This window comes from Cervus elaphus, chromosome 32 (genome assembly GCF_910594005.1).
Source record: "Cervus elaphus chromosome 32, mCerEla1.1, whole genome shotgun sequence".
NCBI lineage: Eukaryota > Metazoa > Chordata > Mammalia > Artiodactyla > Cervidae > Cervus > Cervus elaphus.
Window position 1 is genome coordinate 33,587,340 of NC_057846.1, and position 71,643 is coordinate 33,658,982.

Consider the following 71,643-nt stretch of genomic DNA (forward strand, 5'->3'; position numbering starts at 1 on the left):
TTAACTTTTCTCTGAGTTTATGAGACCACCAGCACCACCATCCCACTTGCTTCTCTGGACTGATCCTTAAGATTGCCATTTCAGTGCTAGTGATGGTCTTAGATTTGTTATACCACTTTGAATAATTTTTATTGTGTATTATCAGTGGCAGTTCTGTATATTATTACTGTGTGGTTTGATAAATGCAACATGTATGAGAATCAAAAATTTAAATGATGTTAAAAAGTTGTAATAGACTATCAAATTTATACAGCAGTATTGTTTTTATTTTCCTTTTAAAAATCATTTTATTTATTTATTTTTGGCTATGCTAAGTCCTCGTTGCTACACCGGCTTTTGCAGTGAGCAGGGGCTACTCTCTAGTTGTGTTCGGTGCCCAGGCTTCTCGTTGTGGTGGCTTTTCTTGTTGCGGAGCACAGGCTCTAGGCCTCTCAGGCTTCCATGGGTGCAGACCATGGGCTCACTAGTCGAAGCTCCCAGGCTTAGTTGTTCCACAGCATGTGGGATCTTCCCACATCAGGGATCAAATCTGTGTCTCTTGCATTGGCCGGTGGATTCTTTACCGCTAAGCCACTAGGGAAGTCCCTATTTTCCTTCTTAGTAACACCCCCTAGGCTGTCTACTGTATCCTCCTTGACTGTGCCCCATGCTGGAAACCCCATTTGTCCATGTTGCCTCGTCTGGGCTATTGAGTGTAGTGAGAGAAAGTATAGAACTGCGCTGGCCAAGGCCACAGCACATCATCCCATCTGTTTAAGGCACTAACGCTTGTTGCACTAAGTCCTGTGTGCTGAGGTCAGGAGCTGTTCGTTTGCCTTAATGACGGCAAGTGATACTGACATAACTTTCTAAGTGATCTATGTGTCTATATATATTGTAACTTCTTAGCATTACCTTTGTTAAATTGTAGACATTAAAAGCTTTTTGCAATTTTATATTTTGAGGATGAAAATGTTCTGTTTTGGAAGCTTAGATACCTGTAACAATTCTTTCTTTGGTGCGACAAACGTCATCCCAGGGTAAGCAGATGATTTTAAGCAGTACACAAACATTTCTCACTCAAGCAAGGATGTGATTCTTTTAGTGAGCTCGAGAGGAGAATAAAATTAGTACACCAAAGCCAATTTTTGCCAATGCCACCACTCGGAAACAAAGTTTTTAAAAGTAAGGTAAGTTAAAGTTGATTTGAAGAACAAAATAAATTAGATAATAATCCAGGTGGCCCACAGATGTGGTAGTGCCAGGAAAATGCTAGTTAAAATGACATTGCTTCACTGGAACTTGGAGGTCCTGACCTCTTTCTCTCAGTATATTTTAAATCCTAACAGAGGAAGAAACAGAGGAAGTTATACGCCAAGAAAAAGGAACAGACCCTCAAAGTTGTACTAAAACAGTGTTTACTTCTTGTTATAGGTCTCTTCATGGGATATATTTCATGAATCAGTTTTGTATTTAAGTAATTTAAATAATTTAAAGTATTTAATTATGTAAGTGATTATCTAGTCTGCTGGATTTTCAGTTTATTAACATATCTCTCTGAGATAATATCAGCCTTGTCATTTTTAGACCAAATTTTTCAAGTTCTTGGTGGTTTTGGTTTTTGTGGCTGTGCCACACGGCACGAGTGATCTTAGTTCCCTGATCAAGGATCAGACCCATGCCCCTGCATTAGAAGTTCAGAGTCTTAACCACTGGACCACCAGGGAAGTTTCAAGTTACTTGTGATCCTGTGACTGACTGGGAGCTGTGGCTGCCCTGCCCAGCACCCCAAGAGAGCCTTGTACCATAAATCACTAGCCAGGAAAAGATAAAAATTCCAAGGATGATTTCCACTGAATATGTATTGCTTTTGCACTATTATAAAGTTGAAAAGTCATAAGCTGAACCATCGTAAGTTCGAGACCATCTGTAGATGCCATTTTCCATTTTGTTCACAGTACCTTATATTTTTTAAAATTTAGGTTTAATTGGAAAATAATCACTTTACAATGTTGTGTTAGTTTCTGCTGTACAACGAAGTGAATCAGCTATATGTATACATATAGTGGTATAACCTCAGATATGCGGATGACTCCACTCTTATGGCAGAAAGTGAAGAAGAACTAAACAGCCTCCTGATGAAAGTGAAAGACATGGGACAATAGACTGGTTCCAAATTAAGAAAAGAGTATGTGAAGGCTGTATGTTGTCACCCTGCTTATTTAACTTATATGCAGAGTACATCATGCAAACTGCTGGACTTGATAAAGCACAAGCTGAAATCAAGATTGTAGGGAGAAATATAAATAACCTCAGATATGCAGATGACACCACCCTTATGGCAGAAAGCATAGAGAAACTAAAGAGCCTCTTGATGAAAGTGAAAGAGGAGAGTGAAAAAGCTGGCTTAAAATTCAACATTCAAAAAATGAAGATCAGGCATCCGGTCCCATCACTTCATGGCAAATAGACAGGGAAACAATGGAAACAGTGAGAAACTTTATTTTCTTGGGCTCCAAAATCACTGCAGATGGTGACTGCAGCCATGAAATTAAAAGACACTTGCTAAAAGCTATGACCAACCTAGACAGCATATTTAAAAGCAGAGACATTACTTTGCCGACAAAGGTCCATCTAATCAAACTATGGTTTTTTCCAGTAATCATGTATGGATGTGAGAGTTGGGCTATAAAGAAAGCTGAGTGCCAAAGAATTGATGCCTTTTAATTGTGTTGCTGGAGAAGACTCTTGAGAGTCCTTTGGACGGCAAGGAGATCAAACCAGTCCATCCTAAAGGAAATCAATCCGGTATGTTCATTGGAAGGACTGATGCTGAAGCTGAAACTCCAATACTTTGGCTACCTGATGCAAAGAACTGACTCATTGGAAAAGACGGAATGCTGGGAAAGATAGAAGGCAGGAGAAGAAGGTGACAACAGAAGATGAGATGGTTGGATGGCATCACTGACTCAATGGACATGAGTTTGAGCAAGCTCTGGGAGTTTGTGATGGACAGGGAAGTCTGGAGTGCTGCAGTCCATGCGGTGGCAAAGTCGGACACGACTGAGCGACTGAACTGAACTGAACTGAACTGCTTCCTCTTGAGCCTCCCTTCCACCCCACCCCCACCCCTCAGGTTGTTACCGAACACTGGATTGAGCTCCCTGTGTTATACAACAACTTCCCACACTGTCTAGTTTACATATGGTGATGTATATGTTTCAATGCTACTCTCTTGATCCATCCCACCCATTCCTTCCCTCTCTGTGCCCAAAAGTTCATTCTCTATGTCTGTGTCCCTATTGCTGCCCCGCAGTAGGTTCATCAGTACCATTTTTCTAGATTCCATATATAAACATTAAAGTACCTTATGTTTTTATGTATCATATTAAACCGAAACTTTGTTTCCGCACATAAACTGTAACCCCTAAGAGAAGAAATCATGTCTTTTTCCTTTCTGGATCCTCAGTATCAGCATCAATAATAGATCATTAAAGTAGATACACAGACAGCCATGTCAAGACATCAAGTATATACATCCATTACTTTAAAAAAAAAAAAAAAGACAACTTTTATCATGGAAAAGTGCAAATAGATGCACCATCAAAGTGCCATCTGGTACTTTCTAACGTCTGTTTCATGGGCGTATGAGAGGAAGGATGGGAAAGATGTCAGTTACATTTATGCCTTCTCTTTGCTAACAGGAGAAGCAAAATACAGTACACGGTGGGAAAGACACTGCTGTAAGAATTCCACAGCAGCCAGAGAGAGGAGAGGCTCCGGGCCTCCACCGCCAGCATTATATAGGCGATGATGAGCTGGGTGTGGGCCCAGGCCAGGGCCCTGTAGAGCAGCCGCATGGGCCAGGAGCTGATGAACACGCTGGCGAAGGCGTGAATCAGGTAGTCGGCTTCCACCATGACAGCCCAGCAGAGGAAACCGAACACCTGTCCGGGATGGAGACCGTGCCACCAGGCCGAGAAGACGAACGTCTGCAACAAGGGCCAGGTCCTGCGCTGCTGGAAAACCAGGCGTCGGAGCCACCGAGCCGTGCTCTGGTTCCACTTCCTGGCGAACAGGGCTATCCTGTGGGTCGTTTCCAGCGTCCAGATGTCCGCATCGGGGAGGAGTCCCTCCTCACCCGGGCTGCGACCTAACTCAGATCCAAAGCCGGCCGCGCGGAGGAGGCAGTCATCCAGGAGCCAGTGGGAGTAGTAGGTGAGTTTGAAGAGGCCGGCCGTGGACCACAGCACGAAGACGCACTGCAGCTGCCCGCAGCCGCCGACTCCAGCCCCCGCGCCCACCACCCGCGTGACGACCACCTTCAGACTCTCCAGTCCCAGGATCTGCAGCGCCCGCCAGGTCAGAGCCCAGAAAGAGTGCCTGGACCACGAACTGCTGGGCCCTTCAACTCGAGCCTGAAACCTCTGGAAGGAACACAGCGGGCCTCCTAGGAGGGCAGGGAAGAAGAGCAAGTAGCTGAGATAGGGAAGAGCCGCCCGCAGACGCTCAGACAAAGAATTCTTGTTACCGGCGCGTCCTGATGGTGCTACCACCTTCCCCTCACGAATGTCCAGAGACAGGGATGTGACCCTCTGGGTCAAGAGCATGAGGGAAGAGAGAGTGATGCAGAACCTGAAAGAGATAATTTTTTATTTTTTTTAAGTAAAACATTCCATAGTTTATTTTAGCCTCTTCCCCCCGGGGAAATGGGTGGCTCTAGACAATTGAGACCAATCTGAGACTCTCCTGGATATCCAGAGGTTAAGACTCCACCTTCCAATGCAGGGGGCATGGGTTCAATCCCTCTTCAGGAAACTAAGATCCCACATGCCATGGGGGGAGGGGTGACCAAACTTTTTTTTTTTTTAATTTTTAAAAAGCACGTAAGACCAATCTAATAGTCTGCAGTGCTGCCCTCAAAGACTCTTGGCTTAATTCAGAGCCACAGGATCCTCTGAGCAGGATGGAAAGGTAAATGGAGAGATGAATCCTTAGAGAGGCAAATAAAAGAAAAACAAGGAATATTATGGGGGAAATATTGAATATATTATCTCTAAGAGTGGCTTATGAAGATCAGGATCAGGGAGAAATTTGCCGCAGAAGAAACAGAACCTTAGAAATGAAGAGACTCTCGGAAGCTGAAGATCTGGACTGTAAGATTCTGCAGGCTTTGTTATGCAGAGTGAAGTGAGTCAGAAAGAGAAAAATAAATGTGATATATTGATGCATGTATATGAAATATAGAAAAATGGTACCGATGAACCTATTTGCAGGGCAGGAACAGAGACACAGATGTAGAGGATGGTCTGTGGACGCAGTGGGGGAAGGAGAAGGTGGGATCAATTGAGAGAATAGCATTGACATATATACACTACCACGTGTGAAAAGAATCGCTAGTGGGAAGCTCTGTGTAACACAGGGAGCTCAGCCTGGTGCTCTGTGACGACCTAGAGGAGTAGGTTAGGGGGGTGTGGGTGGGAGGGAGTCTCAAGAGGTAGGATGTATATGGAGAATCCCATGGACAGAGGAGCCTCATGGGCTGCAGTCCATGGGGTTGCAAACAGTCAGACACGGCTGAACAACTAATACTTTCACTTTTCATATATAGAGTTTTGACTGGTTTGAGTTGTTGTATGGCAGAAATCAACACAACATTGTAAAGCAGTTATCCTCCAATTAAAAAAATTTTTTAAACGAAAGATTCTGCAGGCTTTGGGATCTGAGCTGAGGAAGAGTGAGTCATGCTAGAGGTTCAGGGTGTGTGCTAAGTCATTAGCAATTCGAGGCGTGTTCCTAACCAGCCACCTGAGCTCTTGCTGCTTCACCCTCACAGTAGAGAAGATCCTGCTGGCAAGATTATCGTGGAGAAAATTAATGACAATTACAGTGTCACACTCGACAATCAGGATTGCTGTCCTGTAGGGGAGAAAATGGTTCTGTTTCCCAACCAATGCTGTTTCTGTGTCTGAGAACTGAAGGACAGCTGACCTCCTTACTTGACTTATCAAACAGTAAGCAAACCAGCCACTGAATGTCACTAACCCCTGTTCAGTCACCTTCTGTTAAGAGCTGAATGTGTCCCCCCCACCCTCAATTTGTACGTTGAAGTCTTAACCTCCAGCACCTCAGAATGTGGGTTTTTTTTTTCAATTTGTTTATTCGTTTTGGTTTTGGTATGGTTTTGGCTGCACCGCGTGGCACGTGGGATATTAGTTCCCCAACCAGGCGTGGAACCCGCGTCCCCTGCATTGGGAGCACAGAGTCTTAACCACTGGACCACCAGGGAAGTCCCTAGGATGTGTGTATTCGGAGCTAGGGTCTTCAAGGAGGTAATTAAGGTCAGATGAGGTCGTGAGGGTGGGCCCAAGTCCAAGGTGACTGGTCTCCTTAGAAAAAGAGATCAGGACACAGACACGCTGAGAGGGAAGACCATGGGAAAGCCCAGGGAGAAGCCTCTACCAGCCAAGGAGAGAGGCCTCAGGAGAAGCCGAACCTGCCAACACCTTGACCTTGGACTTCAGCCTCCAGAGGAAATAAACGTCTGTTGTTGAAGCCACCTGTCCGCAGCCCTCTGTGTGAGGCCCAGAGCATACGAACGCATCTTCCCACTTCAGCTCTGGCCCGGCCTCCTTCCCATCCAGCCAGATCCTGCTCCACTTGCTCCTCCAGCCCCCCAGGTCCTGGCTTCCTCCTGAAGCCCTAAGTCACCACATCCCAGTCAGGACTCCCCACTCCCTACCCGCCTGCCATCCGGCCTTCTCCTCAGAGAAGCAAGCTCTGGAGCCTTTGGTGAAAATAGAATAAAGAAAAGGATCCTGGGTGTAGAGGGATGGCAGAGTACAGGAACCAACGGCAGCTAGAATCAGAGACGTGACCCTCCCCTCAATAGGTCACCACTCCAGTTCACCCCGAGACCATGGAGCCAGGAGCAACAGCCCTCAGGATGGCAGAGGCGCCTGCTTCCCTCTAATCCTGCTGACCTCATTGGATCAGGAAAACATGCCCCTAGACCTCACTTGGCACCTGATTTTCTTTCCTGGATTGGGTGACTTCTCTTCTTCTAGGGGATGGAAGAGTCGTGTCTCAGTGAAAGTAAAACTCTTGCGGAGCAGGTGTGTGAAAATGCAGCAGAGGCTGACAGTCAGTTTGGACCGTCCCTGTCTTACCGAAAAACAGCAGGGAGGCTGCCAGCCGTGTGTCTAAACCACCTACGCTGAGGTGTGTGTCCTCTGCTTAGTCACCTGCAGGCCGGGGGACTGGGACTCCTGATTCACCCTCTTTCTCGGGCACAATGACATTTACAGCTGGTGCCAGGCACTGTGCTACGTGGGAAGCACGTGGTAGTGACTAGGATGTTAGTCATACATTTACACTTACAGTAAGTCAGCTACATACGAACAAGTTCTGTTCAGAGAGAGCATTTGTGAGTCCAATTTGTTCGATAAGTCCAACAGAGTTAGCCTAGGTACTCAACTAACAGAATCAGCTATATAGTTCTGTACTAGAATGGTGGTGGTTTAGTCGCTAAGCCGTGTCTGGCTCTTTTCACCCCAGGCTACAGTCCATGGGATTCTCTAGGCAAGAATACTGGAGTGGGTTGCCATTTCCTTCCCCAGGGGATCTTCCTGACCCAGGAATCAAACCCGGGTCTCCTGCATTGCAGGCATGTTCTTTTACCAACTGAGCTATGAGGGATACCTCATACTAGAATAAGTTTATACAGTAAATCCCCTGCCTATGAACCTTTAAGTTGCGAACTTTCAAAGATGCGGACACACATGCCATTAACATCAGGTGTGAGTGAAATTGCGGCTTGCCCTCCATCTCCTGTTGCCGACGATCCTTCAGCTCTATCATCTCCCACCTCCTCTCCCTCCTCCTGGCAGTAACTCCACTTGCCTGTTTGCTCAGGGTCAGGCCCTGTGTGCTGGCTGTCAGACTGTACTTTTCAAGGGACTGTACCGTAATATTAAAAATGTTTGCTTTATTTTTTTGTATATTTTGGTTTTTATGTATTGTTTGCGTGACAATAAACCTATTACAGTATATATAGCTGATTGTATTAGTTGGGTACCTAACTTGGTTGGACTTATGAACAAATTGGACTTACAAACACGCTCTTGGAGTAGAACTCGTTCATGGGTAGCGGACTTACTGTATATTCATTACCTCTAACCTAAGAAGCTTGCAAGATAGGTGTTGTTATCTCCCAACACACACACACACACACACACACACACACATCCTTTATTTCAGAAAAAGACATGAAGGCTGAGAGAGGTTGACTGATTCACTCGAGATCACACTGCTGAGATGTGGAAGAATTCGGATTCAAACTCAACGCCCAGGTCCTCTCCACCATCTGGGTGGAAGCAAACCCTGGCGGGCTCGGTACCAGTGCAGGAACGGGCTGCTTTACCTTGTAGAAGGAGCTTCTTGCAGATAATACTCCGTATAGTGCAGACCCAGGTGGCACAGCGTCTGCCAGGTCATCTGAAAGAGGAAAGTCGGCCTGTGGACGTCCCGGGGGCCAAGCGAGTGGATGAGGACCACCGTGCCCAGGGCGGGGATGAAGACCAGTGCAGCAAAGGCACCCATAGCAGCCACGGCCAGGGCGCCGCCTCCCACCAGGAGGAACAGGTACCTGGAACACAGAGGACAGCCTGGCTTTGAGACCGCCTTCAAGCAGTGCGCAGAGGAGTCAGTCCCCATGGCAACCACCTGGGAAGCCCTATGGAGGTGGACCCCACTTCCCCCTAAAGAAGTCACAGTGGTGTAGGAGAGAAACACGGGAGACAGAGGCAGAGTGGATTTGTGAATTACTTCCTCGGGAGGCAAATCATGATTCCTGCCTGGGCACCCCTCTTTGATGTCCACCATAGCAGTGAGGACACTTGTCCCCAGCAGTCCTGTGGGGACAGGTCTGCAGTGCTTCCCGGTAGGGCCACACGCAGCCCTGTGCTTGCTGCCTGACCATAAAGCTCTGGGAATCCAGGCTTGAGGAGCTAGGAGGGCTCCAGATGTCATCTCAGCCAGATGGGTCTCTTCCCTTTGACATAGTCACACCGCCCTGGCCTTCAGAGGGAAGGTTGAGGGGAGGGGTAGGCTCAATGTCTCCTTTTTAAAATTTATTATTATTATTTGCCACATGACATGTGGGATCTTAGTTCTCCAACCAGGGATTGAACCCATTCACCCTGTATTGGGAGCATTAATCACTGGACTGCCAGGGAAGTCCAATGCCTCTCTCTAATAAATGTTTGAAAATTCAATGACAAAGTCTTTGTGTATCATTTAGGAATTTTTGTCATCTGTGTACACAGTTTAGCCTACTCTCCAAATTCACACGAATAAAATCACACAGTATATCCTTATTCGAGTAAAGCTGCCACCATCCGTACAATATTTTGTTAAGTTTTGTTTTTTAATTTCTTGAAGTAGAGTTGACTTTCAATGTTTCAGGTGTATAGCAAAGTGATTCAGTTTGCACACACATATATCCTTTTTCAGATTTTTTCCATTATAGGTTGTTACAAGATACTGAATACAGTTCCCTGTGGTATAGAGTAGGTCCTTGTTGCGTATCTGTTTTGTATATAGTAGTGTGTATATGTCACTTCTAAACTTCTAATTCATCTCTCCTCCCCCGCCCCCAGCTATCCCCTTCAGTAATCGCAAGTTTATTTTCTGTGACTGTGAGTTTTTCTGTTGTGTAAATAACTTCCTTTGTATCATTCTTTTAGATTCCACGGGTAGGTGATATCATGTGATTCTTGTCATTATGTCTACCCTTAATCCACCCTGCTGTACTTCAAGGTCTCATGACTTAGCACTTTTTATAATGTTGTAAATACCCACATCAACATCGATGGTTTGGGAGCTTGCCTCCCTCGGAAGCCAGTGGATGACTCAAGGACCGGCAGAGGCCCTGGAGATTCCACATTAATGAAAACTCAGCTCTTCTTTCCACAGTATATGGAGGTTTGTTTGGTTTTTCCTTTTCATTGGTGCCAAGTTAATAAATCTGAACAAAAAGTTCAGAAGAAACCATCTGAAACAGGGACCGAGTAGTCAGGGACAGGAAAAATGAATGAACATGCCCCAGGGTGTGGATCGAGGCTCCTCGGCTCATGTGCTTGTGACAGACATGCCTTTGCAAAGACGTCTTCCTTTCTTGAGGGAGATGTAGGCTCCTCAGTGTGAGAGGCTCCATTCCACAGGCCCTGGCCCTTCCTGAACCTATGTGAGTCTATATGTGGGGTGCCTCCTCCCCCAGCCTGACCCTTTGAACACTGTGGCTCAAGCCTTTGCCATCTGGCCATCAAAAAATAAGGGAAAACACTTATTCACAAGTGAAACCTGAAGCAATTGCCCTGGGGATGTGAAAGCACTGTTAAGTCAGAAAAAGAAAAACAGATATTGTTTATTAACACGTGCACACGGAGTCTAGAAAAATGGTACTGATGAACTCATTTGCAGGGTAGGACTAGAGACTCAGGCATAGCGAACAGACTTGCAGACACAGAGCCGGGTGGGGAGGGTGGGGTGAACTGAGAGTAACCCTGACATGTTTACACCACCACGTGGAAAATGGGCAGCTAGTGGGAATCTGCTGAATAGCACAGGGAGTTCACCTCAATGCTCTGTGATGACCTGGAGGGGATGGGACGGTGGGGCTTGGGGAAGGGAGGGAGGTCCAAAAGGAAGGGGATATGTGTATACTTACAGTTGATTCATGAAGAAATAAAGACAGCACGGTAAAGCAGTTACACTCCAATTAAAAAATAATTTAAAGAAAGAAAACAATTTTCTACACGTGTACAATGCAAGATGCAGGATTTTTTGAGTGCTTATTTTATTCTGGGCATTGGGCCAATAATCCATTTATAAGAAATATCTTTATTTAATCCTTAAAATAATCCCATGAGGATTATTATTATTATTGTTGTTATTTCCATTTTACAGATAAAGGCCAAGTCTATTCACATATACAAGGACACTCAGGAAGAGAGGGCCCATGACTCATCAGGCTGACTCCAAAGCCAGAAATCTTAACCTGTGGGAATTAACTCTTATTCTTGCATTCATGTTGCTTTATTGTTTGTGTTTCTTCCTCAATAGGAAACTTTTTTTTTTTTACAACTGCTTCCTTCATCTCTGAAATAAAGGTAAAGAGTCACCAACTAGCTGTGTACATGTAATAGTCTACCATAGTTTAATCAAACTCAGCCATCCTGATCATTAGATATAGCCAGATTTTACATAAGAACTCCCAATATGTAAAGATCCAAATTTCAGAAATAAGTGAATTATTAGGAGGTAGAAATTTGGCAATGGACTTTAACTTTGCAAAAGGATATACCATAAAACTTTTTTATAAAATAGGGACTTAATGTATCGAGTTGATTGGTTATAAAACATCATTTTAATCATTATCAAATCTCTGATGTGAAAGTGACTCAGTCATGTCTGACTCTTTTCGACCCCATGAACTATACAGTCCATGGAATTCTCCAGGCCAGAATACTGGAGTCGGTAGCCTTTCCCTTCTCCAGGGGATCTTCCCAACCCAGGGATCGAACACAGGTCTCCCTTGTTGCAGTCGGATTCTTAACCAGCTGAGCCATGAGGGAAGCTGAAGAACAGTGGAGTGGGTAGCCTATCCCTTTTCCAGTGGATCTTCCCGACCCGTGAATTGAACTAGGGTCTGCTGCTTTGCAAGCAGATTGTTTACCAACTGAGCTATCAGAGAAGACCAACAAATCTCTAGTGACAATAATCACTAGATCCCAGGTTGAGAGAAAACTAATCTAAGAAAATTGGTTTTGACTTAACTTCATTTCTCTGGGAAATCATACAAAGGCACTTAAAAAATCATATTTAATAAAATTTAATTTTATTGAAAATGAGAGAATTCCATGAAACTAAGACTGTTCAAGAACATCTGCAGTGCATGGTTGATTTATGCTGCTGCTGCTGCTAAGTCAATTCAGTCGTGTCGACTCTGTGCGACCCCATGGACTGCAGTCTACTAAGCTCCTCCATCCATGGGATTTTCCAGGCAAGAGTACTGGAGTGGGTTGCCATTGCCTTCTCCGATGGTTGATTTATAGATGCATCCATTTGGGGAAGTCTATATCACCCCAACATTCATCTCTCCCTGGTTTATTTTCACCCTTTTCCCTTTTAATGTGAATTTATCAAACTTAGCTGAGTCAGTGCAGACATGATGTCAATTTCCAATTCTGATTCACTCTATTAGACATATGCATAATTAAGCAATCAATAATCAGTGGCAGTGATGATAACTTAAAAACAACCAGTATTTAATATTTAATATTCACATGTGTACTCCAACCTAGACATAAGAGCAAAATTAGCCATCAAACCTACCTGGCCTGAGTGGAAAATGAATCCATAATGCAGAGATAATTAAACAGAAGTGCAAAAGGAAAAGCAGCTCCTTGATAAAGTGACACAGGATCACGGAAGAACAGCTGGAGCCAATCCATCATAAACTGGAACAAAAGATGCTGTCCTTCCTAGAGGCCTTAACTGATGCTTTCCTGAAAGAGAAGTCTCAACCAGGTTCTCTTTGATCTTTTTATATGGTTTAGGAACGGTGAGCAAAAGGCAAACAAAAGCACTGGAGATAAGCGGTATAAAAAGGTGGCTTTCTGATAAAGGGGACTCACTATAGAAACCAAAACGCATTTGGTGTTATATTACTTAACAAGGACATGTACAAAAGCATTGCTTTCAGAAGTTCTGGTTTTGTTTATATACTGCAGTATTTGCCTTTCCAGTCATCTGACTGTCATATTCTTTTCACTAAGTAAATGAAAAATCTCATTTTCCCATTGAGGACAGTTAACTCACTGGATTAGGAAGGGAGAGCAAGAACATGCGCTGTGAGAAAGGGAGGCAGTTTCTCAAAGACTAGGAAGGCTCTCCCAACCATTTCCTCCCTGGGCTCCTTATACTATTTCCTTATGCTCTATTCTTTTTTATAGTACTGGTCACCACCCCTTGTATATCTATTTCTGGATTAGTTTATTGCCCGTCTCCCTGCGAGCTCTACAGGGGAGGAAATCTGTTTTGTTTATTGCTGTATTCCCTGCACATAGAACAGTATGATGTGCTCAATAAGTGCTTGTTAAAATTCCAAAGGTTTTAAGGAAGAAAAAATGTGGAAAGGAATATTTAAAGAGAAGCTTTTCTTTAGGGTGTGGACAAGCAATCCAAGAGACACTGCCTAGAAGCAAGACAAGAACAAGAAGCCTTGTGGCGAATTGAGGTCCATCTCCTGAGCCCAGAGCATTACCACTACGTCCCTGACCAGCCATTTTTCATCTCCGAAGGTACATGCAGGAGGAAGCAGCCTTAGATAAGAGACAGAGAAGTATAACCTGATATAACATCATCTTAAGGAGAAAAAAAATCTTAAAGGCAAGGACCACCTGTTAGTGAGCTACAGCTCTTCACAGAAGAGAAAGCATGAAAGGAAGCCTCCTGTTAGCTGGGGAACTCCGAGCAAATCACTTTATCTCTCTGAAACTGAAAGCTTTCATCTTAAAATTAGATACAATAATGCCAGTTATTCAGCAAAATTGTTCTGTTGTCTTCAAGAGAATTGTTATGAAGATTAGATATCGTATAGAAAAGCATGGAGGATAAACTGGTTGGTTGGATATAGTTGAAGGTAAACCAACTGATTAATAAAAATGAGCCCCATTAGGCTGCCAATTTATGACAGACCTGTGCCAAGTGCTGGGGGTAGAACGATGAATACGATATGGCTCCTGCCCTCCAGTAGCTCTGAATTGACTAGGAAGAAGGAAAGGGCAACAAATACTTTCATTAAAGAACTGGCATACTGCAGTGAATAAATAAAGAAGCAATCATCTACAGAGATAAGGAATTTTTCAAATGCAAGGGAAGTAGAGAAGGGGGAATGCTTAAATTGGCTCGGGAAGGATGTTCCCAAACAGTTTTTTCCAGGCCACAGATGGCACAAGACCCTAGACAAACACTAGAGCAATTAATGGGAGAAAAGGGCTCCCTAAGCAATGAATAAGCTCACATCATATTAAACATATTAAAATGCAACCACAACCCCCATTGAATATAGTTGCTAGGTTCAGAAGAATTGAGCTGCACTTATTTGGATAGGGAAAAGTTATGCTTTTTGTCATTGAATTAAGTATTTATGAATACCTACTTGTACTTTTCTTCTTGAATTTTGGAATCAGCACATTTTTACTTTCAGGTCTCAACAATTTGTAGATTTCTCAAAAAGCTTATAGGCCCTAGACACTGTACCTAATGTTGATAAAACGGTCCTTCTTATAAGCATGCTCTTGCAATTAATTTTGCATCAGCTCAGGCTTTGCTGCCCAGCTCTTTGGTCAAACCAGTTTAAATATTGCAGCGAAGGTATTTTTAAGGTGCTATTAACATTTAAATCAATAGACTTTGAGTAAAACAAATCACCATCCAAAATGTGGGTGGGCCTCATCCAATCAGTTGAAGGTCTGAAGAGCAGAGACTGAGGCTCTCCCCCCAGAAAGAAATCCTGCCTCAAAGAAACCCTGCTTGAATTTCCCACATTTAGGTTTTGGGTATGAGATTGCAATATCAACTTTTCCCTGAGTTTCCAGCCTGGGGGTCTACTTCTACATGATCAAGTAAGTCAATACCTTAAAATTAATGTGTGTGTGTATGTATATTATTGTCCACCGCTTCTGTTTCTCTGGAGAACCCTGGCTGTTACTCTTGCCATGGAAGTCTTTTAAATTAATTTAGACATTGCTTAAAAGTGAATCGGTGTTTACCTGCTTGGAGACAACAGGATGTTCTAAATTCATCCATATATTTATTCAAGTTTTGTTTTGTTTTTTCAAGTATCAACTATGTGTCAGGTATTGTGGCCAGTATTGAGTAAAGAGTAGGGCCAAAGTGGGAATTCCCTGGTGGTCCAAGGGTTAGGATTCTGCACTTCAACTCCAGGGGGCATGGGTTCAATCCCTGGTCAGGGAACTAAGGTCCCGCATCAGTTAAAAGGCCTTGGGGCAGAGCTGGAGCTTCCCTGAAGAAATTCTACCCGTAGACAGTGGCTGCGATCCATGTGTGAGTGTTGCAATGTGCCCTGTAGGTTTCTTACCTGCCTAACCAACCCCCGCGATCACGTTAACCACTTCCTGCAATAAGCCTCTTCTTATATTATCTCCTAATGCTTTTGTTTCTGTGGTTAAACCCTGACTGATACACTGAACATGAGACTTAAACAGTCAGAAGAGGGGTGGGAGTAGAGGGCGGGTGGAAGCGGTTTGGGTCTGAATTCAACCTGGCTTCTTGGAGAATCAAAGTGTGATTATATTACTGAGAGTTGGGGTCCGGGTCCTCACCACTCAAAAGCCAGTAAACAGACCAGGCTGGTGGAAAGAAAAGTCTGCTTTATTTCGGATGCTGGCAACAAGGGTGGGGGTGGGGGGACAGATGTCTGTCCAAAGGTGGACTCCCCGCTCCACTGACAACCAGGAGGGCAAGAACGTTTATAGACTGAGGGAGGGGGCTACATGCAGAAACAGCACAGTCCACTCTGACGATCATCTTCAAGTTGGTCACTGGTGGTCTGACCAGCTTCATCTTGATTGTTTTAAATACAGTTAATCTTCACTAGCAATAACCTCAGATATGACACCACCCTTATGGCAGAAAGTGAAGAAGAACTAAAGAGCCTCTTGATGAAAGTGAAAGAGGAGAGTGAAAAAGTTGGCTTAATGCTCAACATTCAGAAAGCTAAGAGCATGGCATCCGGTCCCATCACTTCATGGCAAATAGATGGGGAAATAGTGTAAACAGTGGCTGACTATATTTTTCTGGGCTCCAAAATCACTGCAGATGGTGATTACAGCCATGAAATTAAAAGACGCTTACTCCTTGGAAGAAAAGTTATGACCAACCTAGACAGCATATTAAAAAGCAGAAACATTACTTTGCCAACAAAGGTCTGTCTAGTCAAGACTATGGTTTTTCCAGTGGTCATGTATGGATGTGAGAGTTGGACTATAAGGAAAGCTGAGCGCTGAAGAATTGATGCTTTTGAACTGTAGTGTTGGAGAAGACTCTTGAGAGACCCTTGGACTGCAAGGAGATCCAACCAGTCCATCCTAAAGGAGGTCAGTCCTGGGTATTCATTGGAAGGACTGATGTTGAAGCTGAAACTCCAATACTTTGGCCACCTGATGTGAAGAGCTGACTCATTTGAAAAGACCCTGATGCTGGGAAAGATTGAGGGCAGGAGAAGGGGATGACAGAGGATGAGACGGTTGGATGGCATCACCGACTCAATGGACATGGGTTTGGGTGGACTCCGGAAGTTGGTGATGGACAGGGAGGCCTGGCATGCTGCGGTACATGGGGTCGCAAAGAGTCGGACATGACTGAGCGACTGAACTGAACTGAACTGAATCTTCAGTTCCAGGGTCAGTTTGTTTCCATTTCTTTGAGGCCAGTTCTTTAAACTGTGGCAGCTTATGTCACGGCTACAGTCTGGTCATCATGTAGTTAGCATCTTCCACCTGGTGGGGGTTTCAGTGTCTGTAAGACAGCTCACAGCATATGGCTCAGAATATCATCCACAACCCTTGCTGCTGCTGCTAAGTCACTTCAGTCGTGTCCGGCTCTGTGTGACCCCATCCTTGGGATTCTCCAGGCAAGAACACTGGAGTGGGTTGCCATTTCCTTCTCCAATGCATAAAAGTGAAAAGTGAAAGTGAAGTTGCTCAGTCAGGTCCAACTCTTCACGACCCCATGGACTGCAGCCTACCAGGCTCCTCCGTCCATGGGATTTTCCAGGGAAGAGTGCTGGAGTAGGGTGCCATTGCCTTCTCCCCATAGCCCTTGAGAAGGAACTAAATATCCCTGACTATGCTTAATGAGTACATCATTAGTATTTGGTCTCCTTTGACTGCTATCCTTTGTTTCCACATTTTCTCATTTCTCTGATTAAACTAATAAGTTTTGACTGAGATTTCAACAGACAAAAGGCAGGCAGAGGACATGGGGGAAGGCTCATAGGGTCCTGCTCCGTTTCAAAGAAGAGGAAGAGGAACATGAAATTAAAGAAGAGAGAAGTGGGCAGGGGCTGGATCAAGCCCAGAGATAGGTAATGGAAATGAGTTTGGATTTTAAAAGGAATAAGAAGTAAAAAAAACAGCTGAATTTGGTTTTTAAAGGGATGATTTTTAACTACAGAAGAATAGCCTGGATGGAAATGTGATTTTAGAGGTCAAGGGTAGAAGGTGCAGACTACACAGGGAGATTTAGAGATAGTAAATGATGCAAACTGTAAGAAAGAGAGATAGGAGCAGCAGAGGTGAAAGTCGCTCAGTCGTGTCCTACTCTTTGTGACCCCACGGACTACACAGTCCATCGAATTCTCCAGGCCAGAATATTGGAGTGGCTAGCCTTTCCCTTCTCTAGGGGATCTTCCCAACCCAGGGATCGAACCCAGGTCTCTCGCATTGCAGGCAGATTCTTTACCACTGTGCCACCAAAGCTCTGTTCTGGACATTTTAGGTTTCATAAGACCTCGCAGCATTCAGGTCAAGTAGGCATTCGAATAATCAGGTGTGAAGCTTGGCAAGAAGGACAGAATTAGAGATTAACCTTAGAAAGAAATCAGGTAGAGGGTACTTAATTTACGGTGGGGGGTGGGGGGTGGGGGGTGGGAACCAGCTTATATTGAAAGGGAAAGGGGCCCAGGTTTAGCAGGAGGATCCTTAAGGAACTTAACTGAGAATGAACAGTGGGGCTTAATGAAGTCACAATGACTTACGTTGGATCTGACTTAAGGGCTGTTTTAAATCCGAGTCTGCCGATCCTTTCACTGCACTAACAATCAGTTTGCGGCCAAAGACCGCCGCCTGGCTGGAGCCGGCTCACGCAGAACTGAAACCTCCACCGCGAGCCGGCCCCGCCCCCGCGAGCAGCGCCAAGGCCCCGCCCCTTCCCCGTCTTCTGTCAGGCTCCGCCCCTTCCCCGTCCTGACAGGCTCCGCCCCGTCCTGCCAGGCTCCGCCCCTTCCCCGTCCTGCCAGGCTCCACAATCGCCCACAGAGATCATCGCTGTGCTCAGGCGGTTGTGTCGATCCAACTGGAAACAGAAGCCGAAACCATGGCGGAGAAGACTCAAAAGAGGTGGGTCGCTGTCTGAGAACCTGTCCTCTCCTCCCCGCAGGGGTGGAATCTGCTCTTGGACGCCAGTGGTGGGGACTTAGGTGGTGTCTTATTCTAGGCGCCCCGTTCCTAAGGCCCAGACCTGGCGTTCGCGGAGGGAGGAGGCGAGGGGCTGGGGGTAGCGAGGGCCGAGAAAGGATGCGGAATGGGGTGGTGAAAGGTTCTGGTTCGTGGTCCCTCGGTGGCCTCGCTGGCCCGCGGCTACGCGCCCGCGCTGTCTCGGGCGGGCCTGCTGAGGATGCAGGGCGTCCCCGCCTCCTGGGACACAGAGGGACCCTCCCCTTTTCCGCGGCGCTCCTAACCCCTGTAGCTGTCCCGTGTCCCCATCGCCCACGGCCTCCGAGACCCTCCCCGTCCGTCGGAGGCGCTCCATGTATGTGTAGACGGACTCAAAGCGGGGGCCGCGCCTGGGCCAAAGCTAACTGCTTGGTAAACGCGTGGGGACAAGCCTCGGGGCTGCTGGGCGCTGTCAGTGGAAAGGGACAGCTGGGATGCAAGACAAGCTTCAGTTAAACCGTTTCCCAAAGCAGCAAAGTTGAGCACCCTCTGCTGACTCTTTTAGAAAATGAACACCGACAAGCCTTGTTTTGGGGGAGGGCATAAATTAACATTTAGGTTTTTCATCCATTTAGGTAAGTAATTGTAATCTTTTGCATAAGCTAAAGAGGAACAGATATGCTAGGAATATTATGCACAGTATATAGGAGTGTGCTGTGGAGATGCGGGTACTGTTGATATTTTATTAGTTAGGACTTCGGCTAAGTCTTACCTCAACTGCCTGCTCCCAGCTCCGCCCGGTCGCTCTCCGCGGTATTTGGACCACGTTTTAATTGGTCTAATGGTGAGTTTAATTATTCCTGCCTCACAAAGAAATATGCTGACTGTGACGCACACAACCTGGGGCGTCTTCCTTGGGCGTAAAATTGAAGACAGGGCATTTTTGAGTCTCTTCTGTTCTCACTTGCCCAGCGTAAGTTAAATGTTAGATAATACTTTTTTTCATTAAAAAAAAAATTCATAGCAAGAGGGAGGCTAAGGGAATAGAAAACTAGCATCGGAAATCATGTGTAAAATGAGCTGTTTATAGAGGTTAATTTATTTGTCCACGGCTTAATAAGATTTTTTTTTAAACACACAAACCCACCTGAAAGGAAAAGGATCGGAGAAAACGTGTTTCTAAATGGTGATAAATTTCAAGGGCAAAATCATAAAGCTGATACAAGAAAACTGTCCAAAATGACAGGATGTTTCCAGGAAACTTCCAGCTAACAAAAAAGGGATGATTGATGTTCGTGTTTTAGAGTATGGCTGAGCATGGACTCAAACTTTAGCATGGACTATTGCTGTACACCTTTAAGCCCTGCCCCTTTACCAGATAACAGTTGCCCAACTCTTTGTGACCCCATGGACTGTAGCCTGACAGGCTCCTCTATCTATGAAAGTTTTCAGGCAAGAATACTGGAGTGGGTTGCCATGCCAATTGGGGGGGGGGGGGTGCGGTCTTCCCAACCCAGGTATCGAACCTGCTTCTTTTGCATCTCCTGCATTGGGAGGCAGATTCTTTACCAGCAAACCACCTGGGAAGCCGGGTAACAGTTACTGGGCTCCTGCCATAAGCAATCAGAGAAGGCAATGGCAACCCACTCCAGTGTTCTTGCCTGGAGAATCCCAGGGACGGGGGAGTCTGGTGGGCTGCCGTCTTTGGGGTCGCACAGAGTCGGACACCACTGAAGTGACTTAGCCGTAGTAGCAGCAGCCATAAGCAATCAACTGTCAGTGAGCAACCATTAGCGGTCCTGCTCAACCATCCATGGGTGCTGCAGTGGCCCCTCCCACAAGCCGCCAGCTGTCAGTGAGAGACAGTGGTCCCCTCAGTCAGCAGAGCAGTGGTCTTCAGACCTCAGGCAGAGAGCCAGGTAAGAGGCAGATCCTGGGGACAGTTGGGGGCTGTTTCCTGCAGGGCTCCAGAGCCCGGGCCAAGGCCTCCCACTGGCCAGGCTCAGGCCTTGAGCAGCTGCAACCTCTCCCCCATCCCTGTGTCTGCAGCATAATGGCATCGGCGTCTGCATAGGGTGCAGTCTGCAGGACCCAGCCCCTGCCCTAAGGGTGGCTTGAAGAGCCTGAGGGTCTTTGGGGTCCTGGGCGCCTGTCTCCCTCAGCGATGACGGTTACGCAGGGTCTGGGGACAGGCCCTGATGGATGTCTGCCTCCTCTTAGCCAGGACCTGAACTTCGGAGGGTGACAGCTGGGCCTTGGGACCTGGCCCTTTCTCGTCAGAACAGAGAATAACCTTTATTTGGTAGAGATTTACAGGAACATCGTTACCTGACCATGAGCTGACCTCAAGAACAAAGGATCTGACCTAGGATGTTTGCAGTAACTAACCACGCCCCCACCCCAATTCCTAGAAAAGAACTGTGCTGAAAGCTTTCAGGGAGTTTAGGGGTTTTAAGGCATAAGCCACCCATCTCCTTGCCTGGCCCTGCAGTAAACCTTCCTCTGCTCCAAACTCTGACATTTTAGTATTGTTTGGCTGCTCTGTGAGTCACATGGACTTGTGTTTCGATATTATTACGACAGTGATGTCCAGGAATGAACTTTGCTTCAAGAAATTTCAAGGCCCTGGGCTTCAATTTCCTCATCTAGAAAATGAGGGGTTTGGAGCGTTTTCTGTTTTCTACTCCATGTCACTAAAGTTTTTCCTTCTCCTATTCAATAGAAAGGTTATATATTTATTTATTTTTGGCTATTCTGGGTCTTCATTGCTGTGTGGGACTTTCTCTGGTTGCAGAGAGTGGGGGCTACTCTCTAGTTGTGATGTGTGGGCTTCTCTTTGCGGCGGCTTCTCTTGTAGCAAGCCATGGGCTCTAGGCTGGGTAGTTGTGGTGCACAGGCTTAATTGCCCCGTGGCACGTGGAACCTTTTAATTTCAGAGATGCTTGTTCCTTGGAAGGAAAGCTATGACAAACCTAGGCAGCATATTAAAAAGCAGAGATACCACTTTGTCATCAAAGGTCTGTATAGCCAAGGCTACGGTTTTTCCAGTAGTCATGTATGGATGTGGGAGTTGGACCATAAAGAAGGCTGAACACCAAAGAATTGATGTTTTCAAACTGGTGCTGGAGAAGACTCTTCAGAGTCCCTTGGACCCCAAGGAGATAAAAACCAGTCAATCCTAAAGGAAATCAACCCTGAATATTCATTGGAGGACTGATGCTGAAGCTGAAGCTCCAGTACTTTGGTCACCTCAGGCAAAGAGCCAACTCCTTGGCATGGAGCTTGTGTTGGGAATGATTGAGGACAAGAGGAGAAGGGGGCAGCAGAGGATGAGATGGTTGAATAGCATCACTGACTCAGTGGATATGTGTTTGAGCAAACTATGGGAGATAGTGAAGGACAGGGAAGCCTGGCATGCTGCAATCCATGGGGTCAAACTTAATGACTGAACAACAGCAATGTGGAATCTTCCCAGACCAGGAATCTAACCCATATCCCCTGCATTGGCAGCCAGATTCTCAACCACTGGACCACCAGGGAAGTTCTGATGGATATTCTTTTTACTTAAAGCTTTAAAAATACTTTGTGATAGGAAGATTTGTTCACTTAAATTTATAGAAGAAAAATCCGTGCATGTCCTTTTTTAGTTTTACACATCAGTATGGAAGTGGTGATTTTTTTTTTAATATTTATTTTTGGTGTTACTCTGCATTTATATTAGGGAATATTTGGGTGGATTCTGGAATATGAATGATGAAGAAATATGTTAAAGAGTTGAAAAAAAAAAAAAAAGAGTTGATACTCTGCTGACTCTCAGCTATATTTCTGATCTAGCACTCTCTTATAGCCCCAGATCTAGATATACTGGGTCTTTCTCCATAGGTACCTCAAACTGACTTCATCTAAAATTTAACCAAATAACTTCCATTTTTCATTTTCTTACTTTTCTATGTACTGATGTTTTTCAAATCTTCCAACAGATATGTCAAATGCCTCCTGATTTTTTTCCCAAGTGCTCATCACATAATCTTTCAAATTTTTTTCTTGTTTCCTAGAAATCTTCCCTTTGAAGTCCTCTGCCTTTGCCCTCTAAGACCACTGCACAGCGATTACCCTAATGTTCCCCTCTGTCCTTTTATGCTAGAGCCTCTGATTCTAGTCCCTGGCTTTGATTTTTTTGAGTTAACAATGTAGCTTGGAGATCATCCCAACTCTTTACACACAGGATTATTCATTCTTTCTTATGCTGTATATTAATTCATAGTATACCATAATGTATTAACCAGGTCTCTACTAATGAATACCTAGGTTATTTTGAGCTTTTTGCTATTTAAAAACAATGTTGGTGTTAAGAGTCCAATGCCTCTTTTCCTCTCAAGCGTTTTAAGAACACATGATACATTATTTTAGCTTCATGGATGGTATATCACCTGAGAAGTTTATACTATATTAAATCTTACAGTTTACTTTTCATCTTACAGTTTTATTTTTCCATCAGTTTGTTTTAACATTTCTGTGATTACAGTGTCAGGATAGCTTCTATAACAGTATTTTTAAACCTTACCCATGATGCATATTACTTTTTTCTTCCTGCAGTGTAAAGATCGCGCCTGGAGCAGTTGTGTGTGTAGAGAGTGAAATCAGAGGTGATGTCACTATAGGTAAGAAAATATCCTGTTAGTGTTGTCGCTCAAGAATTGGTGTTATTTAGTTTATTTCAGTGCTTGACAGTTCATTAGGTATTATTTTCTATGTTTGACTGAGGTCCTAATTTTATTGACAAAGCAATGTATTTCTCTAAGTGTTTAATATTTCTCAAATAATTTAGTGTGATGGAGTCTATATTTAAACTCCTGTCTGATAAACTAACATGGCAGCATAATAAAGTGATTTATTTGAGAGACATCTACTGTGTACCTACTATGTGCCAGGCCCTATGCTCACATCTGAGCTTGCACTCGGGACCCAGCACTGAATATAGCAGAGCTCACATTCTTCTGAGAGTGTAATCCAGAGTCTGACGGCCTTGGGGTTAGCATCCTCACTCTTTATCTGCTGGATTGCCTCAGGCACATCACTTCGTCTCGCTCGTTTTCCCCTTCTGTATCGTTGTGTGTGTCAGGGTTAGGGTCAGCAGTTTGCAGTGATAGTAAACCCAGTAGTAGCGTAGTGTACACAGAGTTGTAAACGCAGTGTAGTAAACCCAGAGGTCTAATCTCACATAACAAGCCTGAGGGTAGGCAGAGGTCTGCTCTCCCACATGACAAGCCTGCGGGTAGGCAGTTCGTGTCCCGTCAGGTGATTGTCGGAGAGCCCCAGCCTCACAGGCCAGGACGTGAGTGTCTTGGGTAAGAAAGGAGAGGAGTGGAGACAAAAGGTGCACCTCCCAGTGGAGTCAGCTCGCCTTAAATAGTCTTCCTGAAGGTTCCCCAACGCCCTCTGCCTTGGGCCTGGTCTCAAGGACGCCGCTAGCTGCGGAGAATGCTGGGAGATGTATTCTGAACCGGACACATTGCTGCCCCCGTATTGTGTTCTCTTACATAGGAAAAGGGAAGAATGGATATCCAGCGGCAGCAGCTTTTGTCACATGCAAAATAAGAATGCCTTCCTCAGAGCTTTTTGAAGGATTAAGTAAGAGAGTATTTATGAAAGTCACTGCCCAATACCTGACCTGTAGTAAGCACTCAATAAATGTTGGCTAGCTGCACTGTAAAATCAGTTTAGCCTTGCTTTAGAGGTTAAGTCCAGCGTTTAAACGAAATGAACAATGTAACATGTGGCAACCTGGGCTTCCCTGGTGGCTCAGTGGTAAAGAATCTGCCTGCAATGCAGGAGATGTGGGTTCAATCCCTGGGTGGGGAAGATCTCCTGGAGAAGAAAATGGCAACCCACTCCAGTATTCTTGCCTGGGAAATCCATGAACAGAGGAGGCTGGTGGGCTGCAGTACCTTGGGTCGCAAAAGAGTTGGTTGCAACTTAGCGACTAAACAACAGTTTGCTTATGTGAACATGATTGAGTTCCCCCAAGTGCACATTTTAGCCACTAGATCTTTTCCATATGTTTTCACGGGACATGGTGCCCCGGTAGCTTTATTAACGTGAGCGCGCGTTTACGAGCCACTGGGTGTTCCCAGAGTAGAGCTTTCAGGAAACGAAGTACATGTTCAGAGAGAAAATGTGCCTTGTTCTCTTACACTAACAGTATCTGCAAAAGAAAAAAAATTTTTCTGTAACTTTAGTAAATCTGAGCCTCCAGCCACTTCAGGATCATATCTTATAAAACTAGTTACGATTGTGCCAGTATTATGGAGCATCATTAGGGATTTGCCCAGGTTGGATCTAATTAATTATTTTAAATTGACAGAATTTCAAAGTTTAGAAGGTGACTCTATTTCTTTTCAGTCCTGTATTAACTTTGTTAACTTTTAAACCACTTGCAAACTTTTTACGAGGAGAAATTAGCCACATGTTTCTGTTCCTCTGCGTTTTTATTCTAGTATTTTTATGGTTTTCATCATGATTCAAGGAATAACATCTAATATTAATTCGCAGGGTATTGTACAATTAGAAGGAAAGACTAAAATAATGATATTTCCCTCTCATTTCTACTTCTTCCCTACTTTAAACAATGTGTTCAGTATCTGCCATGATACACATGTGGTACGGATATCTCTACAGGCGTAAGTGTACACACAGGTATACATATATGTTTGTGTGTGTGTTTCAGATTTGAAACAGCAGGTCCTGTTCTTGCAGAAGCTTCCCTAGAAGAGCAGTAAAGGCTTTATCCTGTGAAAAGAAGAGCTGGACCGCTGCGTAGGATTGGGGCCTGGGGATTTCAGGAATCAGCACTCACTTCACTGTTCTCTCTCTGTCTTTCATATCTTGGTGCTCTTCCCTCTTCTTTATCTCTCTTATCCTCCTACCTTCCTTGAACATTGAAATTATGTAAAGAAATGTGGTATTTAAATCTACTTTCCATATAAACTGATCACCGGCACCACTCTGGTGGTTAAAATATAAAATGATTATTCAACACAGATTTTCAGTGGTGGATTGTAGCATAAGAAATGATATATATTTTTTAAACTAGTGATTTTAATTTCATCATTGAATGGATCTAAGTTAATATTTTTTTGAGTTTATTTTTGACCCAGGTTTTTAAAACCAGAAAATTTGCTCACTTTACAGAAACATCTCAATTTTCAAAACTAAGGAAAAGATTCAGAGTGATACAGTTACCCAGTGTTCCATGTTCCATATATCTTATCTCATTTTCATTGTGCCTGTTTCTTATTCTTAATTTTATATATAAATATGAAAATTTTCCAGAGCTGATACTTAGTCATTTCTATCACTTTTGTATTTGGTGTAAAATAATCTCTAATCTTTTTGTACTATTGATTCCTTTTTCTGATGTAATATCTCAGATTAAAAAAAGCTCTTGGTAGATAAAAAGTTCAATCAAAGCAGAGAGTAGAGATAAGTTACCTGATTAAAACTCACTCTTCCTACCATGTTTTCTTTTTCCTTCTTTTTTGGGGGAGGGGTGTGGGATTTTCTTAGGGAAACTTTTATTTTTTATTTGTTAAAAAAATTTTATTGATGTATAGTTGATTTATGATGTGTGTTGTTAGTTTCTGCTGTACGGCAAAGTGAATCAGTTACACACATACATACACTCACCCTTTTTTAGAGTCTTTTCCCATATAGGCCATTACAGAGGATTGAGTAGAGTTTCCTATGCTATACAGTAGGTCCTTACTAATTATCTATTTTATATATAGTTGTGTGTCTATATCAACCCTAGTCTCCCAATTTGTCCCTCCCTCCCTCCCTCCCTGGTGACCATAAGTTTGTTTTCTATATCTGTGACTCCATTTCTGTTTTGTAAATAAGTTCATTTTTTTTAGATTCCACGTATCATATTATGTGATATTTGTCTTTCTCTCTGTCTGACTTGCTTTGCATACTATGATAATCTCTAGGTCCATCCATGTTGCTACACATGGCATTATTTCATTCTTTACGGTGGCTGAGAAATATTCCATTGTATATATGTATCACATCTTCTTTACCCATTCCTTTGTCGATGGGCTATTGTTTTTCAATTTAGGGCTGGTTTTGTTTTTGCTTAATTTATCAGAATAACTAATGTAAGTCTTCTCCTGTTACAGGATAGATATGGAGATTTCACGATGTTTTACATAACTTTCCATCCCCTCATCAGTTTTACCTTGCTATGTTTCAGTTAGTAGAACTTTAAATTTTCTGTTTTCCTAGAAAATCAAGTATTTGGTTTATCAAAGAAACTAGTCTGAAGCTTTGAAGTGTAGTCCTTAACCAGAAACGCTATGTCTGTGGCGCTGCTGGAACCTGACCTCTTTCATTAGAGTCTGCTAGGAAACAGACCTTGGGAAAAATAACAGTTCTCTCGTTAATTATAATTTGGGTAAATAAGGTTTCATCTTATTTACTATCAAGCCTGCTTTTTTTTTAAGCCTGCTTTTAATTAGACTGCCTTGATTTATGGCTTTTGCATTATTTTCTGAAAATTTTGCTTTAAAAGCTGAAGCACATTTTAGAAAGGTACGTCTGTGCAGTCATGTGGTCCTGTTACAGCGTGAAGGCAGACTCCTGGGGTTCGGACAACACCTAGGGACTCATGGTGTGAAGGCAGAACTCCTACAGTGACGGAGCTTTGTCATGGAAGCACTTTGTCCCACTTTGTTCTTTCCATTAGAGTTTTTAATACAGATCAGAAGCTTCCCTTTTATTGTGGAAATTTTTTTGAATTGAGGTAACATTGGTTTATAATATTACATAAGTTTCATATGTACAACATTATATGGAAATCTTTTTCAATAAGGCAAAACAGTGGCTTTGACTTGAGAAATCCATCGAATATAAAACAGTTGTTAAAAGTACTTCATCTTATAGGTCAAAGGAATTGTTTTCATTTTCAAGAGACCTTGTGGCTTTTGGAACTATTTATTGACATATGAAAATGTCCACAAAGATTGCTTTCTGTGGCAAAGATAGACAGGAAAAATACCCTTTACTAGCTGAAGGGAATGGAAATATGATGCAAGGAATGTCTTTCTGGCTAGGTTGCGTCAAGCCCAGCCAACCATTTAGAAAAATAATTCATCAGCCAGTAAGGCAGCTCCAACTCTAGACACATTTATCCAAACAAGGAGATAAGCCAAATAGGGTTTCAGCACATTTGGTAAGAAAATACACAAACTACCCTGCCAGAAACAGCGCCAAGAAAGTTCACGACAGCCTTTTAACAAAAACTTTCGATGGTGACAGATTTTTATTTTTAAAGCATTTTAACCCCAAGACCCTTGAGCTTGGTTTGAATTCAGACCATCCTAGGTGAAAGTGCCACTTGCATGCAGAGCAGTCTGGAGCAGACCGCGCTCACAGTTCAGCGTGCGGTTGCTGCCCGCGTCTTGCACGAGTGCTGGGCTCCCAGGCCTTCTGGTGCCAGCCTCCAGCGCCGTGCAGAGACAAGGCCCCTGGTCAGGCGTCTCCTTTAAGAAGTTCACCAGACTTGAGTCTTAGCAGTCACGTATACTGCGGTTCATGTTGAAAAACTAACCTCTCTAGTCTCTGCCCCAAAAAGCCCTGCAAGAGGTTAAGGGGAGCTGTTTAGTTTGTCCCCCATGACCTTGATGTTACTTCACAATTCAGAGGAGATCACATTGCCAACATTCAGTGGCTCATGGAGAAAGCAAGGGAGTTCCGGAAAAATATCTACTTCTGCTTCATTGACTACATTGAAGCCTTTGACTATATGGATCCTAACAAACTGTGGAAAATTCTTAAGAGACAGAGGAGACCAGATCACCTTACCTGTCTGCTGAGAAACCTGTATGTGGGTCAAGAAGCAACAGTTAGAACCGAACACAGAACAACGGACTGGTTCCAAATTGGGAAAGGAGCATGTTAAGGCTGTATATTGTCACCCTGCTTATTTAACTTCTGTGCAGAGTACATCATGCAAAATGCTGGGCTGGATGAAGCACAAGCTGGAATCAGGATTGCTGGGAGAAATATCGGCAACCTCAGATATGCAGGTGATACCGCTCTGTTGTCAGAAAGTGAAGAGGAGAGAGCCTGTTGTTGAGAGTGAAAAAGCTGGCTTGAAACTTAACATTAAAAAAACTAAGATCACAGCATCTGGTACCATCACTTCATGGCAGAGTTTATTTATTTGGGCTCCAAAATCAGTGCAGTGACTGCAGCCATGAAATTAAGATGCTTGCTCCTTGGAAGAAAAGCACGCTAGACAGTGTGTTAAAAATCAGAGACATAACTTTGCTGACAAAGGTCCACAGCAAAGCTATGGTTTTTCCAGTAGTTATGTACAGATGTGAGTTGGACCATAAGGCTGAGTGCTGAAGATTTGATGCTTTTGAACCCTGGTGCTAGAGAAGACTCTTGAGAGTCCCTTGGACAGCAAGGAGATCAAACCTGTCAATCCTAAAGGAAATCAACCCTGAATATTCATTGGAGGGCTGATGCTGAGGCTGAAGTTCCAATACTTTGGCCACCTGATGAGAAAAGCTGACTCATTGGAAAAGATGGTGATGCTGGGAAAGATTGAAGGCAAAAGGAGAAGGGAGTGGCAGAGGATGAGATGGTTAGATGGCATCACCGACTCAATGGATATGAGTTTGAGCAAACCCCAGGAGATAGCGAAGGACAGAGGAGCATGGCATTCTGCAGTGCGTGGGGTCTAAGAGTTGGACACGCCTTAAGGACTGAACAACGACAGTTTCACCTTTCAAGTCACTTCAGAACTCCAGGACTTGTAGTTTGGCAGCGTGACCACCAGGTGGAGCTATTGTCTTCAACAGGTCTCATGGAAACTGCTCACTGGTCTCCTGTAATGCTTTGTATCCCAGGGAAGGCCCTCAGACTTAGAACCAGCTTTCCAGTTATTTACTAACACTCTTGTTAAGAGTGATAAGAAATAATAATAATAAAATACCCGGCTAACATAGCTCCAACATTATTTTTAAATGGGAAAAAATGAAAATATCAATTGTTTTCAAACCTGTACTTTAGAGGAACTTTTAAAGAAGCATAGGTCCCAGCGTAACCTTTGTCTTATCAGCCTTTTCTCACGTAGCTTTTTGCAAGACTGCTTGTCAAAAGCTGCAGCCTGAGGACCAGCAGAATATCTCGTGCCTCTGGGTCCTAATCTAGCTGTGGTAAAGGATCTGCTTTCTGTCACAGCCAGGATGACCTCTTCCTCCTGTCAGATCTTTAATGCCAGTATGGAAAATTTTTATTAATCTTTTCCACTGTCTCACAGAAAGGTAAAGAATTTCTTCCCTGTTTAAAAGGTTTCACCCTGTTACCTGAGTGTCAGGGGAATAAAGCAGTCCCTTTTCTTCTGTTTCTCAGACCAGAAAGAGTTATTTTGTTTTCTGTGATAAAGTTCTTAGCTCTTAGTGTCAGATAGTGATGAACCTCCCATTTTGAAGAACTATGGGCCAGACCCCACGATTTCCTTTCCAAATATAATCCACACTTCAACCTGGTGAGATAGGCTATCATAGACTTCATCTTTTTATAGATGAGAAAACTGAGGCATTTGAGAGGCTAAGCACACAGCTTTTAAGTGATAAAGGCCAGAGCCTGGACTTTCTAGACAAGGGATGTGGTTGCTGGCTGGGGCTCTAATTATAAAGAACTGAAAATAGAAAGATCGTGTCCCTTTATCATAGAATATCTTAACATAAAATATAAATCTGGCATTGTGCAAACCACAGCTTTAAATTGCTTCACACAGCTGGAAGGACCTATAAGAAATTTCTCATTTCAAAGGAATCCAGTGTTTGTTTCAGCATTGTTTTAGCACCTCTCCCCAGAAGGGGTAATTCTTCTAAATGCCTATTATTAAGGGATTGGTTAAATAAATCATGGTATATTAAAATGATGTGAAATAATATTCAACAATTTTTTTAAAAAATGGGCTTATGTGGAAAAAATCACCATAACTTCTTAGGTAAAAAAGCAAATTATAGAATAAGTACCATTCCTTAGTTTTTGAAATTCATATTTTAGTATGTAAAATTCATATTTTTTCTCCTTCAAGTTGAACTTATCTTCTAACTTTCTAGGGAAATATATTTTATATGCAGTCATATTTACAGATTTTAAATATATACTAATACTTAAGTCTGCAGTAGTACTCCAAACTTTTAAGAATAGTTAACCTACAGGGAATGGGATCAGCAGGAGGAGAGAGGATCTTTCACTTTTGACTTTGATTGAGTTTTTTGGGATGAGCAGGTATTCCTTTTATAATTACGTGTAGGTGTGTGTGTGTGTATTTATAATTATGTGTATGTGTATATTTATAATTATGTGTGTGTGTGTGTTTATGTGTATGTGTGTATATTTTTTTACCAAAGGAGAAAGGCACCCATGGTCACAGTCATGGTCACCTTGAGAAGCTTCCCAGGGATCTGAGTGACCCCATCTTCCATTCTGAAATCTCCTATCCTAAGCAGGAGCATTTGCCAGGAAAGTTTTACTTTAGCAGCTGAGGATTTAGGGAGCCAGAGGTGACACAAATAACAAAGCCAGCCTCTGTGTGTCCCCTGACCCCGCACCCATGTTGGGCCCCACCCTCTGTATCAGTCCCCAGCTCTTCATTGTTAGGGGAAAAAATAAGCTGTCCTGAGATTCTTTCCAATTCTCTGGGCACCAGGAACACCTCCTTATTTATTCTAATACATTTTTGAGTGAGCGTGTTAAGTCTTCCCGATTTTCAAGACAAACAAACCTCCAGAGGGCAAAAATAGCACCCATTCCTTTTTGTTTCCCTGTAACATACAGCCCTGCATCTTGCCTGTCACTAGCGGAGAGTGATTGTTGAATAAATTAGCAGTTTATTAGTACAGTTTGTTGGAACAGTTGAGTACTGAATTTCACAGACAGTGTCATCTTCGGCCTCCCTGCCTGCCTCGTGTCAGCGCTTCTGCCCACCCTGTCCTGCTGTCAGAGTCAGCTGCGTCCTGTATAAAGCAAAAACTTCCTGTCCTCTTGTTTACAGATAAGGATGGCCTTGATCTGCGTTGGTGGGGCACGTTGGGAGGGCGTGCCTGCAGTGAGGTTATGTTTTCTCATCAGTGGCTTCATTATCACCCAAATGCTAGGCCTTAAGGTAAATCAGAGGAAGGGAATGATACAGTCCAGAACCAACGGCCATGTTTAGGCCATGCAGGGCCTCCTCCACCCTGGTGGTGAAGGGATGCGATGAGGGCCCTTCAAACCCCTCAGTGTGAGGCTGGAGTCACTGCCTCATCTCTCCCACTGCCAGAGTCCAGAAACCACGTGTGGCCCCTTTGTCTGCCTCCCTTTATCCTTTTCCACTGGTTAAAATCATATCCTCGACCAGACAGCAAGGGCTCTGCCTTCTTCCACTGAGTAGGCTTATAATAAGGATGGTGACAGAGTAGCAAAGGTCAGGTTAGTCTCCATGTTGTTGAACTCTCATTCCACCCGTATTTCATCATGTTCCCTTGATAAAAGGGCTAATCCTGTAATACACCAGCATGAGAAAGTGTTGCATGGTTCACCAGCATAAGCAAGTACCAATGTTGTAAGCAACGAGAGCCTTAGCTTTATGAGGGAAGAGAAGGAAAGGAATTAATTTCTATGCCAACTCTATGCCAAAATAGCATTGTCTACAAACAGTGTTTCATCTGATTCTTACAACAACCCTGCGGGACTGGTATCACCACCCCCATTTCACCACTGAGATGACAGAGACTTCACAAGCGAGGGTGAGCTGGGACTATCCGGCTCCAAAGCCCTGTGCTGTCTCCCCTCTCCTGGGCTGGAGATTTGGCCCAAACTACAGTGATGGCCTTTGTAACGTGCCCCGTGGGGTACCTGGTACCTGCTTTAGGAAACGTTCCTCCCGACAGCCTCCTTGGAAGCTCGGCCTCCACAGGTAATTTCTTTTCCACCCATTTAACAGGACCCAGGACAGTGATCCACCCTAAAGCACGAATCATCGCAGAAGCCGGTCCGATAGTGATCGGTGAAGGTAACCTGATAGAGGAGCAGGCGCTCATCATAAACGCGTGAGTAGGCCGCTTACAGGTGCTTTGAACGAGCTGCTGCAGAGAGAGTCTCCATTAGTGTCAGCCATCTCTAGGGACCTTTTCCAGCTGACATCTGGAAAGCCCACTGTCTGAGAACCAGGAAGACACTAAGGATCTTTCCCAACACAAGTGCTTAGTAAGTGAGGACACTACAGACCAGAGGGGCAGAGAGACTTGTCCAAGGTGAAGCGGCTCATAGGTGGATGACTGGAATCTCCAACTCCGGGTCTGGGCATCTTCCCTTACGTGGGCCAGCCTCTTCTGTTCCTTAAGGAGACGTTTCCTGAGGACACCCCAGTGTCCCTGTGCTGCTCCCAGCCTTGAATTGTCTTCTGATTGGATGTTTTGATTCTGGCTGCCAAGTTATTACTCATGCCAGGCCACGTGAACTTCAGTCTGATGTGTATTTTCGTATGCCTTGTGGGGATAACAGAATTATATTTGAAAAACTGGAGGTCCTAGAGGCAATTTTTCAACTTTAAAGATTAAAAACAATTATAAGCTATTAGAACATGTATGATCTTAGTGAAGTAAACTGTAATACCTATGAAATTTTTACAAGCATCTGTAAAGCTAGATAAAATTTTGGCAGGAAATTCAAGCTTATACCTGATTACCTGATTTATAGCAACAGTGTATGGAATTTGTAGTAAAGACCTTGGGAAAATATTTAACTGTGATAAAGAGATTGATTTGTCTTAATGCTTACTTAGGCTTTGGGAGTTTCTTACTATATTAAACAGTTTCTTTTTAAAATATATTTTGGCACCTTTAGTGTAAGTCAATTAATAACAGCTATATTCTGCAGTAACTCAGCTGTCAGAGATAAAGCACCATTTTTAAATGGCTTCCTCCTCTTAGACTACAAACATTTTTTTGTTACAAATATTTCAGCTAACCACGTAACAGCATAAAATGATTATTTTACATGAATATCTGTTTACATTTCACAATCTTGAATGGTTATTAGGAATGGAAAATCTTCAAGTTAGGCATGATTTTGATTCCAGTTTAACAAGTTGAGAGTCCCAGCCAGCTTCTTTTCTGCCTTGTCCTGGGAAAGGCCCCCTGGACTTTGAGTTTAAAAAATAAACAAAGGAAGACTGACCTTCTATACACACCTGTGATTTCTTTACATTTCAGTAGTTCTTTTTCAATTCAGAATCAGGTCTTCTCCAGCATAGAAGATAAATAATTCACTTGGATTAAGAAATTACTGAACATCATTACATATATTAAGCTTGATAGAGGTACAATTGAGAGAAAGAACCCAAATTCTGTAACAGGAGAATTGCTTATTGCATTATTGACTTTTTGATAATTTCTCTCTTCTTTTTATAGTCACCCTGATAATATCACTCCTGATGCAGAAGATCCAGACCCCAAACCTATGATCATTGGCACCAATAATGTGTTTGAAGTTGGCTGTTGTATCCTTTGAAATAATTTAAGAGAAGTCATTCCCAACTGTCTTTCAGTACCTGATCTCCTCTGTAGAAATTGTCATAAATTATCTACCAAATACTTTATGTATACATGTATCTATATATATATACACACACATACACTTTATATATAATAGATAATTTAAGTATATATGTGACCTATATTGTGTGTGTGTATGTGTGTGTATATAATTCTTATATATAAGAATTATATTTTTAGGACTAGGCCATCCATGTCTTGAAAAGACTTATTTACTGTATATCAAAAAAAACGATTCCCTCTCTTTCACTGAGTAACTTCAGAGCGTGGAGGAAGCGTGCTGTTTTCAGGCACGCACGCGTGCACATGCACACACTCACCTCTAGGAACCGTCTTGCTTGTGTTGCTGCATCTTGTCAGCGGGTCCAGTGGCTGAGTGGCAGTGGACATGAAGCAGAGTAATCTTGGCTTCAATCCTGATTTAAGAACCACAGCTCTGTCCATTTGTGACTGCTGTGTAGTTTTAGGTTGACAGCGTGTTGTTGTCTTATACAAGGAAGTGGTGAATGGGCTGGAAATATTTCATTCTTAGATGTTTTTCTCCTGAGTGTTTCCATGCTTTTGCTGATTTCATGCTCTAAAAAGAGTAAAATGTTTTCATAATGTGAGTAAAATCTTTTCATAGTGTGAGTAAAACATTATTTTATAAGAGAAACTATTAATACTTCAAGGAAAAAATCTAAAGGTTTAACAATAGCAAAATATTTAAATGAATTAAGCTTCAGTTATAAGATACACCATTAGAACCATTAAGCATCACTTAAAACTATGTTTTTAAGGATTCTGATGGTATGGAATAAGGCTTGCAAAGGTAGGTGAACTGAAGGAAGCAAGCTACCAGCGGTTATACAGTTTTATTTTATACAGTTTGATTTCCAGTTATGTAAAGGGAATTATATATCTTTACATAAAGTGTGTCAAGCTGTTAACAGCGCCACCCTTACATGATTGGGGGTTAGTTTTAATGTTCTTAATTATGAAAATATGTTTCTTAATTATGAAAATACTCATAAAATTGGGGTATAAAGTGCTCATTTCTTTAAAAATATAGAAGTCGTTTATTTATACCTCAAGATATTTCTGTTTAAAGAATTAAACTTTACTTGCCGACTGCCCTGGGCAGGGAGTTCTGGTCAGCCCAGCCTGCGGGGCCCTCCCAGACCTCTCTCCGCCCCACTGCAGGACAAGGAGAGTGAGTCAGAAAGAAAAAGATGAACATGTTCACACAGTGTACTTAACTCTGGCTTACAGATTGCCAAGCCATGAAAATAGGAGACAATAATGTTATCGAGTCAAAAGGTAAGCTATGTTTGGAGCTATATTGTGAGAAGTGATTACCTCCTTTCTCTCTGTGGTGGTCTAGAAAACAGCCTAAGTGCAAACCATGACGAAGCCATGTGCTTAGAAGGACTACAGGCGTGGTTGGAAGCAGGCTAACATAGCCGTGAGATGAATTTTTTGTCTTTAAGGAACCTAATCTAATCATGTGTTTTATCCATTAAATTAAATTTCTAGCTGTGTACATTTAAGTCAGGATTGAGTTAAACCCTCAGGTGAAAGATTTGAAAAAGATTTCTACTAAAAGCTAGTGTCAGTGGTAATTTAGTTGATTCATGTTGTTGTTGAATTAAAGGAAAAAAAAAACAATTTCTCTAGTAGTTTGCTGTCTTTAATTTCAGGACTGTTTTCCCCTAACCCATTAGAAACAAATGTTTTGTTTCTAACATTTGGCGGGTGGATTCCTTACCACTGAGCCACCAGGGAAGCCCATGACCTCTTTATTATTTTTTTAAAGTAATTAATTTTAATTGGAGGATAATTACTTTACACCATTGTGGTGGATTTTGCCATACGTCGACATGAATCAGCCATGGGTGCACATGTGTTCCCCCATTCTGAACCCCCCACGCACCTCTCTCCTCACCGGCTTTGAGTGCCCTGCTTCATACAACAAACTTGCACTGGCCAAGACCTCTTTAGAATAGTGCCTTTCCTTTCTTAGTCTTGAATGGCATGAAAGAAGATTTTTTTTTTTTTAATAGACTTTTTGTTAACCTACTTAATGGTTTTTATTTAATTTGGATTACCAGTTACGATGATGATGAGTATCATTGTCATTTTCTATTTATTGTATATGTACCGTGTGTCAGACCTGTGCTTGACACTTGACATTTATTATCTCATTTATTCCTTATAGCACATTGTGAAGTAGGATGGGCTCCATTTTAGAGATAAACTCGCTGAGAGCACTTACAGGTCACACAGATCACAACAGAGCTCTGTTTTGAATCCACTTAATACTAGCCTGGTTCGTGCCTCTCTGCTGTACAAACTCTGGACTGAAGTACTTCTTTTAATATGTTTCTTAAGGACAGTTTGTATTTTTATGCTTGCATTGTCTTAGGAAAAAAGCAGTGTTCTAGTCGTTGAGTCGTTGAATGCCTTATGTAGTAGTTCTCTGTCTTTCCTGCAGCGTATGTAGGCAGAAATGTGATACTGACAAGTGGGTGTATCATCGGGGCCTGCTGCAACCTGAACACGTTTGAAGTCATCCCTGAGAACACAGTAATCTATGGCGGAGACTGCCTTCGTCGAGTGCAGACTGAACGGCCACAGGTACTGGAACCTCTTTAGGAGGTGCCGTCCTTTCTAGGGCTGCTAATTTTCCCCAAATACCACATAAATGTTTTAATGGGGCAGCGAGTCTGTTACTTAAAAAGCAAATGATTAAAATAAAGCATCAGAGGAACATTCCTAAAACTACAGTTTATTTGTTGACTCAGTAGAATTATTGAGTCCTTCAGTTAATATCAGAAATACGTCCAAGATGACAGTGACACATTGAGTTTGGGAAGAGAACATCCAGGGATGTTACTTTTTTCTTACATGTTTTCACTGGTGCATTACAAACTATACTGATTTGCTCCTAAAATACCAACCTTCAAGGGTAAGAAATGAACCTACCAAATTACTGTACACCCAATTTGGGTCTACCTATCAGTTTACTGACATAGTTGGCTTGAAAATAAATGCAGCTTGTGAATATACAAGTATATTTAGATATTTTCCTGGCTTATGAGGAATTGTCCCCTCCTAATAACCAAGAATAATGGCATGTATGTATTTGGAGTTTCATGTTAGAGTAGGAAATAAGTATTGATAGAGCATTTGGGGCTTCCTTTGGACAGAAGGCATTCTGATTGAAGTTTTAACCTTACTGCTTGGCACACGCAGTCTATTTCCTTGGTTACGCAGCCTCCTTCCCCTCCCCCAAAGAAAATGTTTGCAAGGCATTTAGCACTTTTGATTCTTAGCCATATTTTATCAGAAATTAACATGCCAGTTCTTTCTGGCTTATTCTAATTCTGTAATCTTTGACTTTTATTATTATAAGCAAGTATTACTATTCTCTGGACCAAAAAAGAAATAAGAACAAATCTAGTATTTTTTCACTTATCTTTCTGCATAACAGCAAAATGATTGAAGAGGGAGAAGTGAAGCTGGAGTTGGGTTAAGGGAGATTAGAATTAAGTGAGCAAGAATATCTGAAGTTTAATATGTAATGGTATGTATGCAACACTGTTTTCCATGTTTTACCAATTACAAGGATCACATAGAGATCCTTATTACAAATGATCCCCAGACTTTTTCAACCAAAGTGGTTAGGGCAAAGGGCCTAACAGTACACCAAGTGAATTTTACAGTGAGGCCAAGTGTGAGCAAAGCTGATATATGAAGAGTGAAGATCAGATGAGTGTCATAGCTGTGTGCTCTGTCACGTAGAAAGCAGTGTACTCATGTTGTCTACTATAATTGAAACTCTTTCACTTCTTAGAGGCCAAGATGAAATGTATAAAAAGCAAGGTTGAAAACTGATAAACATACATTTTTATATGCAAAAGTTTTATATTACCAAACTTAATGTATGTTCATTGTAAATTGAAAAAGCAGGAAAGCAAAATTAAGTCAGTGAACGGGATCCGCTGCAGGGGGCACAGGTTCAATCCCTGGTCAGGGAACTAAGATTTGGCATGCCTCAGTCCAAAAAAAAGAGATCAGTGAAAATCACCTGTAATTCCATGACTTAGTGATAATCATTTCTACTTGATGCTCTTAACTTTGCTTTCTGCTGGCCAGTTCTTAATTCTCTTATCTTTTTAGCCCCAGACACTACAGCTGGATTTCCTGATGAAAATCTTGCCAAACTACCATCACCTAAAGAAGACCATGAAAGGAAGCTCAACTCCAGTTAAGAACTAAGAACAATAGATGACATCAAGATGATATTTGTGTTTGACCAGTGTCTTTTTTTTTCTTTGTACCGGTGTCTTTTGAAACAGCCACATGTTTGTGCATTCATAACAGTCCACAAAACACCTGTTGACTTTATCTTGTAAAATTGAATTAGAGAAGAAAGTAATGGATTTTCATTGTAACTGTCCTCTATAATTTATATGAAGTGTATTATTTTCTGATGTCCTTGTCCCATTCTATAATTTACAGATTTTTTTGTTCTGTGTTGCGTGTTATATAAAATGTTGGCCATGAATTTTAGTTATGTAAAAGACTACCCATGATAAGAAAGAACATATTGTTATGTATTTATATTCTAACAGATACTAAACTAAATAAAAATGTTGATGACAGGACTTTTACTTTAATCAGTTTTTCTACTTGCATCAACTTTCCCAAAATAGCTCTTTTAATTTTTATTGTATACTAGTTAAATATTAAAGCTAATGTGTTTACCTTTTCCTTTTGTGAATTTGTGGCTGTCTAAAATTTCAGGTGAAATTTCAGCAGCTATTGAATTAATTTAGATTTCATTTTGTTCCCAAGAAAAATATTTTTTTTTTCTTTTTAGTAAAACAAAAAAGTAATCAGGGAAAGATGTATTCAGTAGAATATGAGGTCAAAAAGAATGGTGTCTAATGAAAATGACAAGTAAATGACCATTGAGTGGTATTCTTAGGTTTCTGAGTACAATGAAACTAGAAGAGATTTTGATATATTTACAAATATATTAAATTTTTGGCATATTACTAATCAATAATTATCAACCTTGGCATGATTCTGTTTACCTGATTACATAATAGGCAAAATATTGAGAATTTTATGTAATTCCAAGTTTTTTTTTTTTAATAAATTCAAGTGCGTGCGTTTAACAGAACGTAGTAACTTTTGAATTAGTAGATGTTGATTAATACTAAGACATTAAATGCTAAAATATTTTCTCTTGAAACATTTTTTTAATTGAAATACAGTTGAGTATGTTGTGTTAGTTTTCCACGCACAGCAGAATGATTCAGTTATGCATATAAGTGTATTCTTTTTCATATTCTAATCCATTATAAGTTATCACAAGGTTAATTTTTAATTGTGGATAGTAAAAAATCTATTTTTGAATTTCTGAAAATGACTGGTACAAATTAGCCTTTGTTCCAAATGTGAATTACTTTATTTTGATAAGAATATTCAAGACTCAAGTTAGAAAAGTATACTGCTACATGTAGTGGTTTGAGAAGAGAAGAACATCACATAAATGTCCTGTTTTTGATAACTGCTGTCTATTCATTTTTCAACCCCTGGTGATCACCTTAGGATGTTGTTGATTACAAAAATTTCTAGGTAAAAGAGCGGAAATTACAAAACTACCCTTGCAGTCCTGTGCCAGTTCTGAATAATATTATCTCTGGCTAAGCTCTGATGTGCTCATAACTGCCCTGTGCTCCAAACTACGCAGGTAGTATGTGAAGACAGCATCGGGATCCCTCCCGAGGAGTTGGTAATAAGGTATCCCCAGAGCATCAAACTATTAAATCATCATGTGAGAAGAGCCTCAACGTTTATCAGGTACACTGTGGCTTTTAACTGCTATTAACTCATTTGAGGAAAGAAAATGTTAACAGAAAATGTCGGTTTACCAGGAGTACAGAGAAAGAAAGTGTGACAGCGTGAACAGTGTTAACCCATGGAGGGGAGGTGCTGAATCCAAGAGATGTGAGCTGTTCGGTGACCAGAGGTGTTCTGTGCCTCAGGTCATATGTCTTGGGAAGACCGTACCTCTGGCCTTGCCACTTTGGCCTCTAATTGCAAGCTCAACCTAATTGCTGATTTGGCCTCTAAGCCATTGTTCAGAAAGAGGGGGAACTCAGAATGCCATTCTGCACACAGAATTTAGAGAAACTTTCTGATTTATACATCAGTGTCATGTGAACTTAGTTTGTGTAGTTCAGCCTCCATGTCTGTCCGTTTAGCTGATGAGTTTTGAATATTTTAATGAAATAGTTTATCTCCCTTCAGGACAAAGAATCAAAGACAGATTTTTGCAGTTCTTACTCTTGGGGCTTCTCCATAGCCAGGCTCCCAGCCTTCTAGTAAACAGTCTCTGCCTCACTGTGATTACTTTCAGCACTCAAGTGTTCTACATTGAGAATGTTCTAGGTGATTATGCTAAGTAGTAGGACAGACCCTGACATACTGGTGACTGAAATAGAAGCGCCTGAGCAGGGAAAAGAAAGAAACCGTTTTATCACAGCAATTTGCAATAGATCTAGGGGTCAAGATGATGGGTTTTTACCAGGTGAAGTGTCAGGTCCTAAAAGGGTCTGTACCCTGCTGTCTTCTTCACTTTATCCTTTAACACACACCATAGTGGTTACCTATACAGTGTAGAAAGTTACCCTAAAATACAGACGCTTAGAACAATGAACACGAGGCTTCTTCAGATCAAACCTAGGAGTGGCTCAGTGCCCCTCATGAGGTTTCCCTCAAGCCAGAAACTGCAGTCAAATGAAAGCTTAACTGGGGCTGGGGGCAGGGAAAGGGGCGTCCACCTCCAAGAAAGCCGTCTCACGTGGCGGGTGGCAGGAGCCTTCGGTTCCACCCACGTGAGCCTCTCACACGGCTGCTGAGTTGTCCTCAGGATGGGGCAGCTGGCTTCCTCGGCTTCCTCAGCTTCCTCCAGATGCAAGCAAGCAAAGACCTAGTCTCCAACATTACACACCACCACTTGCGCTTCAGTTTATCTGTTAGAAGCAGGTCACTGAGTCCATCTCACACTCAAGGGGGATGATTAGGCTCCGCCTTTTGAAGGAGCCAAGAATTGATGTTCTTGGAACATCCAAGAATTGATTTTCATATTCTAAAACTGCCAGCATACACAAACACACATCATTTCCACCTGGGTTCCTCCTAGTGCCCCGTCAGCATCTCTTAGGGGCCCCCACACTCTGGGGAAGCTTTAGGAAGGACTACTGTTATTAATGGGCACACCTATGACATCATTCAAGATTTCTTTTTTGTTTTTGGCCACACGTCCTGCGGGATCCCAGTTTCCCGACCAGGGATTGAACTAAGGCCCACTGCAGTGAAAGCATGGAGTCGCAACCACTGGACCAGCTGGGAATTCCCTATTCAAGATCTTCATCTCCTTACCTTGTGTATACCCTGTCTTCTTAGACATTTAGATTACTTGTCCTAAGTTTAGCATGAATTTCATTAAGCCCCTGTTTAACCTGTCTGGGCTTCCCTGGTGGATCAGACAGTAAAGAAACCGCCCACAATGCAGAAGACCCAAATGATTCCTGGGTGGGGAACATCCCCTGGAGAAGGGCATGGTCACCCACTCCAGTATTCTAGCCTGGAGAATTCCATGGACACAGGGGCCTGGCAGGCACACCCCACGGGGTCACAAAGAGTCAGACATGACTGAGTGACTGATACTAACTTAACTTGTCTAGGCTTAGTAGAAAATATTAATAAAAATCTTGAAGTACTCCAGTACTCTTGCCTGGAAAATCCCATGGACGGAGGAGCCTGGTGGACTGCAGTCCATGGGGTCGCTAAGAGTTGGACACGACTGAGTGACTTCACTTTCACTTTTCACTTTCATGCATTGGAGAAGGCAATGGCAACCTACTCCAGTGTTCTTGCCTGGAGAATCCCAGGGACGGGGGAGCCTGGTGGGCTGCCGTCTATGGGGTCACACAGAGTCGGACACGACTGAAGCGACTTAGCAGCAAAGTCACTCAGCTAGTCAGTGGCATTTCAGCTCCAGAGTTCATAACCTTTACCCAACTCAGTGCTGCCATTAGGAAGGCTAGTAAAACCTTTTAAGATAGAGATTCTATAACTTGGTGAGCTTCCTGAATGCTAGTGGGAAAACAGCTGTGGATTTGCCTTGCTTGGTTTTTATCTCTCTTAAAAAATTTTAAACAGCCTGAGACAAAACAATAGGAATATTTTAAAAGAATTATTTGGTCTTCCCTCTGAATTCAATAAGAATTACTCAAAGAGGGATTAAGATTAAGACTACAAGTCATTCTGTCTAGAACTTTAAATTGCTTCTGCTTATTATTACTAATTAAGTGTGGTGGTAAATTGTGGTGGTATTTTTGTTGTTTTTACTTCTAAAAGTAATATAATTTCATTTTAGACATTAAGAGGGTAGAGAGGAAATACTTCTAATTCCATGGTTTACCCTCAAGCACCACCTCTTTTATCATTTTGCTGTCTAATTCTTAGTGTTCAACTCCTAATGAAGGTAAATGAAGATAATTTAATCTTAAAGGTTTATAATCCCACTGTAGACCTGCTGTTTTATCACAAGAGGGCACCAGGAAACAGGATCATTTTTTCCCCCCTTTTGGCTAGCAGATGGGTTCTCCTAGAGAATTTTATTATCCTTAGTAATCCAACCCATATTAAGGCTACTTTAGACTTAAGTGTTTTATTAAACTTAAACTAGGAACAGTTCCTCGCCTGCTTCCTTCAAAGGAAGATAGGTATATTTTATATTTTGGAGTATTTACCAGGGATAGAACTAGTGCCACTGCACACGTCCAGATGGGGGCTCAGGCACGGCACCCTCCCTCAGAGAAGCGTTGCTGGTCCCACTAGGGACCTATTAATAGCAAAGGAAGGTTGGCCAGATCTTTATTAACATCCTTTCTGAAAGAGTGTCTGCGGTAACTCCATGTGAGTTTGAGGGCTAAGTCTCTGAATTTAGATGTTCTGTCTCTTAAACCGACTCTGCTTTCCTATGGTTCAGACATTTGAACCAGTCTCTGTTCTCTGTGAAAAACGGTGAGGAAGGCCCACAAACTTTTTACAGCTAGTAAGTAGGCCAGTTCCTGATGGGCTAGTCACATTTCTCCCGGAGTTGTATGCTTTTCAAAGTCAGTCACTTGTTCCCAAACTTGTTTATGCAAGTTGAACTCAGTAATTACATAATTTAATGCAGTATTACCAAAACCAATCAAATATGAGTGTGAAGAGAGTTGTAATGTCTCTGAGATTACGTTGAATGCTTGAGAAAGACCTGGTATTAGGAAAATAAGGTGCTGTGGAATTAAGTGTGGACAGAACAAATGTGGAAGTTTGGGTGGGAGGAAAGGGTTGGCAAAATCTAGAATTCTGCCCTTGGTCTGCTCCACAAGTGTCTTGAGTCCTCACTGCGCTGAAACTAAAATTGACAAGGCTACTTGCTGTGCTAATGGATATCTTACGTGCCCCCTAATCAGACCCCATTCAGAGAAGAGGCCTTAGCCTGATATCAAAGGAATGATGGATGAATGAACTTGTATATAAGTTAAAAATAAAGTTATAAGGATATTTATTATAATTTTGTGATTCTCCATTTTAACTTGCTTTTCTCTTCAACTTACTTTTCTCTTTAACTGGCCATTGACAGATCCTGATGACACAGGGGAGGAGAGGTTCCACAGTTTGATATAACCAGCGGCTGCCAACCACACACGGGTACAGGTAGATGAATTACCTAGACCTCAGTGCTTACTAGTGATGTAAGTACTTTTTTTAAATCAGTAGCCTCATTTTTATAAAGATTACCCAAAAGTCCTTATTTCTGGGTTAGACATGCTTAATTTTTAATACAGTAGATTTTATAACTTAACTACCTGTAATGTGCCTAAGTCCATTATCTGAGGAGATGGTTTCAGATCTCTCAACTTATCCTGTAACTGTGCCTAAAGTATGTTTCTGTTTTACTTAAGGCTGGCATAATTGTATATTTAAGCAATATGTTGCTTAAATGCTTACAGCCCAGAAGGAAAGACTGTGACTTTTTATTTACTCCTGTAGTCAGTGAAACTCTGCCATCATGTTCAGTATATTTTTTTAATTGGGAAAAGAATGACCCACACCTGATCCCACACATCAGCTTTTACATTTTAACTTTATCATAATGTAATAAGAAAAATTAGAAAGCCCTTTACTTAATTATAGACAAATTATTAAAGTTAGTTTGTGCCGGATGACAGAAAATCAAATGCGTTTGAGTTTTGAATATTGAAATAAGGGGGAAAAGTCATACTGTAGTGTGACTGTTATGCTTAAATTACCTTCCTCTTTCTGCAGTATACAAAGGCCCCTTCCCTGTATTTCAAGCTTTATATAAAAGAGGAGCCGTATTAGATCAGGGGTAAGCATCTGTCTCCTCTTCCTCCTCCTCAGCAGATTCTCAAATTTTGTTCAGCTGTCCACCTAATCCACAAGTAAGCCTCAGACAGTCCATGCCAACAGTTTTTGGCCTTTCCCTGGCCCACAAGTGCACATGTAGCTTAGATTTGCTCAATTCAAACTCAGGGAAGAACTTATAGTCGGGAGGGAGATTTTCCTTCTACCACAGGATGTGTTTAGGGGAGTAGGCTGCATATTTGCTCCTGACAGCCCCCTTACCATAACAAGGGGAGGCAGCAGAATGGAAAGATAGGAAAAACATAGGCGCTTCAAGACATGGCTGAGCCTAACCTTAGGGCCTACCTAACCTTGAACTTGTTAGGAGAGAGAATACATTTTCTCACTGTCTTAGCTGAGGTTTCTATTACCTGCAGGAATTTTGTATCCTAACCGATACAAAATACAAAATTTTTCAAGAAAGCTTGTCTCAAATTTTTTTTTTTTGGGGGGGGTGAAGGTAAGTGTAGCATTTATTTGCAGGACACAAATCCAGGAGAATGGACAACTCACACTCAAAAGAACTGAACTCCCTGATGCTTTGGAGCAAAGGTTTTTTTTTAAGTCAGCATTAGGAGTAAGGATCACAGGTTTGTGATCAACTCATAGACATTCTTCTGATTGGTTGGTGGTGAGATAACAGGATGATGTTTTGGGAATCTTAATCATCAGTCTTCTGGTTCGAACCAGTCTGGGGTCTGCATGCTTGTGGTCAGTATGTAGTCAACATCCTCCACCGAGTGGCATGCATGCATGCGTGGGCTCAGTCGAGTCTGACTCTTTGTGACCTCCAAGCAAGAATACTGGAGGGGGTTGCTATTTCCTACTCCAGGAGATCTTCCCGACCAGGGATGGAACCCGTGTCTCTGCGTCTCCTGCACTGGCAGGCGGGTTCTTTTACTGCTGCACCACCTGGGAGGCCGCCACCTGGGAGGCTCTTAGTTTATGTCTGAAGCAAGGTCCTGGGTCAACACCCGCTGTGCACCACAGACAGCAGGCAGGACGTGGCAGGCTCCCTGCCTCAGTTTTTTGGTGGCCTGCTTTGTGGGATCAGCACGAGTCTGGTCCATCTATTGAGCAACCCAGCCCTGTCAGCTACTGCATGGTTGTAGGTTGAAGTGGGGCAAGAGTGGGTAAAGAGGCCAGAAAGAAACTTTGTTAGCAAGAGATGGTTGTATGTAGGCTTGGTATGTAACAATAAAGGTATGGACAAGAGGAAAAACTAAGGAGAGACTTATGAGATAAAAATGGAAAGATTCAGGGATGAACTAAAATAAATCTTGCTGGGGGGAGGCAGGTGGGGCAGAGACAAGATGCCAAGCATGACCCAGGGGTTTCCACTTTGCATAAGTAGATGCACTGTGGTCCATTCTGAGCTCCACAGAGCATAGAAAAGGACAAGGTTGATGTGAAAGAGCAAGAATTTAGCGTTGGACTCCTGAGTTTGAGCTGCTTTTGAGATCCCCAGTGAAGATTTTTCCAGAGCAGTTTGAGGCATAATTTATCCTACAAAAAGAAAACCCCATACTCAATAGCAGTGCTTCCTCTTTAACTATGGCCACCACTAATCTATTTTCAGTCTCTATGGATTTGCCTGGTCTAGACATTTTACATAAATGAATTCGTACAGTATGTGATCTTCAGTGACTGGCTTCTTTCATTTAGCATAATGTTTTCAAGGGTCATGTAAGTTATATCGTGTATTGATACTTCATTCTTTTTTATGGCTGAATAATATTCCAGCATATAGATGATACCTCATTTTGTTTATCCATTTATCTGTTGATGGACATTTGGGTTGTTGCTATTTTTTTTTTTTTTTTTCTATTATAAATAATGCTGGTATGAGTATGCACATGTTTTTTGTGTGACAAGTTTTAATTTCTCTTGTTCATACCTGGGAGTGGAAGTGGAATTGTTGGGTCATGTGGTAACTGTGTTTAGCTTTATTTTTTTTTTAGAGATCTTATAGGTTCTTTTTAAAAATTTTGCCTGAGATCAGCATGTACACACTTCTCTATATATTTATTGACATGTACACACTGCTTTATTTAGGCTGTGCTGGGTCCTTGCTGCTGCCCTTGAGTTTTCTCCAGTTGCAGAGAATGGGCTCTAGACACATGGGCTTCAGTGGCTGCGGCACAGGGGCTCATTATTTGTGGCTTGAGGGCTTAGTTGCTCTGCAGCATGTAGAATCTTCCCAGACCAGGGATTGAACCTGTGTCCCCTGCGTTGGCAGGAGGATTCTTACCCACTGTGCCACCAGAGAAGTCCTGTGCTTTTTGAGGAACTGCCAAAATGTTTTCCACCGTGGTTGCCCAGTTTACATTCCTACCACCAACAAACAAGGACTCCAGTTTTTCTACATCCTCACTAACACTTGGTAATATTTGTCTGTTTTATTTTAACCATTCTAGTGGGTGTGAAGTAGTGGCGTCTTATGGTTTTGCTTTGTATTTCTTTGATGACTAATGATGTTCGGGGCACAAATCATGGTTTGTATGCAAAAAGTATTTTAGTAATTGAAAAAAGTATTTTCAATGTTGCAAAGTGGTTTTTTTTTGTGTGTGTGTGTGTGTGTTTTTGGCTGTGCCCCATGTCATGTGGGATCTTAGTTTCCTGACCAAGGTTCAAACCCGCAGCCCCTGCATTGGAAGCGCGGTCTTAACCATTGGACCTCCTAGGAAGTCCCATTAGAAAGTATTTTGATAAAATATATATCCAGTAGTTTAACAGATAATAATAACTTCATTGAACAGTACCATTTGAGCCATCTGGTAATAAACTAAATTTACAGGGAAACAAGACTTTTATCCTTTACAAAGAAGCTTATAATATAATTGGGAGGTATAATGAAAACAACACATATGTAAGCCCATTTATTAAGGCTCAAATCAAAACACTAATTACCTAACTATTTAATCTGTGGTCCATGGATTATATGCAAAATGTGGGTTTTTTTCTGAAGAGAGGGTCTGTGACTTCCATGAGTTTCTTAAACAATTCTAACCATTAACACCCCCCAAAGCTAAAAATGACTGCTCTAAAGTTTTTATCAGGGAAAAATGACTAATGTATTCTTAATGTCTGCTTCCGTTTATGTTTCTTTCTCACTGTTAGTTCCTGATTAAGTTATGCATTTTGCTTTGGTTACCATTTTTTTCTAGTCCAGACTTTTTGGGTCACAAAGTAAAGACATCACTTCAAACTAGTTTAAGCAAAAAGGCTTTTATGGAAGGCTCTCGAGGTAGCTGATGGAATCCAAAGGCATCCAGCCTGCCTTGGGACCCACAGAGGACTGGCCCAGAAAGCTGGCAGCCAGCGCCCTTCGCTTGCGTTCTCTAATTGTCTGCTCGGCTGGTCGCTGAGCGAAGCAGCCACCTCTGCAGATGCGGGCCCCTGACCGCGTGCCTGCCCTCGCTCCCTAGTTTCCAGTCCTCCTCCACTGCCCTGCGGTGATGACTAGCATCTCACAGCCCCAGTGCAAAATTCTCAGGATTAGACTCTCAGTCCCACTGCTAGTCCCATCCGACTCTAGCCAGGAAGGCCGGATCCTGTGGACCAAGTGTGACTGCCCCTGGGTCTGAGCAGGGACAGCTCTCAGGAAAGGGGAGCAGAGGCCAAGGGACATCTGGTCTGTGTCTAATACTCCAGTCGACTGAAAATCAATTTGCTTGTCTGTTTACCTGACTTTCAGGATCTTTTCATTTATCCGAGTCTCTAGAATCTGAAATGAAACACCCTCATTTCCTGTGGAGAAGATAATTAAGAGAGAAAACACTGATCTTACTTTTAGATCCAAATCTCCATTATGTTATATTTATTGGAAACCAAGCCTTGAGTGATTTATGCCAGGTGATCCTGGCCACCATCACCATCACTGCCACACCCACCCTCACACTCACGAGCTGAAAAGACGTTGTTTAGTCGCTATTGTTGCTGTTCATCCGCTCAGTGTCTGACTCTTTTCGACCTCATGGACCACAGCACACCAGACTTCCCTGTCCTTCACCATCTCCCAGAGCTTGCTCATGTCCAGCTCTTTGCAACCCCGTGGACTGTAGCCCATCAGGCTCCTCTGTCCATAGGATTTCCCAGAATGCCAGAGTGAGTTGCCATTTCTTTCTCCAGGGGATCTTACTGACCCAGGGATCAAACTCGCGTCTCCTGCATTGCAAGCGGATTCTTTACCACTGCTTCCTTGAATATTTAGCTTAAAAGTTGTCATGGTTGGCCTGTTTATTTTTATTAATCTGAAAGAGGTGGATCCCAACCTGTAGAACCACATATATATTTTATTTCACAAATCCTCTCCCATTTCCAAGAGTGCTATGACTTCTGTGTGTATGTGTATTTTTTTTAATGACTTTAAATGAATACTGCTTTGAAAATTAACTTTGAAAAAAAAAAAAAGAAAATTAATTTTGACTATTTTCCAGTATCTGGTAGGTTAATAAAGGATGTGGAAGCCACCGTGGGGAATCGATTCAATCCGATACACCCAGGAGACCCATGCCCCATTATCCATTCACAATAGTGGGTGGCTGCTGACACTCCCTTCAGCTTCCGATTCCAGCCAGAGTCTTGCTGTCATGGCCTTCACAGGAGGGTCATACTCAGATTAATGAAGAAGTCTGGAAACATCTTCTTAATGAAGAAGTCAGGTAACATCAGTTTGTTACCTGAAAACTGGGTTTTTCTCTTGACAGGTGTCAGGCCAGAAGACAAAACCAAGCCAAAGATCAGTAGAAGGAGAGATTTATTATTACTTGCAGCAAGTAAGAACACTAGGGATCTTTCCCAAAGCAGTGTCTCTCTGAAGAGCAAAACTGGGGAAGTCTTCAGCTAAAGGTACATACATACTCATGAAGGTCTTTGAGCAGAGGAAAATTCAGCATAGAATAGAAAATTCAGTATCGGATTGGAGCAAAGATCGACAGAGGCCCAAGCTTTAGTTGATTGAAGTCAGGAGGGTTGAGTCAGCACTTTTTCTGTCTTCCACATGGAAAGGAGCCTTAGTTCCTGCAGAACTCAAAGGTATATCAACATTATTATGTATATCCCTTGAGAAAGTGCTAGGACTCTGCTTTCTCATTTCACTATTGTTTGACTGCCTTTTCTCGGTTCCTGTATTCCTTTGTTCCCTTAGCATCGTTAATTACTGAGCCACGTTAAGGCAAACATTGTGGCTACTCTTAGAGCCCAAAATGACTTCTCTTATGTCGAGAAAGCCATTCCTGGTTCTCTTTCTCCAGAGCCGCCCTAAACTATCTGTTTTAAGCTCAAGGGTCCTCTACCTGGGCTGTACATCAGCCCCGCCCCCCATGCTAGAACTCACAGTCTCTGATGATTAAAAGCTTTCCACGTGACACACTACCCCCAGGTTTGAAGATACCACATTTGATGGAATTTTCAGACAAAATGTGTGGCATAAATTGCAAAACAGGGTGGGTTCCCCCCCCATATTTCAGTTTCATTATAAATATGTCCCATTTAGTACAATAGTTGGAAAAAAAGACACTGCCTCAACATGAGGAAATCACTGGTACTATTTAATTATACTTTCTACTGATTTTTTTCCTATCCATATTTTTAAATAACTGAGGCCCCAGTGTGAATACACAAAGACTATTTGGTTTTATTTTATACTACTAGACACTACAAAGAAGCATTTTTCCAGGTAAGGCAGGCAGTATAATTATCAGAAAGTGAATGAAAATCCTCCCATCACTTTAAGGTCCATCCCCCCCATCTACTCCTAGCCTCACCAGGTCAAAACAAGAACTCACCAAGGTGTACAATGTTAAAACACAAACGCCAACAGCAAGTCAGAACATACTGGTTTTACTTCAGCCCCTCACCCCATAAGGGCCCTTTTGATAACAGAGCTCCATTTAGGGATACTGAGCTGCCTTCCGCTTCAGAGTCTCAGGGCCACTTGCTTTGATATGCAGTTCACTTTAAGGTAACTGGAAGTTCCTGAGAGGATCTATAACTCAACAGCACAGGTTTTTGAGCCATGACCTGACCTGATGTCCCTTCCCTGCCTCTCCCAAAGGCAGCATGCGTGGGGCAGACAACGGGACCCCAGCCCCAGAGGGAGCATCCGTCCCTGCTTAACCACCACCTGAGTCACGGGAGGGAGCTGCCAGCTAGAGAAGGCTTCTCCTGCCCTCGAGTGAAGGTGGTGGTCGATCCTCTTGGAGTCCTTGTTAAGAGTCCTTGTCCCTGGGCAACTGCCCTCTCTGGAAATCTAAATTCTCAAAAAAAAAAAAAAACCACCTAAATTCTCTTTGAATAGTTTCTATTTCAGTTAGGTTACTGTGCACAGTATTTTGCATAATTATGGAGGGCGACTCTGGGAGAAATGAAACAGCTTAGAGAAGTGATCAGATATATAACTGTACTTACAGGCACACACATATAGATTGTCCATAAAGTACAAGTGTAAAGATTATGTATATGCGAAAACACATTACATTATAAAAGAGAGTGAACCAGACTTCTTTCTAGACCACAATCCACCCCACCTGTCGCTTATGATCCGCAGGCAGGTGTGGAAATGCCAGAGCCTGCCTCTGAAGCCCCACCAGACAATACAGATCTTCTTCATCTGCAGTGGGGTTACTTCCTGATACACCCATCATAAGTTGAAAATGCATTTAATACACCTAACCTACAGAACATCATATCTTAGCCTAGCCTACATTAAACATGCTCAGAATACTTCAGCTTGTGTGCTTAGTCGGGCTTCCCTGGTGACTCAGTTGGTCAAGAATCTGCCTGCAATGAGGGAGACCTGGGCTCAATCCCTGGATTGGGAAGATCCCCTGGAGGAGGGCATGGCAACCCACTCCAGTATTCTTACCTGGAGACTTCCCATGGATAGAGGAGCCTGATGGGCTACAGTCCATGGGGCTTCAAAGAATCAGACATTAAACACGCTCAGAACACTTATATTTGCTTACAGTTGGGCAAAATCCTACAACACAAAGCTTCTCATGTCATTCACTAACACTGTACTGAAAGAGGAAAATAGGGTGGTCGTGTGGGTCTAGACTGATTGTCAGTTACTAATTGTTCACCCACGTGATCACAGGGCTGACCAGGAGTGGAGGCTCGCTGCCCTCACCCAGCATCACCAGGGAGCATGCCGCTAGTCCAAGAAAAGATGAAAATTCAGAATTTGAAGTGCGGTTTCTACTTGCTGAATATCACTTTCACACCATCCTAAAGTTGAAAGATTGTAAGAAGAACTAAGCTGAGGACCCTAGTGTACACTTAGTAACAGAGGAAAGGCCCTGCAGGGCCCAGATCAAGGCTTTCCAACTTTGCATAAAAGAGCACTGTTTACAAAGTAGAAATGAGCAGAATAATTGAACAAGAACGGCTGGTGTCTTTCAGGAAAGCCATAAATTCTTTAGAATTTGAGACAAACTAAAACTCTAACAATCGATCACTCTAAAAAAGTCATTCCAAAAATGTATTTCATTCATCAGGATGTTGCCTTTTTCCGAAAGAAACTTGAAGTGGGTTAAGATAAAGATGTGTACACGTTAAGATGAACAGAGCAGACGTGAACAGGACAAGCGGGAAACTGAGGAAAAGGAGACAACCTGACCTCAAGAACTAGCTAACCTCTGTGACTGACGATCAGACTGGGCTTTGAGAGCTGGTATATAAGGCAGCTAACAGGAAACCTGAAACGTGGTAAGGGCTCATAAATGGCCAGTGTTATCATAATTGATAACCAGTATTACATTTCTGTTCTCAAATTCCCATTTTATTAATTTTTTAATTTAGATTTTCCTTTTTTTCCTTTTGGCTGTGTTGTGCAGCTTGCAGGATCTCAGTTCCTGGACCAGGGATTGAACCTGCACCATTGGCAGTGAAAGTGTAGATCCTAACCTCTGGATCGCCAGGGAATTCCCTCAAATACCCATTTTGTTTCACCACATGAAATTGAAGCTACATTCATTTTTAAGACTTTAATTCTGGAACAAAATGTCATTGGGTTGGAATCTTCTGGTACAGCCCCACACCGAGCTCCCTCTTGTGAATCAGGATCATCTGAACCTTGCATTTCAGCAAATAAAAAGGAATGATTAAACTAGCAATGTGCTTTTCCCATACATTTAGCTCTTCCATCTCTGACTAGAAAGTTTGGAGGCAATAAGGTCCCCAGTATTTTGGTTTGAAAAACATCTCTGTGTGATTCTTGTAGCCATGACAAGTAAGAAAAAAGGACTTCCCTGGTGACCCAGTGGCTAAGACTCCAAGCTCCCAAGGCAGAGGGCTCATGTTCAGTGCAGTCAAGGAACTAGATCCCACATGCCACAGCTAGAGATCCCCAAGCTGCAACGAAGATCCTGTGTGCCGCAGCTGAGACCAGAGCAGCCAAATAAATGCGTGCGCTCAGTCGTATCCAACTCTTTGTGGCCCCATGGACTGTAGTCCACCAGGCTCCTCTGTCCATGGGACTTTCCAGGCAAGAATACTGGAGCAGGTTGCTTTTTCCTACTCCAGGGGATCTTCCTGACCCAGGGATCAAACCTCATCTTTTATGTCTCCTGCATTGGGCGGCGGGTTCTTCACCATTAGCACCACCCGGGAAGCCCTTAAAAAAGGGGGGGAAGAAAGAATAATTTCAATTTTTCCCATCACATATAATGGAAGGTGTCAACTGGGACATGGAAGATGTCAACTGGGAGACTCTCAAAGAGTGTTTCCAGTGCAGGTCAGAGAGAGAGAATTGAACCAAACGGGATTTTTCTGTTATCCTTCACCTGGATCTGAGACGCTGGCCTCAAGGACCAGCTTGTATAGCCGATGGCCCCAGCGCAGTCCCTGCAGCTCCCAGAAATGTCTCTGTTGGGGTCTGGGGAGAGCGCCACACTTTGTACGGCAGACTGTCACTGGCACCAGGGGAAGACTAGCAGATTCCACCTGGGCATGAAGGCCTAGTCTCCCTTCATACGCCCTCCTTTGGCTCTTCCGTTTGCCTTCTGCCAGACCCTTAGGTGAGTCCATCCTGAGATTCACCTGAGATGATACCAGAAGGTGGATTATAAAAGCCTGTCCTCTCCCCAGGCGTCTAGCACAGTGCATGATGCATACACACTCAGTAAGTAAATGAGAACTGAACCTCGTCCAAACAAAAATGACCCCAGTGATTCAAGTTCAGTCCATAAGGGAAAAAAAAAAACCAAAAAACATCAAAAGAGGAGAAAGAGTTGTCAAAATAATATTGTCAAAATGAGATCCCCTAGATTTTCCCATGTATGAGTCCTCCTCCTTCAGTCACACTGGTTGGATGTCCCTTCATCTCTGTATTCATTCGAGCCTCCTTACCTGACCAGAAACCATCATCAGCTATTATCATTTAGTAATTCTATCTTAATGAGATTAACGAGATTGGAGGTGAGAGGAAGAAGAGCAGATGGAATATATTCTGAATTGATAAGATGAAGGGAATGTGGACATGAACAGTTTGCATCATTGATCAATTAGAAAATACCCATTTCCTGAAAAGAAAATGTGTGGGTTCAATGCTTCTTTGTTGTTGTTCTAGTCACTAAGTTGTGTCTGACTCCTTTGTGACCCCATGGACTGCCAGGCTTCTCTGTCCACAGGATTTCCCAGGCAAGAATACTGGAATAGGTTGCCATTTCCTTCCCCAGGGAATCTTCCCCATCCAGAGATCAAACCCATGTCTCCTGTGTTGGCAGGCGGATTCTTTACCACTGAGCCACCAGAGAAGCCCCAATGATTCTTTACTTTTTCTAAAAAAAAAAAACCTGTATTTGCTTCCAATCCACCAAAGTGAATGCAATTTTCCTGGATTTATCTCAGGCTAAAAACTACCCTATCTCACTTCATTCATAGTTAAGAACCTATAAAAGCTACCTCCGTCCACTGGAATTTTTATTTAACCAAAGAAATGAACATTAATACTAACATATACATTGTTTACATTGTGATTATGCAAAGCAGAAAATGTAAGAGAGTAATTTGACTTGTGGAGTCTTTTCGTTGTTAAATTCTCTAACCCTGCCCCACCACAACCTCACATTAAAATCTTCAGAAGTGAATTTCAAACTTCATACAAATGTATTTTAAATTTGTTTGCACATATAGAACGTGATTTCAGGGTCTTCCCTGGTGGTCCAGTGGTTAAGACTTCCTCCAATGCAGGGGGTGCAGGTTTGATCCCTGGTTGGGGAGGTAAGATCCCACATGCCTCGGGGCCAAAAAAAAACAAAACATAAAACAGAAACAGTATTGTAAAATTCCATAAAGACTTTTAAAAATGGTTCACATCAAAAAAGGAAATCTTTTTAAAAAAGAAACAAAACATGATTCCACTTGTGATGTGAACCTAGGTATACAAGCCTTTTATGGCATTATCAGGATTGTTGTTTAAGTAAAACTTCCAGCTGACATATGGTAGTTGTTAGAGGTGCTTAGCCGAGAAGGCAGCAGCAGGCGGCCGGGTTCAGAACACGCCACTCAGGTCCTCCGATGGCCACAGGAGAGCCTTTTTCCCTGATTGCTGAGTGTTGAGACCTCTACCAATCAGCCCAACACCCCATCTCTCAGCCAACAAGCAGCAGATTCTTAAGAAGCTTTTTTCTTGTTTTTCCCCTGGAATGTTTCCACCTCAAGATCAAAGCCATGCTTGGAAATATCACTGCATGGTATCTACACTGATTTTTTATTTTCTTTCAGTGCAAAACAAAAAGAGTGGAATTGGCCCAGTGGTCCAGAAGCTCTTATCCAGAGACAAGTGAAGGGAAGATATAGACCCTCCTTGCTTTACGTCTGATCCCAGAGGCTCGAGCCCCCAAAGGTCAAGATGGCGGCCTCCCTCAGAGCCCTGAAGTTAGCATGCAGGCGGGGGCACCAGAGTCCTGGTCACTTGGGGTGACCAGCCCCGTCACCCTCCTCCCCGCCCCGTTCTATTTAGTCCCACTCTGCCAGTCTCCCCTCATTGGCTTCACTGGTGAAACCTGCCCTTTAACCAGCCTGGTCCAGCCTGTGGCCGATTCCCAGCCTCTGCTCTCTGCTTGTCCTCTTCACACCCTAGTCTTCACGGCTACCACCTCCTCAGCTGCTCCCTAAACGCTGCTATTCCTTGGGTTTCTGTCTGGGAGTTCTACTTGAGTGATTTCACCCACACCCCTGGCCTCAGCCGCCTCACCTGGTAATTGTCTGCAGCCTGGATTTCCAACCTGGGCCTCTCCTGATATCCAAGCTCCAGCTGCCTTCTAGCAGGTTCCACTCAATGGCCCTCTAGCACTGCCTTCAACGTGTGCTCTCATCCGACCAGCCTCCCAGAAATGCCTCACGTGTAGGGGTCTGGAGCGAGTCCCACTTGACTCAGTCCCAGTTTATACAGGGGTTGGCGCCCGTGCAGCACTGCAGACATTAGGAGATCTAGCAGATTCCACCTGGGCGCGAAGAACAAGTCTCTCTTCACACGTCCTCCTTGAGCTCTTCCTTTTCCCTTCTGCCAAATCCGTAGGCAATTCCATCCTGTCTCACCTGACACAGTACAGTGTCAGTCGCTCAGTCGTGTCCGACTCTTTGCGACCCCGTGGACTGTAACCCGCCAGGCCCCTCCGTCCATGGGATTCTCCAGGCAAGAGTACTGGAGTGGGTTGCCATTTCCTTCTCTAGGGGATCTTCCTGACCTGGAGACTAAACCCTGGTGTCCCACATTGCAGGCAGATTCTTTACTGTCTGAGCCACCAGAGAAAAGTCTTTTGATTCACCTGACATGACCAGTTTATAAAAGCATTAACCTCTCCTCAGGTATCCAAGTGCATGGTAGGGACCTATTCCCCCAAACCAGCAAGCTTTCTGTCATGCCTTACTCCTTCCTACACTGTCAGCAGCCAACAGAGCTCAATTCTACATCCTAAATATTTCAAGACTCTGTCCCTTTCTCTCCATCCCACCTCCTGAAGCAGGCTACATCACCTTCATCCTCTAAAAGCTTCCAGATTGCTTTTCATCACTCCCCTCTCTTCATGGCTCTCTAGTTATCTTTCTGAAAACACACAACCCACCGCTTCCGCACACATTCAATGACTTCCAGTTGCTTGTACTTTAGCAAAGCCCAGCCCCCGTGTGTGGTGCGCCGGGGCCTCTGCAGGCGACTATGCCAGCTGCGTTCTGGTCACTCCCCAATCCCCCCATCCCACTGGTCACGCTGTCTCGGCCTGCCAAACACCCACTCACCGTTTAAAAACTCAGTTCAGACACGAGAAGCCCCAGTCCCTGGGGCAGAGTCCCTGCAGCTCCCTGCGCCCCATGGGCCCGCGGACCTAACCTCCCGGGACTCGTGGCTGGGCTGTCCCTTCACCCACCACCAGCCCCACTCCCAGAGGCGGTGCTTTCAACAGGCCAGGTGCTCAAAAATGCCGTGCTTTTGATTCCACAAGAGTAAGAAAGCTGGAAAGCCACAGATCCGTTTCCTAAGAGTCTTGTTATGTTTGTATTCTCTTCCATCCCCGCAACAGATACTGTCTACATAAGAATCTAAGCTGGTGGGTACTTATTGAAGTGATTTCTAGAAGCAAAGAAGAAGCTCTCAATGTGGAAACCCTCACAGTGGAAGTCTGTTTGGGAGCTATCAGACACCCCGCCTGCCGCCACCCGGGGCTCAGTCAGTCTTTACCTGTACAACCCCGAGCCTGGCAGAGGAAGGGGGCAAGGAAAGGAGGGAGAAGAAAAACTAGAACCCCTAACAGTACTACTAACAACCCCTCATACGTGTTTAGATGAGCAATTCAGTTAAGCCAATAGAGAAGTAATGGTCTTAATCAACTGCAAAGAGCAAATGACATTACGTGGTGATCGGAATATGAACTCAGGGTAGGAAGGCTGGGGGGGCTCTGCTCCATCTCTGATCTGTCTCTTCCCCTCTCCTACTTTCGACTTCCCTGCTGTTTAAGGGGAGCCTTGCAGAGGCTGACTCATCAGAGGCTGGGGAGCTGCTGGGGAAAGGCTGGCAGGGGGCAGAGAGGACAGAGGGTGGTGAGGAGGAGACAGAAATGTCACTTGGGTTGTGGGAGAGCGGGGCGGTCTGGAGCCTTCTGTCCACTGCTTTGTCCCCTGCTGGAATTCGGGCTCTGGTCGCCTCTCTCCTGGACTGTTTCCTTTGATGACTAAGCACAATGTCCCACTTCCACCCTCATTACTCTGGTCCCCAAGCGGCCACCAGAGCAATGTCTCCAAGGGGCTAATCTAACCTTGTCTTTCCTCTGCTCCCCGGGGGCCCACTGTATTACAGGATTCAACTGTCTACTTCAGCCAACAACTCTGGGCCCCCCAGTCCTAACCCCTGTCCCCTCTCACCTCCCATTCCAGTTGATGGGTCTCAACTTGTTATCCGTCACCTCTGTACTGGCTCTGCCCTTCTCTTTGCTTGGAATCTCCTTTCAAGATTTAGGTCAGGTTTCTTGTCTTCAGGAAGGTTGTTGACCTGAAACAAATAGACTGCCAGTCATTTCTCCAACAAAGATGGATCAGCAGAGAATTGTGGAGGGGAGCAAAACTTGCCACCCTAGGGCTTCCCTGGTGGCTCAGATGGTAAAGAATCCACCTGCAATACAGGAGACCTGGGTTCAATCCCTAGGTTGGGAAGATCCCCTGGAGAAGGGGATGGCTACCCACTCCAGTATCCTTGTCTGGAGAATTCCACGGACAGAGGAGCCTGGTGGGCTACAGTCCGTGGGGTCTCAAAGAATCGAACACGATTGAGCGACTATCACAGACAACATGCCTCTCTGTCTTGGGGATTATTTCAAACTGAAAACAATCAAGGCCCAAAAAGCTCAGGAACTTCCACTAACTGCCTTAAAGAATTTGCCTAGAGATGTCTGTTCCTGGAATAGAGCTCCCTCAGAGACTTCAGCAGAAAGTACGGACCAGGGTGGGAGGGAAAAGCCCTAGAGATCAGGGTCCAATCTGGGTCCCATTGTCTCTGTAGGCCCAGCAGACAAACGTTTATTTACCAAACATTTGCATTTTCATCTCCTTGTGAATTGCCCTCCTCCCCTTTGAAGTCCTAAACCACAACGCCCAACATCCTCTTTTGCCTTTGGCTGTTCTAGGTGAGGGCTTGGCCCCATTTTCTTGACTTGCTGAGTTTTCCTGGGTCTCTCCCGTGCAAACGTACTATTGAACTTTTGTTTGATTGTCTCTTGTTAATCTGTCTCATCTGCATTTTGTTCTTAGACCAGCCAGAAGACCCTGGCAGGTTAGACGAGAATTTCTTGCTCCCGCACAATTGCAATTTGGGGTCTGACCATGGTGGTGGGGGTGGGAAGGGGGAGTGGGGCAGAGGAAGGGGGGGGCTGAGGTAAACACAGAGTCTGTGGCTTTCCATTGGCTGAGCGCTTGCCAGGAAAGGAGGCTTTCTGCTTCCCCGTGGGCTCTGCGGTCATCACAGGGCCTGAGAGCTCCCCCTTCTGTTCTCTTACCTCCATTTAAAATAAATCAAGGGGGGACTTTCTTGACAGTCCCGCGGTTAAGACTCCACTTTTTGCTGCAGAGGGCACTAGTTTGCCCTGGTCAGGAAACTAAAATCCCACATGCTATGTGGCACGGCCAAAAAAAAAAAGGTTGGAAAAAAAAAGAAAAGAAATTGAGGTTTCTACTTAATTTTTACAACACACATATATATACATATAGACAAACACAGAGATAGATACATACGTTCATACACACACACACAGCATACCACACCACAGGTTGACACGGGGCTAGATCCCTTCCCTGAACTCTCCAAGCACCTCATGCTGACCTCTGCAACTGAACCAACCAGCTCTTACCTGCAAATCTGTCCTATCTCAGTGATAAACCCCTCCAGGTCAGAGACCGTGCCCCTCTCAACTTTAACACCCTGTGTTCCCCCACATTCTATCTGCATCATAATGGTGCCATCAATAAAGCTTTGCTAACTGAACCCAACAATAATTCTAAGGCAGGCTGGAGGAACTGGGAAATGGAATGGCTCCCAGGGTGACCAAATGTAAAATTGACTCCCCTCTCCGAGTCCCCGGGCAGACTGCAACTACCTTTCATGGCAATGGACAGTATCACCCCCCTCCCCCCAACCCTTCAAGTCTTATCCTTGCCCCTTAAAGCACACACAAAAATTGTACTCCTAAAACCCAGCCATTGGCTGTTGAATTCAAGGCCTTTCTCCAATCTGAGATATTCTGCAGAGTAAATTGAGTCAGTGCCATTTCTAGGCAGCCAAAAGGAAACAGAAAAGAGACTAGCTTAAAGCTTCATTCAGCACTCACTTAATTTCCCATTTATCTCCTTTATTAAGACCTTTTGAAGACAGAAACTACATCTGACTATTCTTTCAATTCCCCACAGCTCCTCGCAGGATGCTTTCAATACAAAAGGCAAAGTGTTGCCGGAGAAGACAGCAGAGGATGGACATGGGCCCTGTGGACCCATGCACGTGGGTTTTCCAGAGGAGAAAAATAACACGTAACATGGAAATGTAATAAACACTTCAAAAGTATGTATCACCACCTGTGTCCATTGCAGGAACTCAGCTGTGTCTCTGTCTGTTCCACGGCAGTTTTTACACCCAGATCACCTGCTCATCTGGGTCACATCACGGCTCTGGGTGGACTCCCAGCTCTGTCACCCACCAGCTGTCCGCCCCGGGCTAGCCTCAGTGTCCTCACCTGTAGAGAGAAGATGACAGACCTCACGGGAGGGGGCGCTGTCCCCGGTGGGGCGTGCTCTCCAACAGTCAGTATTTATCTTTCAAACTGCAGACTTTCGATTTTGCATTTTGTATTGGAGTATAACCAACTAACAATGTTGTGGTAGTTTCAAGTGAGCAGCAAAGGAACTCAGCCATACATAGACATGTGCCCCTTCTTCCCCAAACGCCTCTCCCATCCAGGCTGCACACAACATTGAGTAGAGTTCCCTGTGTTATCCAGTAGGTCCTTGTTGGTTATCCACTCTGAATATAGCAATGAAACAGTCACTATCTGATTGTTGTTATGTGGGTCCTCGGTATATCTGAAATGAGAGCAGAGATTCTGAATTAGAGGAGGACACTATTCAATTGTTGGTGGAAGTTTGGAGATTTGGAGAGTGTAATGGGAGAGATCACACCTGAATATTTCTAGAGCCAAACAACAAATCAGTAAAGAAAGTTGTTAAAACCTAAGACCAGTGCCTACATAGGGCACTTCTTTGGCGAAAGAAGGTGGGGGTGCGTCCAGCTGGGCCCAGCACGTGGGACAGGGGAGTGAGGGAGTGTCCGGCCACTGACAGAGGGTCAGCTCCCAAAGCTCCTTCAGGTCCCTGGTGGCCCTAAGTTCCCACCCGGAGAGGGGGAAGCAGCCCAGGAGATCCAGGGCTCAGGCGAACCTCAGCCTGGACCTCAGATGAATTTAACCTCTCAGGAGAAGGGGTCAACAACCACACAGAAGCCCTTTCCGGTGCTGGTGAAGCCTGGCCTTCTCTGAGGCTCCAGGACAGGCCAGAGGCTGACCCACCCCCCTCCATGGGACTGGCCGTCAAGCACAGGGGAACCAAGATGGAAACCTGGGGGTCCGTTGGAGGCCCAGGGTCCCTAAACCCACAGGAATTGGGGGCTGGGGGAGGGGCTTAAACTCTGTAATTCCTTCCCGCCTGAGCACTGACTCAGGAACTTTCACTGAGGGGTGAGCATCAGAGAAGTCAGTGGTCCCAGCTCTGAGCAGCTGGTGGAAGGAGTCAGGAAGACGGGATGCAAGCCACATCCAGCCGGATTCAAATATGTTGTGTTATCCTTCATTGACATTGGTCAACTTTTTCCCTCTCAGATGCATCCTTGTATCGAGGTACAGCTACCTACCTATGGGCACATATTGTTAATTTGCAGATATTTTTATTTTTAAATTTTTTTATTTATTTAGGCTGCATCATGTGGCTTGTAGGATCTAAGTTCCCCAACCAGGGATTTTTTTTTTTTTAATTTTAATTGGAGAATGGTTGATTTGCAATGTTGTGTGTTTCAGGTGTACAACAAAGTAAGTCAGTTATATATATACATATATCCACACTGTTTTAGATTCTTTTCTCATATAGGCCATAACAGAGTACCAAGTAGAGTCCCTTGTGCTAGACAGCAAGTTCTTACTAGTTATCTATCATATATATATATAGTAGTGTGTATATGTCAATTCCAATCTTTCAATTTATCTCTCCTCACCTCCCTTATGCCCTGGTAGTTTATTTTCTACATCCATGACTCTACTTCTGTTTTGTAAATAATTTCATTTGTACCCCCTTTTCAGATTCCACATATAAGCGGTATCGTATTTGTCTTTCTGTGTCTAACTTACTTCATTCATTATGGCAATCTCTAGGCCCATCTGTGTTGTTGCCAGTGGCACTGTGTTGTTCTTTTTTATGGCTGAGTAATATTCCATTGTATGCAGGTATCACGTGTTCTTTATTCATTCCTCTGTGGACGGACATTTAGGTTGCTTCCGTGCCCTGGCTATTGTAAACAGTGCTACAATGAACACTGCAGTGCTTGACCAGGGAATATCCACGCCCTTGCCAGTGAGAACAGAGTCCTAACCACTGGACCACCAGGGAATTCCCTGCAGATATCTTTATAATAACATCACCCAGCATTTACACAGTGCTTTTTAGATTCCGAAGCACTTTCATGAAAACCGGCTCACTTGTTTCTTAGAAAAACTTGTGAGGTAGAAAAGGAGGTGATTTTTACCACCTGAGATATATTTTGAAGCCTGAGAGAATTTGAGATGTCACGCAACACATGATTTGGGTTTCAGAAGAAGGAATAGGAGTTTGCCAAGCATACCTGTAAGGCTGCTTTCTCCGGAAGTGGTGGTCATTTGCCCCATTATATGGATGCCAACCCATCTGCCCAGTCATTTTAATGCTGGACCAAAAAGCTGGGGAGACATACCACTTCCAGTAGAGTATCTTTGTGGGACCAGTGCCCTGGGACTTGCGTGTGACCTACCATCTCAGTTTTAACGTAACATCTTCCAAAGCAATTAAAAATACTTTACCCATGGGTTGACGTCGAATTCCCTTCTCTGTACCCAATTAAAAAATAATGATAACAGTCTTATTAGATCTAAAATAAGGCCAGATTAGAAACAGCCTGTTTAAAAATCAATAAACTTTTCTTAATCCTTGCAGTGGAAACAGAAAGAGGCTCCTCTCTGTCTTCCCTAAAAAGTCAGTATTTACACAAAGCATTGCGTTGCCGGATTCGGAGACGCGGAGGTGCCCGAGCTTTCACCCAGCGGCCTGCACCCCCTGAATCCTACAAGACTTATTTGGCTATAACTAATCTTAGCTCCAGGCTTGCTTACATTTTTGGGTGACCCTTTCGCCTGGAATGCTTCTCAGCGTTCTCGTTAGCACTGTCTTCCCAGCCCCGGCCCTCATATCCTTTTGTTGCTGTTACTTTCTGTCCTGCCATTAGTAATCTTGACTGCTCCCAGCAGCCAGCCCGGCGTGTTCCCCATCACGCTGACATCTGTTCCCGCACCAGACCCGGCCCGCCTCCTCCCCCCCTGCCCTGTCCCCATGGCCAGGCCCCTCTGCTGCCCTTCCTGGACGTTTGCACTTGGATTTCTGCTGTTGTTAATTATTTTTCCAATTATGAAACATACTTTATGCTTTTTGTATAAGACTATAAAGAAAGATATCAAGAAAACCCCCATCATCTACACTCAGAGTCAGACACTGCTATTTGTGGAGCATAATCCCTATTTAAAATAGATTTTATTCTATGTTTCATTCAGAAAGTAACGTAGGGAGTTGTCTGGGGGTCTGGCATTAGGATTCGGCCCTGTCACTGCCGTGGCCCTCGTTCAATCCCTGGTCAAGGAACTAAGATTCTGCAGGCCAAACGGTGTGGCCAAAATAAATAAAAACAAACCAAATAATTTTTTAAAAAGTAATCTGTTCCATGCTATGATGTGATGAGAATGACACTTAACTTTTGTGATCTTCCCCTCCCGCCCCCCACAAATTCGTAACTCCAATCTAATCATGAGGGAAAACATAAACCCCAAGTGAGGGACCTTCTACAAATATCTGACCAGAACTCTCCAAAACTGTCAAGCTCATCAAAAACAAGGAAAGCCTAAGAAAGTGTCATAGTCTAAAGGAGCCCAGGGAGACACAGTCACTAATGTCACCTGGTGTCCTGAATGGACTCCTCTTGGAACAGGAAAAAGATAGTAGATAACACTTTAAAAGTCCCGTGAAAGAATAGGCATTGGCAGGATTCCCTGGTGGTCTAGTGGTTAAGACTCTGTGTTCCATTGCAGAGGGTGTGGGTTCAATCCCTGGTGGGGGAACTAAGATATTCACATGCCATAAAGCCAAAAACAGTTGACATTGGTTAACTAAAATTGTTCATTTGTTGTAACAAATGCAAGATGTTAATAATAGAGGAAACTGGGTACTGGGTATATGGGAATTCTCTGTATTATCTTTATAACTTTTCTGTAAATCTAAACCCATTTTAAAATGTAAAGTTTATTTTTTCTTCCAGTTTTATTGAGATATAATTGACACTCAGCACTAAATAAGTTGAAAGTGTACAACATAATGATTTCACTCACATCACGAAATGATAATCACAGTAAGTTTAGTGATTATCCATCAACTCGTATAGATAGAAAAGAAAAAAATTTTCCTGGTGATGAGAACTCAGGATATACTCTCTTTAAAATGTTTATATAGAACAAATTTTCATATATAACATACAGCAGGGTTAATTATATGAATCATACTTTATATCCCAGGTACTTATTTATCATATAACTGGAAGTTTATATATCTTTTGAGCACTTGCCTCCAAGTTTCGGGAAAAAGTATTCAGGCAACACGGAAGTGTGTGAAACAAAAGGCAAGAGGTCTCTACCTCACCTCCCCACCTCACAGTTGGCACCATCCTTATTTTCTGGAAACGTTTCCTCTGTATCGTGTGGTCGAGCTCGGGCTGTGGTGCAGTTCTGAGTCCTGGCTTTTTTGTTTTGCGTTACAGTGTAAGCATTTTCCCATGTCCTTAAAATTCTTCTTAAAGACAATGCTATAGGTTGTATAACATTCAGTGCACTGTTTTCTTGCCTAAGGTAGCTGTGATCCACCCTTACGATCCCAGGAGATTTGCTTTCATTTTTGATGTTTTAGAAACTTTCCTCCTGCAAAGAACTGCTCCCCTGCTGTCTCCAATCAATAAGGAAGACTGCAAAATCCTCATCCAGGCTTTCCTGGAGCCTCCAGAAAACTTGTTTAATCCAACATGTTTCAGCAGAGTTTAGGTGTCAAGTTTTTCCTTTCATGATCTCTTCCCTTGCCTTTATTTCTCACGATGGAGTATTTATAACCCAGTGGGTATAACTCAGGGGCTGTCAAGACGGATGATTAAAAAAAATGTGGGTTGTTTAAATGTGGACTGAGACTGTCGGTCTCATTAATGTACAGGGTAGCATCCTTCCCAAATTAGATTCACCTGGAACCCCAGAACAAGATGCTATTTCAAGGTAGGGTCTTTGCTCATGAATATGGTAAAATGAAGTCATGCTCATTAAGGATTAAGGTGGGAGTCCAGTCCAATCACTGGAGACCTTGAAAGAAGGCCACTGGAGACACACACTCTCCGAAGGAGAATGCCACGGGAGGGTGGAGACAGGTTGGAGGGATGTATCTAGAAGCCAAGGAATGCCAGGGGCCGCCGGCAGCCACCAGGAGAGAGGCAAGGGACGATGCTCCTCAGAGCCCCCAGGAAGGAACAAACCTGGCCGATACCTTTAGTTTGGACCTTGAGCCTCCGGAACAGTAAGATAATAAATTTCTGTCCTTTTAAGGCACCCTGGTGACGGCATTTTTTACAGCAGTGCTTGCAAACTAATTACAACAGGCTGTGGTCTCAGAGGGTCGTGGGTATAGGCAGAGCTCTGGCGCTTGAGCGGGGGAAGGGGTCATGATTCCCCCTGTGGGGACAGTGAGGTATCTGGGGATGGGTGGGTGGGGGAGAGCCACGGGGGTCACAGGCGTCAGGCATTGAACAAATGTCCCACTGAGCGCAGCTGTTTTGTGTCCATTCCCTTTCTCCACCATCCTCCCTGCCTCATGGCCGTTTCTTTCTGGTCAGACAGAAACAGGCCCACAAAGATCCCTTTCCTCCCTTACATCTGCGTCCAGAATATTTCTAGAAGACCTAAGCTGTTGTTTGCCAGGAGATGCCTTAATTACACAAAGCCTCGAGGGTGCAAACCGGTTCATTTCCAAGCTCTGGCCATGACAAAATAAATTACTTCAGCGCTTCGTTTCCTATTCACTGTTTATGGTGAATTTGCTTTGACAGCACACGCACACCTCAACAGCGACCTCTGTATGGATTTTTCGCTTTTTCCAAAATGATCTTAGATTACCCTCCTAAGGAGAATATTGTCACAAAACCTCCTTTAAAAGAGAGGTGCTGTATCTGCTGTAAAAGCTGATTGCTGATGGAGAGGTTCTCCTCAGATCAGAGGCTGAGGCCCAAGGTTGGTGAGCAAAGTGTGAGTGGGATGTTGTCGATAACGTTCAGTGCGCGAGACCTGGGGACGCCTCAGGGGTTCATGGAGTCATTGTCTTTAAGCGGCTAGAAGGTTCCAGGTCGTGAGGCAGGTATGTGGTGAGGGACTCCTTTCGTGGGGCTGGGCGCAGAGTGGTGCTGGAGAGCAGTCTTTTTTTTTTTTAATGAAATAACATTTTATTGCTTCTTTTTTGTTTTATATTGTAGTAGTTTTTGCCATACATTGACATGAATCAGTCATGGGTTTACATGCATTCCCCATCCCGATCCCCCCTCCCACCTCCCTCTCCACCCGATTCCTCTGGGTCTTCCCAGTACACCAGGCCCGAGCACTTGTCTCATGCATCTAGCCTGAGCTGGTGATCTGTTTCACCATAGATAATATACATGTTTCAATGCTGTTCTGGAGAGCAGAGTCTTAAAGGGTCTTAATGACTGTTCCTACGACTATGACAGCGGTCCCTAACCTTTTTGGCACCAGGGGTTGGTGTCATGGAAGACAATTTTTCCACGGGCCGGGAGTAGGAAGAGTGGTTTCGGGGTGATTCAAGCTCATTGCATTTATCGTGCACTTAATTATAACATCAACTCCACCTCAGATCACCAGGCATTGGATCCCGGAGGTTGGGAACCCCTGAACTATGGGGTCAGAGTGGCAAGAGGAAACAGTCACCCTAGACTACTGTGAATGAAACCTGGAAGGGAGGATGGGTTTGTGGGAGCTCCCGGGGTTCACTGCAGGCAGGAGGGCCACACCTCCCCAGAGGGGCCTTCATGTCCTCTGAAGGTCCCAGCGTCGCTTTCTGTGTGCTCATCCATTGCTGTGTAACCTCAGAACTGAGTGGCTTCGCACGACCAATGTCTGTTACCTTGGGGTTGATGTGGGTGTGGGATGCAGGAGTGGAGTGGCTGGCCACCAGGCTCCGAGCCCGGCAGCCTCCCACACGGGTGTGATTGTCTCCTTCACCCTCCCGACCTTCTGAGTGTGCGTCAGGGTGAGGTCGGGGCTGCGGAGGCCCCCCCGCCCCAGGGCAGTGCTAGGTCCAGGTGCAGATCCACTCCCCTCTCAGCTCTGCAGCCTCATTGCTCGGAGCCCTTGGAAAGCTAACAGGGCCTCCCACCCAACCCCAAGCCACCCAACCGTCCCCCAACCCCAGTGCTCACTGGCCCCAGGGCAGAAATTGACACTTTGCTCTAGACAGTAACCGGTCGGCCTTGTTACTGGTCACTCTGAACATTCATGGTCGGGTCTGCCAGTCTTCTGCATCAGGACGTTGTCAGCATGCAGTGAGGAATCTCTTGCTGTGGTGAGGAGGGAGGCGAGGGACGCGGCCAGGCATGGGGTCACAGAGCAGCGATGGGCTGAAGGTCCGGCCAATCTGATGAAGCAACCCTGGACCCCAGCGAGTCCAGCCCAGGAACAGTCTGGGATGATGCAAAAGGAACCAGACATTGACTGGGAAGCCTTCATCCTGGCTTCACTTCCTGCCAAGGTCTGGAAGCTTGGCCTGGTGAGCCAGGGCCAGCAGCTGGGAACAAGGACTCAGAAAAGCACCTTTTCGGTGCATGAGGGATGCGTAGCCATCAAAACAGATTACAACCCTTTGGCAGAAAACTCAGGCCCCTTCCTGCTGAAGCTGCCTGCTATTTGTAATTTAATTCACTGTAGGAGTCCTCCCACCCCATGCTCCCCCACAGCAAAAAAAAAAAAAAAAAAAAAAAGCCAACTCTGCACAGTCCAGGCAGCGACTCCTGCTTCCCGTAATGCTGAGTCCCTTTATTTTAGACACTCACGCAGCTGGGCTCTGATGGAGACTGGTGGAGGGAAGGCTGGTGCCTGGTTAGACAGACTTGGGTGGGGGATGGGGGTGGCCAGTTACCAGTTCATCAAGGGTTTTAAAAATCATCTCAAAAACGAGTTCTTTTGTCATTTGCAGAGGCCGGGAGAAGAGTTTTAAGGAAAGGGTGGGAGAAGGGATAGGATTGGGTAGGAGCCTCCAATGAACTGTTTTCCCTCCAAGGCTTAACCAACTGCCCGCTCTCCTCCACGCACAGACCCTCTCTGAAGGGCCTCATCATCTTACATCCATCTCCCTTCCTGTGATTCCCGAAGCACTTTTTATCTGGGCATTCATCTGAAGTTTAGTCATACGTTGTGTTAGAAATCTGTGGTGGCTTACAAAAAAAATGAAATTGAAAACTTTTTTTAAACTCAGGTATATTGTCACAGAGAAATGCACGGTCTTATCCAGTTGCTAAAAGGGACCAGAAAGTTTCTGAGTGTCCTTCCTGGAGGCAGAAGTTAAAGGGCAAAGGACCATTGCAGTGGCTGCAATGATCAGACTGGTGATCAGACTGGTTTTTAGGAATAGAACATCTTCTCTCGAAACAAAACTGAGAAAAATCTCCCCTGTGGGTCCAGCCAAAGACCTCAGTGTACCGTCTCATCTGAGAAAACGGCTAATCTCTTATGACAGTGTGGGCTTTTTGTTTGGTTTGGTTGTGGTTCCTTGTTTGTTTGTTTTTTTTTAAATCAAAATCACAAGCTGGCTCAAATAACTTACTCCTTTAATAGAAATGAGAAAGGCGTGTGTGTATGTGTGTGTGTGTGTATGTATTAGTCGCTCAGTCGTGTCTGACTCTGCAATCCCATTTACTGTAGCCCGCCAGGCTCCTCTGTCCATGGCATTCTCCAGGCAAGAATACTGGAGTGGGTTGCCATGTCTTTCTCCAGGGGGTCTTCTGAACCCAGGGATTGAACCCTGGTCTCCTGCATTGCAGGCAGATTCTTTACTGTCTGAGCCATCACGGAAGCCTGAGAAAAGCGTAAGCCAATGCAAATAGTCAAGAAAATAAGAAGGAGGCAGGAAAGGGCAAAAGAGGCTTCCCCGCCCCGACAAGAACAGGCCATTTTACTAAGAAGTCGGCTGTTGTCCGTCCTTCCCAGCGGGGGCCGTGACTGGGCACCCTGCTGCATCTTCTCCTTAACCCCTTCTCCGTTTCTCTGGGGGTCACGAGGTCCCTTGTCCCTGTCTCCTGTTAGGGGCTCCTCCCAGGCCTGACTGTCACCAGCCTCTTCCTCTATGCTTAGGTCCTCAGGAAACGGTATGCTGGCCTCTGGTTGCGGAACCTCCACCCTTGTTTGGCTTGCTGTCTTGTTGCAGCTGGTGGATGACCTTGTAGTTTTATGTGCAGAAAAGCTCCTGTTGGGCTCCGGCCAGGCGAGTCACCCCTCAAAGAGGGGGTCCAGCCGGGCCATCAGACTCTTCAGGTGTCTCCCTGTCTGGGCCAGCTGTTATGTCAGCTGGACCAGCTGTTGAACAGGTATTTTTTATAACCTTATCAAGAGTAAAGGACAGAAACATTTAAAAAAAAACCAAACCACCTAAAATTTCCACACCAAGAATCATGTCTAAAGTTTGCTGCCTCCCCACTACAGCACCCATCACAATGACTGGCCCAGAGTAGGTCCAAAATTTTCGTATTTGTCACAAGGTCGCTCTCCTCCCATTTGTAACTTTAAAAAGTGTTTAACGACCGCTTCTTCCCTGGAGTCAGCAGCCTGCGCTAGGCTGCAGGGTTCCAAGTGGCCAGCAGGTGTCGCCAGCTAACACGATTCTGAGATGCCAGAACACGCGAAATTCTTTTTCTCTGAAAACTTTCCATGGACCCTTAATGTGGGCCGTGTAAAGTCCAAATTCCTAACCAGGACATCCCAGGCCCTTCAGACTTAATCCAATTCAATTTTTATGGCCTTAGTTCTTAAGTGCTGGCATCCATTCAATCAATCAGGAAAGGCTTATTGAATTTTTGTTGTTTTTTTTTTTTTTAATCAGGTGCTTTGCTGGGGGCTGGAGATAAAAAGATGACAGAGATTTCATCTCTGCTTTGGAGAAGCTCTCTGCCTACTCCACCTCAGAAAGCAGCGTAGGGTTAAGCTGCTATGTTAAAGAGACATCTATCAACACACATACGCAGTGGCTTAAAGAAAATTAAATTTGCTTATTTCTACTCCTACTCCAAACTAAGGAACTTGGATTTTACTCTGCAAAGCCATTGCTTTGGAGGTACTTCTCAGTCCAAGAGACCAGAGACCAGAGTGGTTCAGACTGGTGGGTCAGCTTGGGTTCTGACTTCTTCTCATCCTGTTGTATGTCATCATCTGCAGGATGTTATCCTTAGTTCAGTTCAGTTCAGTTCAGTTCAGTCGCTCAGTCGAGTCCAACTCTGCAACCCCATGAGCTGCAGCACACCAGACCTCCCTCTCCATCGCCAACTCCCAGAGTTTACTCAAACTCATGTCCATTGAGTTGGTGATGCCATCCAGCCATCTCAACCTCTGTCATCCCCTACTCCTCCCCTCTTCAATCTTTCCCAGCATCAGGATCTTTTCAAATGAGTTAGTTCTTTGCATCAAGTGGCCAAAGTATTGGAGTTTCAGCTTCAACATCAGTCCTTCCAATGAATATTCAGGACTGACTTCCTTTAGGATGGACTGGTAAGGATATTATCCTTAATTGCACAGTCAAAGCTGGGTCATAACCACATCCATGCTTCAACCTAAGAAAGGAAAAGGGAAAAAGAAGAGGGCGGGCAATTGCCTTTCAAGCAGCAAACACAGAAGTTGCACCTACCCTTTTATTCACATTCCAGGGCAGGGACCTAGTCCTGTGGCCACATCTAGCTGCAAGGAAGGCTGGGAAATGTAGTCTTTATCTAGGCAGCAACACGCCCAACTAGCAATAACTTGCAACTACCAGTCTGGTCAAAAGCATCTCTTTTTTCATACAACCTAACTTTACTTTTCTTTAAACTTAAAGAAATTTTTTTTTTTCAGCAGAGCTCTGCGGCATGTGGTATCTTAGTTCCCTGATCAGGAATGGCACTGGAAGCTCAGAGTCTTAACCACTGGACTGCCAGGGAAGCCCCCAACCTAAATGGATTCGTAAAACAGTTTATGTATCTTCTACATTGCTGTCAATAGTAATTGTACTGTCAGTGTTTAGGAATGTCAGTTCATGGAAATTTGTGGTAACTAACAGCAGTTTACCATGCATGTTGCACATTCATGAGACGTACCTATTTCTGCCCAGCCGAAATGATAAAGTATGACCCCAATGACAACCGAGTTGATAAAATTCAATGAAATGAAACTTAAAATCCAGTTTGTTTTCTACTCAAGAAGATATGACATCTGAGTTAGTCTCTTGAGACTGTTGGGGTGGGAAAGGAGGAAGAACATTCTAGAATGTGAACAGCATCTATAGAGACCTGTAGTCATAGAGAGGCCAGCTATACTGGTACATTGGTTATGGGGCGTGAGTATGTGTGTGGGAAAGGGAGGCAGGAGAGACAATGGGAAAATAGAACAGAATCAGATCGTGCTAAGCTTCCTACTCCAAACCAAGGAACTTGGATTTTACTCTGCAAAGCAGTTGTTTTGGAGGTACTTCCCAGTCCAAGAGCCACGCTCAGGTCCCAAGCTTTCCATCACTGCACGTGGGTGGGCTCCTGGCGGCCAGTGACCCAACCGTCTGACTTGTGAGACCGTGCGTGGAGATAATGTAGCAAGGGTGTGTGTGTGTGCCTGTTGTTTTGTTCTTATTGGAACTTACTTGTGTGCGTTATGAAATCAATAGGAACGATCCAGAAGCCAAAGGTTAAGAACAGGAGAGAGAAGATTTATGTTCCTCTGAAGGGCTCTTGGCCA

The 71,643-nt window shown here is 43.8% G+C and overlaps 2 protein-coding genes across 2 annotated transcripts; one reads left to right on the plus strand and one right to left on the minus strand.

The window, feature by feature from the left end:
- Positions 1–3,650: 3,650 nt before the first annotated feature.
- Positions 3,651–17,926, minus strand: MBOAT4 (membrane bound O-acyltransferase domain containing 4). The gene is made up of 4 exons (XM_043893679.1): positions 17,825–17,926; positions 12,376–12,548; positions 8,402–8,626; positions 3,651–4,614 (listed from the first exon to the last, which is right to left on the minus strand). Exons 2-4 carry the CDS (start codon positions 12,495–12,497, stop codon positions 3,651–3,653), a joined length of 1,311 nt encoding a protein of 436 aa, XP_043749614.1. The 5' UTR covers positions 12,498–12,548; positions 17,825–17,926.
- Positions 17,927–18,065: 139 nt separating this feature from the next.
- On the plus strand, positions 18,066–38,594 carry DCTN6 (dynactin subunit 6). The gene is made up of 7 exons (XM_043893680.1): positions 18,066–18,185; positions 22,818–22,882; positions 32,230–32,335; positions 33,698–33,786; positions 35,093–35,140; positions 36,315–36,457; positions 38,003–38,594. The coding sequence occupies exons 1-7, from the start codon at positions 18,163–18,165 to the stop codon at positions 38,099–38,101; spliced, it is 573 nt and encodes a 190-aa protein (XP_043749615.1). The 5' UTR covers positions 18,066–18,162; the 3' UTR covers positions 38,102–38,594.
- Positions 38,595–71,643: the final 33,049 nt, after the last annotated feature.

Excerpts from the sequence above, each read along its gene's own strand:
- MBOAT4 (XM_043893679.1), bottom strand. The coding sequence starts at position 12,497 with ATGATGGATTGGCTCCAGCTGTTCTTCCGTGATCCTGTGTCACTTTAT. Across the intron at positions 8,627-12,375 it reads TCATTTTCCACTCAGGCCAG|GTACCTGTTCCTCCTGGTGG; the intron begins GTAGGTTTGATG and ends TCTGTGTTCCAG. Across the intron at positions 4,615-8,401 it reads CAAGAAGCTCCTTCTACAAG|GTTCTGCATCACTCTCTCTT; the intron begins GTAAAGCAGCCC and ends TATCTCTTTCAG.
- DCTN6 (XM_043893680.1), top strand. The coding sequence starts at position 18,163 with ATGGCGGAGAAGACTCAAAAGAG. Across the intron at positions 22,883-32,229 it reads CAGAGGTGATGTCACTATAG|GACCCAGGACAGTGATCCAC; the intron begins GTAAGAAAATAT and ends CCCATTTAACAG. Across the intron at positions 36,458-38,002 it reads TGCAGACTGAACGGCCACAG|CCCCAGACACTACAGCTGGA; the intron begins GTACTGGAACCT and ends TTATCTTTTTAG.